The sequence below is a fragment of the Nicotiana sylvestris genome, chromosome 4 (genome assembly GCF_000393655.2).
Source record: "Nicotiana sylvestris chromosome 4, ASM39365v2, whole genome shotgun sequence".
NCBI classification, from domain to species: Eukaryota; Viridiplantae; Streptophyta; class Magnoliopsida; order Solanales; family Solanaceae; genus Nicotiana; species Nicotiana sylvestris.
In genome coordinates, this window is record NC_091060.1 from 13768141 (window position 1) to 13827965 (window position 59825).

General features: G+C 37.0%; 4 protein-coding genes and 1 long non-coding RNA gene across 8 annotated transcripts; 1 reads left to right on the forward strand and 4 right to left on the reverse strand.

The window, feature by feature from the left end:
• The first annotated feature begins 15065 nt into the window (after positions 1-15065).
• Positions 15066-18324, forward strand: LOC104218640 (uncharacterized). 2 transcript variants are annotated; one of them, XR_709037.2, is made up of 4 exons: positions 15066-15722; positions 15819-15928; positions 17323-17494; positions 17889-18324. It is a non-coding gene; the product is annotated as an uncharacterized lncRNA (long non-coding RNA). The 2 variants fall into 2 exon arrangements; XR_709036.2 differs by having other exon boundaries at positions 15069-15254.
• A 1965-nt stretch (positions 18325-20289) lies between these two features.
• LOC104218646 (uncharacterized) lies at positions 20290-20778 on the reverse strand. The gene has a single exon (XM_009769186.1). It carries the CDS (start codon positions 20776-20778, stop codon positions 20290-20292), a length of 489 nt encoding a protein of 162 aa, XP_009767488.1.
• Positions 20779-28431: 7653 nt separating this feature from the next.
• LOC104218638 (transcription initiation factor TFIID subunit 9) lies at positions 28432-31470 on the reverse strand. The gene is made up of 3 exons (XM_009769177.2): positions 31293-31470; positions 30369-30683; positions 28432-28966 (listed from the first exon to the last, which is right to left on the reverse strand). The coding sequence occupies exons 2-3, from the start codon at positions 30627-30629 to the stop codon at positions 28676-28678; spliced, it is 552 nt and encodes a 183-aa protein (XP_009767479.1). The 5' UTR covers positions 30630-30683; positions 31293-31470; the 3' UTR covers positions 28432-28675.
• A 1230-nt stretch (positions 31471-32700) lies between these two features.
• On the reverse strand, positions 32701-41006 carry LOC104218637 (diphthine--ammonia ligase). Its single transcript, XM_009769176.2, has 12 exons — positions 40748-41006; positions 40593-40664; positions 37587-37666; positions 37029-37254; positions 36897-36929; positions 35786-35868; positions 35639-35711; positions 34843-35188; positions 34357-34688; positions 33830-34167; positions 33220-33574; positions 32701-33071 (listed from the first exon to the last, which is right to left on the reverse strand). The coding sequence occupies exons 1-12, from the start codon at positions 40823-40825 to the stop codon at positions 32856-32858; spliced, it is 2232 nt and encodes a 743-aa protein (XP_009767478.1). The 5' UTR covers positions 40826-41006; the 3' UTR covers positions 32701-32855.
• A 1015-nt stretch (positions 41007-42021) lies between these two features.
• LOC104218636 (serine/threonine protein phosphatase 2A regulatory subunit B''beta-like) lies at positions 42022-58040 on the reverse strand. 3 transcript variants are annotated; one of them, XM_009769172.2, is made up of 13 exons: positions 57568-58040; positions 51075-51317; positions 50878-50983; positions 49001-49100; positions 48029-48134; positions 47737-47827; positions 46575-46716; positions 45549-45696; positions 45310-45419; positions 44288-44444; positions 43501-43626; positions 43245-43407; positions 42022-42546 (listed from the first exon to the last, which is right to left on the reverse strand). In XM_009769172.2, the coding sequence occupies exons 1-12, from the start codon at positions 57715-57717 to the stop codon at positions 43267-43269; spliced, it is 1620 nt and encodes a 539-aa protein (XP_009767474.1). In that variant the 5' UTR covers positions 57718-58040; the 3' UTR covers positions 42022-42546; positions 43245-43266. The 3 variants fall into 3 exon arrangements, with proteins under 3 accessions (XP_009767474.1, XP_009767475.1, XP_009767476.1); XM_009769173.2 differs by having other exon boundaries at positions 42415-42542; XM_009769174.2 differs by having other exon boundaries at positions 42509-42644.
• Positions 58041-59825: the final 1785 nt, after the last annotated feature.

A 59825-nucleotide genomic window follows, 5' to 3' on the forward strand; every position in this document is an offset into this window, starting at 1 on the left:
ATCAACTTATCAATAGCAGACTCCCTTACTTGGCTCAAAGCCATAGATCAAAATACGCAATAACTCACAATGCCCACACTCTATTACTATCATAACACCGTAGTGAGATTCACTAATCCCATAAGCTCATGTAACGCAAATCATCTAACATCTCAAATCATCTACAAATCTCGCATTCACCCTTGTAACAATCAAGCCAACTCTCATAAGTGATCCAAACTCAAATTGCAACACATATAATTCACTGGTAAAAGAGAACTCGCTACGAAACAACATAGGGATCACACAACCTCAAGACACCCCGCAGTAGATAACCCACCTGCTTAGCCTCAAACTAACATCTTTCTATACCCTTCCACAGTCACAACTACTACAAAATTACTTAATCTTCCTAATTCTGAACTCATCAACAAGACATGAGAATCTAATTCGTTCCACAATTAAATAACATGAAGGATCCTTTAATACACTCATAACTCGAGACTATATGTCACATCAAGACAGAAATCAAGCACCCGATAGTCCTTTCTACACCTCAATCAAACCCTTCTTGTCGCATTCAACCCATATGAACACATCTTATAGTCACATCATACTCATCACGTAGCCATCCAGCCACAAATTCCACTAATAGGGATACTACCAGACTTATAAATCCAAAAGCATGTGCTCACACAATCAATATCTCTGTGCTCAAGCTACAGTCAAAACTCGGCCTCAAGTCTTCCAGACTAGCCCATCATTACATACAGAAATCACAACTCGCACCTCATCTATGGAATCACAAGTCATTAATGCATAGCTGATACCGAGCGCTCATGTGCGCATACAAACACGTGGAAGGAATTCAAAGAGTTACGCTTCAAGATGAATCAATGTCGCACGATAAGGAAAGAAAGATGGGAGGTTTATCCTAAATGCCCTGTAGCCTCTCGAAGATAGGTATGGATGTCATCATACCGATCCGCAAGACTCTACTAGATACTTGCTCATGACTTGTAGAACCTATGAACCTAGAGCTCTGATACCAATATGTCACGACCCAAAATCCACTGATCATGATGGCACCTAACACAATCTGCTAGGTAAGCCAATTAATAACTATCCAATTTCAATCATATTAATAAGACAACTAAATAGAAGAAATTATCTGAATTTTTTCATCTCCCAAGGACTGGTAATACAAATCATGAACTTCTAATAATAGAGTTTACAAAGCTGAAATCAAATAGATACATATTCTATTTGAAAAGTACATAACAAAGTTTTATAGATCTAAGGCTACCACGAACAAGAGACAGCCATAACCGGGACGCAGGTACATCTTCAATCTAGCTCCCATCTAACACCACCACATCAGCAGCCAATATCTGCACGCAAGGTGCAAAGTATAGTATGAGTACAACCGGACCATGTACTCAGTAAGTAACAAACGTAATCGTAGGTTGAAAGTAATGACGAGCTAACACAAAGGTCAGGTCCAATGCCAATATTCCATAACAGTTCATAACAACATGGTACAAGTAATAAAAGAGGTATCTCAGAAATAAAATGCTCATCTCGTTCACAGTTCCAGAAAATAGGCATGTTTTTCAAGTATCTTAGTGAAAACACAAATCTTTTACCGAAAATTCAAAAAATATGAGTAAGTTTGAAAACTATGATTTTTTCAAAAATCCTTTCAACAATTAGTAAGATGTTTCATTTTCAGATAGCACGAGGAACGTAAATCTTTATGCCTACATGTCAAGATACAAGTAAAATCATAAATGTCCAACAAAAATTGGGTAGCAGAAGGAAATTCATCTCTATGCATGTATCTCAAGTACGCATGACAAATGCAATGAATTTCGACGGTGAGCTCATGTACTCACTCTATCAGAGTATTTAATCTCACTGTCTCGCATTCTTTCTCAATATGCCCAATGCTCAGCACACTCAAACACTCAGCATTGTACAATACCCATGACAGTTTGAAGCCCGATCCATATATATACAGTTGACTGCGCTCACTGGGGGTGTACAGACTTCGGAGGGCTCCTACAGCCCAAGCGCTATAATCTGCACGGATAACTCACGTGATACACGGACAACTCATGTGCTATAGTATCAATATCAGAATCCGCACGGACAACTCACATGCTATAGTATCAATATCAGAACCTGCACGGATGACTCACGTGCTATAGTATCAATATCCTCACAATTAGGCCCTCGGTCTCACTCAGTCATCAATCTCTCCAATCTCTCTCTCGGACTCACAATGACATGGCCCGAAAATGATTATATGATGCATTAATAAATAACAACAGAGACAGAGATATGATAGGCATATGAACGTGTATAACTGAGTATATAAAGCAATGAAAGAAAATAACTCAATAGTAGAAATTACTTCAGTGGGTTCAAACAGGATAAGCATGAAGCTTATACATAGTGTCTAACATGGATCACAGCTCAATAGCTCAAGTACGTAGAAATTTCATGATTACAGGTAAGATCAGGTAACATAGTACCTCAGAAATAGCGGAGTAACAATTTACATGGTGCACGCACACATGCTCGTCACCTAGCATGTGTGTCACCTCAACACCAATACATAGCACGTAATTCGGGGTTTCATACCCTCAGCACTAAGTTTAGAAGAGTTACTTACCTCGAACAAGCTAATTCCAATACCGAACAAGCCAAGCAATGCTCCAAAAATGCCATCACGCGCGTAACGACCTCCGAACGGCTCAAAACTAGCCAAAAGCAACTCAAATACATCAAATAAGTCCCAAGGAAACAATTCCAAATGATAAAGATCGAATCCTTAATCAAAACCCAAAATCGGCCAAAAATCACATCCGGGCCCGCGCCTTGTAACCTAACAAAACTCACAAAATCTGACAACCCATTCATTTACAAGTTCAACCATACTAGTTTAACTCAAATCCGACTCCAAATCGGTGTTCAAAACTCAAAAATTCATATTATGAAACTTTAGGCCAAAACCTACAATTTTCCTCTTTTAATTCATCAACCAATTGCTAAAAATGAGGATGGATTCATGAAATGTAACCAAAATTGAGTAGAGAACACTTACTCCAATCCGTGTGATAAAATTTGCTCTAAAAATTGCTCCATTCCGAAGTCCATAGCTCTATATCTCATAAAAATGACCAACCCTCAAACTTATAACATTCTGCCCAGCGATTCTGCATTTGCGGACAGGTCATCGCATCTGCGACCACCGCTTCTACGGTAAAGACTTTGCTTCTGCGAAAATAGTCTTGCCTAGCAAACCCCACACCTGCGGATATCAAATTCCGCTTCTGCGAAGATTTTCGCACCTGCGCTTCCAATCTCGCATCTGCGCGCATGCAGGTGCGCTACAAAAATCTGCTTCTACGGTCTTCCTCACCCAGCCTCTTCGTGCTTCTGCGACTCTACTAACGCTTCTACGACCATCACACCTGCAAAAACCAGCTGCAGGTGCGGTCATACCAGAACCAGCAGTAACCAGCAATAGCAACATAAATGAAAATGATCCGAAATCAACCCAAAACACGCCCAAGCCCCTTGGGACCCTGCCCAAGTATACCAACAAGTCCCCTAACATAACAAACCTACTCGAGGCCTCAAAACACCCATAACAACATCTAAACGATGAATCGCACCTCAATTTGAAATCTATGAACTTTGAAACTTTAAACTTCCACAACTGATGCCGAAACCTATCAAATCACGTTTGATTGACCTCAAATGTTGCACACAAGTCATATTTGATATTACAGACCTGCTCCAACTTTCGGAATCGGAATCCGACCCCCATATCAAAAAGTTCACTCCCGGTCAAACTTTTCAAAATTCCAACTTTCATCATTTCGAGCCAAATTATACTACGGCCCTCCAACTCACAATCCGGACGTGCTCCTAAGTCAAAAATAACTCAACGGAGCTAATGAAACCATCAAAAATCCAATCCGAGGTCAAATACTAAAAATTCAAACTTGGTCACACCTTTCAAATTAAAATCTTCTAGTTGAGAATTATTCTTCCAAATCAATTCCGAATAACCTGAAAACCAAAACCGACAATTCACATAAGTCATAATACATCATACAGAGCTACTCATACCCTCAAACAACCGAGCGAAGTACAAATGCTCAAAATGACTGGTCGGGTCGTTACAAACATGTGCACAATATGCCAAGTCGGAGAAGAGATTATCAGTCACATACTAGTACATTGTAAAAATGCCAGTGACCATTTGGAAAGACCTCAAACTAGAATATCTTACACAATCTTTAATCACTGATAGAATTCCAAATCATGGGTGGCTTAAACAACTAATTATATATAATGGCACATTTCATACACATTCCATCCCTTTAAAACAATTGATTCCTTTCACGTTATGGCACATATGGAATATTCAGAACAAAAATTATTTTGAAAATGTGCAACTTAAGCCTTATATCAAGACTATTCTGCAATTAACTACTAAACATCTTTTTAAACAAACTTTAACACACATAAACGACTTAAAGTGCCTATTTATGTCAAATGGAACACATCCCCATCGGGAATCATTAGATTAGATACGTACCGGGCAATCAATTCCAATAAACCACAAGCGGGCTTTTGCAGGAGTATTGAGAGATCACGAAGGTAAATGGATAATGGGTTGTGCTGGGCATCACCAATTGTCCAATGTTATAGATAACGAACTAATGACATTACTACATGGTTTACAAATAGCAGTCAAGCACAACCTAACTCCACTGGAAATTCACATGGACGCACAAGAGGTAATAACCACATTGCAAACCCCTGCCATAAACTACTCACCTTTGTTAAATGATTACAAATTCCTGATCCAGCAACTGAGTAATCCACTAGTAAGTCATATCTTGTCACGAACCAAAATCCATTAAGGGCCGTGATGGCGCCAGACAAACTATCAGGCAAGCAAACACCAAGAAGTTAATTAAATTCTCATTTTAGTATTTGTTGAAATTATTTTCTTTATACATTAAACAACAAATAATGAAATTCACAGAAATAACCTTGAAGTCTTTAATAAACTTAATTTTGCATAAATCCCATAATAATCCCAGAACCCGGTGTCACAAGTGCATGAGCATTTATTATGGAATGAAATAAAATACAATAACTGTCCGAAATACAAATTGGATAGAAATTAAAATACAATACAATACTCTGGAGGAGACTCTACTGGCAGCGGATCGTCTCGCAAGATGCAGCTCACCTAAGTCCCCGTATCAACCATGTCGCTACGCCACTAAGTCACTAGCCACACATGAACATGTGCAACAAAATGCACAACAAGTATAGTATGAGTACGAAAACAACGTGTACCCAGTAAATATCATGTCTAACCTCGAAGAAGTAGAGACGAGAGGTCGACTTTGACGCTTACTAGTGGACCAATAATATTATATTAATAATGCGAATAATCATGGATTTATTAAGAATGGCGGTAAACTCAAGTAAGCCAAGAAACAAGTAAACATTTCTTGTTATATTTAGAAGTCTCCAAATTCATAATCCATTATTTATCAATTTATCTCAGACCAGGGAGGCAATATCAATTTGTAAATCTCAAGCAAGCATTACAAGCATGCACAAATCATGCCGAGTTCGTACGGCCCGATCCAACAAATATTTAAATTGTACACTGCCAGATGGTCGAATGACGCGAACTATAGATGCATCTATTACCCCACTCGCAAATCATACGTGCGACACGGTTATAAATAATAGAATTACCTCGCTCGCGAATCATACGTGCGACGCAGGTACTCATAGATACACACATTCAAACAGTCAACTAATAATTTATTAAGAAATATTTATCCAAGGAAAAGTCAATTCTCTTTTAACGATTTAAGAAAATGAGGTTTAACCCTTTTTTTTGAAATTATTCTACTAATTCGATATGATTTAGGCAATTTCAGTTATCAATAAGATTACAAATATTTCAGGTATAACATGCTTTTGGGTCCTAGACTACCCAAGATTTAAACATAATAGAAGCTACGCACGGACCCTCGTCACCTCGTGCGTACGTAGCCCCCACAAATAGGAGCACATAACCAATTATTTTACATGGGGACAATTCCCTCTTACAAGGTTAGAAAAGAGACTTACCTCACTCTGAAGTTCCAAAATCGGCTTCCAAGCCCTTCTGACGACTCAAATCGATACCCCAATGCTCCAAAACTAACCAATAATTATGCAAATCCATTAATATATGTTCAATTACTCATTATAATCAATTTATAACAATTCTTAACCCGGATCGAAAAGTTGACAAAATTGCCCTCGGGCTCACGTGCCCCGTTCCGAAATTTTTCGAAGATAAAGTTTACTCATGACCTCACGAATCCAAATATATAATTTTCTCTCAATTTCATGCCCAAAATCGTGGTCAAAATCTAAAAATACAAATTGTAGGGCTTTCCACCAAAATCCCAAATTTCTACCAATCTGCATGCTAAAATCCACACATAATCAATGTATTTAACTCAAGATAGGTGGGGATAGTTTACCTTGTTGTTGATGATAAAAACTCCCACTTGAAGCTCTCCAAAAATCGACCAAACAAGAGTAAATGGAGGAAAATGGTCAAAACCCCCGATTTAAAAAACCTTACTGCCTCCAGCATTTTTGCACCTGCGGTCACTCGACCGCTTCTACGGTTCCGCAGGTGCAGCCCCACTACCGCTCCTGCGGTTTCTCACCAGGCTGCCCTTTCCGCTTTCTGCGCCTCAACTACCACAGGTGCGGTCCCACTTCTGTGGCTACATGACCGCATCTGCGATCATTCCCTCGCTTGTGCGATCACGCACTTGCGGTCAAACTTGCGCAGGTGCGATTACACCAGAACTGGTGCACTTCAGCCATTTGTTATGTTCCATTTTCGATCCGTTGACCACCTGGATTCCACCCGAGGCCCCTGGGACCTCGTCCAATCACACCAACCAGTCCCAAAACACATTACGGACTTGCTCGAGGCCTTAAATCACATCGAACAATGCTAAAATCATGAATCGCCCTCCAATCTAAGCTTAATAAACTTTATAATTTCAAACTTCAACATTCGATGCCAAAACCTATCAAATCAGATCCGATTCACCACAAAATTTGTACACAAGTCACATTCGACATTACGGACCTACTCCAACTTCCGGAATCGAAATCTGACCCCAATATCAAAAAGTCCACTTCCGATCAAACTTCTTTAAACATTCAAATTTCTATCCTTAGCCAAATAACTCCAAAATGACCTACGGATCTCTGAATTCACTTTCGATCGCCCTCCCATTACCAAAATCATCATATAAAGCTATTCCCAGATCGAAAATCCCAAACGGACATCGATAGCACTGAAATGCGCTTTAACCCAAACTTATGAAGTTCTTTTCAAAAATGCTAACTTCCAGAATAGGCGCTGAAACGCACCGGGTCATCCAAAACCCGATCCGGAGATACGCCCAAGTCCGAAATCCTCATATGAACTTGTTGGAACCTTCAAATCCCGACCCCAAGGTCGTTTACTCAAAAATTCAATCTTAGCCAATTCTTTCAACTTAAGGTTTCCGAAATGAGAATTCTCTCCCCAAATCAACTTCGAACTTCTCGGAATTCAATTCCGACCATGCATACAAGTCACAATACCTTAAGTGAAGCTGCTCATGGCCTTAAATCACTGAACGACGCACTGGAACTCAAAACGACCGGTCGGGTCGTTACATTCTCTCCCACTTAAACATGCGTTCGTCCTCGAACGGGCTGAGAACTGTACTGAAGTAGTCTGAAATCACTGCTTAACACCTCGTGTACCTACCTGTGCTACCACTACTTAGTTGGGCACATTAGCTCGATCAACTATAAAGATAACCCCTTTTATTTAGGCAAATAAGCCTTAGAGCCCAGTTTTAACATCCGAAATTCTCTGCCATACCTGTTTTCGACATACGACCACTGTATCAATCACTACACGCTGCCAAAACATGACTGCATTTCTTTGCTGAATTCACACCTTGCGCCACTTTACTCACATGACCATAATAACATTCTCTAATCAAATTGGTTGAAATTCTACGAACTTGATGCTCCCAATGCATCACATGACATATATAAGTCTTGTTCCAACTCTTACAATACCGGCACGACGGAAGAGACGAGTAGAAATTTATAACTAACTGCTGAGTCAACAAATCATTGAGTCTATACTCCTGACAAAAACCATCACCTCATCCTCAACCAAATAATGGTAGTTGCTCCCTAATACACTTCATATAGTCCGTTTGCACTGATCCTAGATCCAAAAATCTTGTCTCAACCAGTATGAACTGCTCAAGCATTAAGCCACCCAGACATGACTAAAAGTCTCATATGATGCCATAATGTGCCAATAGGCTACCAACTCGAACGTGGTGCATAAGGAAAACAAACTCTGAAAGGGACTACTCAACTCACGCAACTAATATGAGCTTTCCTTAGAAAATGGAAAACAAAACACACAAAAGATAAAATATGAAAACTGTATTCACTATCACACTATTGTGGCATACAACCCTATCCAAACAACATACTCGTGGCGGCGTGCCACCCGATCCATACATAAAATTCACATAAGGAGATACACACCGAGATAAATTGCTCATTACTACAAAATACCGAATATCCGTCACAAGCATGCTAAGTGCACAATACCATCCCTGGGGAGACATATAGCGCCATAAGCTACAAAACTCGAGCACAACTGAGGTGCAATATATGATCTGAATCTCAAGAGCCATCCTGCTCACATAACACCATCGCTACGTGGAACCTCAACATATAAGGAATTTAGCAAGCCGTCTCACAATTCACACGGCGCAATATAGCATCTCACGAAATAGCTGACGACGAAATAACACCCAATGTCCGAATACTCCTCCATAAAGAGCGCATTGCTGAAAGGAACACATTTGGCCTAATACATAACCCACATTCATATTTAAATCCATCCACAGATCTCAAGTCGATTCTGATCGCACTGTACTAGGCTAATAACCTTTCAAGAATCCATAATAATCCCTTCTTTTTATAACTCACAAGGACAACCATCATAACCAGAGCAAACCTCCACAGTCCACAACCTAATAAACAGAGTGCCCTCCAAGCATAATTTCTCAAATTAGCGATATTACCAAAATCTTCATGCTTGGTTTAAATATCAATGAAGTGACTACATGTCATACTTATACAGTCTTTCTATGGGATACGCTCCCACGACCTTCCGTACTGGGTAGCAAGTCCGCATATTCTCGCCACCAGCCATACAATGCTAAAAAGCAAATCAAGAATCCAGAATTCAATACACGAAGTCTCTTGCACAAGGCACTGATCTCAGGTGACGCTGAAGATAATACCAACTTACTTTAAACATCCAAACTCCTTTCCTGCTCATCCGAGCTCGCGACATCCTTGTCAACACCAAACCGCCACCTTGATCATCACTTTCAAATTCTATACCACTCACCGTACTAACATGCTAATATGCGATAGCACAAGAATTTCATCATAACTCCTGGACCAATAGTAAGGCAAACACTTCATCTTGTAGAAACGTTTCACTTAATTCATTTCATGAGAACCATAACAATGCGCGAGTGAATCCTCAAGTAGTGGTCTAAGCCACCATGGCCCTTCCAAGATCCACCTATACATAACAGGCCATACTACTAGAATACTTCCAAATAAAATCAATTACGGTGGCCGTCAAGCCTCGCACGCATCGGTCGAATCACATGCATAACTTAATCACGCTGAAGGAACTGATCACTACCACCAATATGCCAATTCAACTATGGCTAACTAATCTAACTTCTTCCAATTTATCCTTGATTGCCTTAGAAATAATAACAACTCTATTCAACATATAACACACTCCATTTGCACTCATCCCTAGTGACCTTGTAACACGAGATCATGCTGTTTTAAATCCCACGAACCATTTCACACCTCCCTTGTGCGCACATTTACATCCTCAACTAGTACACCCATTCTGATAACTCTCTTACGAAGCTGAAGTCATTTCCTCTCATTCCCCTAATGTTACACTGCAAGCCAAAGCTATCATAGAACATTCCAAGCCTCTTTTCATAATCTGCTGTAAAAGCTCGATTCTTAACCATACTTATGGACTCGAAATCCTTATACACCACACTTTAATCTTTGAATCCACCAGGACCGTTGTTGAGAGCCACCTACTCTGACTTGGTCCCGAATATAATCAACTATAAGAATCTTCTAGCGCATGAACACCATCTCGATGAAGCATCCGGCTGAATCACTTTCCTTGAAGCCCGCACCTACACAAAGCATAAATCCTGAACCTTCCCCCAAGCCTGAACATGGGTTAATAAGGCCAACTATAGTACACCTTTAACAATTCCCTTGCTCAATTACTACTTATGTTCTTTTCCCTTGCTCAATTACTACTTATGTTCTTTTCCCTTAGCTGTAATAACTTACCAATACACCGATAACCTGAAACCTCACAAATAGACAACCATGCAGTCCAACCGTAGGTGGTGGGACTCTCCCACTTAGCTTGAATACACTATTACACAACTCTGGAACCCACCAAGATTCTTTCTTCCCCGCTAGACTGATCTTGCACCACCACTTGCCAAATTCCTCGAAATCCTTCAGTTAGCATTTCATGAACACTCTGAATCTCTAGCGACATTTACATATTCGACCTCTTACCGGATAGTCAGTAAAATCCTTCGTAGGAGCTTCGCCAACCACGCGACTGCTAACCCGCTCATAGGAGATAACCCATTTGAGCCCGTGCTCGTCCATTAGCTGCACAAGTCCATTCACTCCTCGTGGACATCAAATAAATGTGCGACAATATCTTCCTATCCAAAGTCATGTTGTATCCTTCTTCATATCAAGCAACTCCTTTCTGTCGTATCCAATCTCCCTCCGCATACTAGCCAATATTCCATATTAAGCCCGTAGAGCCAAGCATCGCCCGCTAGAATTCCCAAATCATTCCAAACTTTCCTTAAGGGTGTAGTTATCCTGCCACTGAATCCATATGCTACTCTACCACTCTCCCATTTTGGCCAAACCCTCTTCTTTAAGCAAGTACTCGACTTCCGCTTCTTACACTTGGCCTTCTTAGAATTTTAACCACCGTATGATACTTCCCGCTTGTCATTCCTTATCCTTTGCTGCCCAGCTGTTGCCTTGATTCAATCTCTATCTCTGTAACATTGGAACCAACAGATCGTCACTAACTTCAAATCTCCCTAAAGGTCATTTTTCTCGAGCCATCAACAATAGGGACACCGGTTCAGCCCTAAACCATCGCGATCTCTGACAGTCGCTTCTCAAATATTATTTCACAATATCATGCCCTAGAATCGTAGAAGATCGTAATGTTGGCGAACTTAACACATTCAATCGAGGGTGACGATACCACATTGCAGATGAAAATTCCACCACACTTGAAAACACTAAGTCTCATTACTCTATCAATCCAAACCTGGACATTCACGGGCCAATTGTTTTTCCTCTGTCGGAAATAAAATATCAAATCTCTGAATCATACACTGAGTAGACCTCCATTCAAGTCATTCACTGCCCCAATACATAGGCAGGCATCCTACCATCACGTCTATATCGCGCGATAACCAAACATGAGCTATCATAGCAATCTGTACATAGCTTCAAAGCTCTCAGAACTGCAGCTACCGAGCTGAAATGACTGAACATCCTTCCACAAGGCGACGATAATAACCCAATCAACTATGCCGGGAGAAACACCCCGCACCACATCTGTAGTATCCTTACAATTCCTCAATTCCTAATTTGATAACAAGCGCTTCACGTCGCATAGGATTGAATAGGAAGGAAATAAGGGCAAAATTTACCCATGACCTCACGAACTCAAATATATAATTTTCTCTCAATTTCATGCTCAAAATCGTGGTCAAAATCCAAAAATATAAATTCTAGGTCTTTCCACCAAAACCCCAAATTTCTACCAATTTTCATGCTAAAATCCATACATAATCAATGTATTTAACTCAAGATAGGTGGGGATAACTTACCTTGACAGTGATGATGAAAACACCCACTTGAAGCTCTCCAAAAATCGACCAAACAAGAGTAAATGGCAGAAAATGGCCAAAATCCCCGATTTAAAGAACCGTACTGCCTCCAGCATTTCCGCACCTATGGTCACTCGACTGCTTCTGTGGTTCTGCAGGTGCAGCCCCACTACCGCTCCTGCAGTTTCTCACTAGGTTGCCCTTTCCACTTCTGTGCCTCAACTACCGCAGGTGCGGTCCCGCTTCTATAGCTACATAACCGCATCTGCGATCATTCCCTCGCTTGTGCGATCACGCACCCGCGATCAAACTAGTGCAAGTGCGATTACACCAGAACTGGCACTTCATCCATTCTTTATGTTCCATTTTTGATCTGTTGACCACCCGTATTCCACCCAAGGCCCCCGGGACCCCGTCCAATCACACCAACCAGTCCCAAAACACATTACGGACTTGCTTGAGGCCTTAAATTACATCAATCAACGCTAAAATCATAAATCGCCCTCTAATCCAAGCTTAATGAACTTTAGGATTTCAAACTTCAACATTCGATGTCGAAACCTATCAAATCACGTCCGATTTACCTCAAATTTTGCACACAAGTCACATTTGATATTACAGACCTACTCCAACTTCCGAAATCGGAGACCCCGATATCAAAAAGACCACTTCCAGTCAAACTTCTAAAAATCTTCAAATTTCTATTCTTAGCCAAATAACTCCAAAATGACCTACGGACCTCCGAATTCACTTCCGATGGCGCTCCCAATACTAGAATCACCATATGGAGCTATTCCCGGACCGAAAATTCCAAACAGATATTGATAACACTGAAATACGCTTTAACCCAAACTTATGAAGTTCTTTCCAAAAATGCTAACTTCCACAATAGGCGCCAAAACGCACCCGGGTCATCCAAAACCCGATCCGGACATACGCCCAAGTCCAAAATCCTCATACGAACTTGTTGGAACCTTCAAATCCCGATCTCGAGGGTGTTTACTCAAAAATCCAATCTTAGTCAATTCTTCCAACTTAAGGTTTTCGAAATAAGAATTCTCTCCCCAAATCAACTTCGAACTTTCCGGAATTCAATTCCGACCATGCATACAAAGTCATAATACCTTAAGTGAAGCTGCTCATGGCCTCAAATCGCTAAACAACATGCTAGAGCTTAAAACGACTGGTCGGGTCGTTACATATCTACAAGGAGCAAAATATGGTAGCAGACCAACTCGCACATTTTGAAATGGACTTGTCGGGCAGCAACATCACCTTTTTGGCAGATCCTCCGCACTTCATCAGCCAACACCTTATGGAAGATAAGCAAGGACATAAGAGACCTAGAATGCGTAGCACAACAAATACCACTATGTATGGATCACCGCAAACTTTTTGTACTATATTGGACGTGCCTTCCACAAGCACTACCTCTAACATAAGCTTCCATCATCAGCCCCCATAATATTAGTAATACTGCTATTCATAGTGTATCAAGGCACAATAGTGCCGTTAGTTATATTCCTAGCACTTTTTTGTAATTCTGCCCAAGCGCAGCCGCTCCTTGTACTACAAGTTTAATTAATATAAAGTAGCCTTTTAAACCAAAAAAAAAATGTTGAATGCATGTAATTCGCATATAGCATGTGCGTTTTGAATATTTTAATCCATCATCAGCCCCCATAATATTAGTAATACTGAATATTAGTTATATTCCTAGCACTTTTTTGTAATTCTGCCCAAGCGCAACCGCTTCTTGTACTACAAGTTTAATTAATATAAAGTAGCCTTTTAAACCAAAAAAAAAAAATGTTGAATGCATGTAATTCGCATATAGCATGTGCGTTTTGAATATTTTAAACTTCTCACAAGAAGTATACACTAGAGAATCTTTTCAGCCAAAATTGCATTTTGGGAGCCGAGGGGAATCAGGATTCACAACATTTGTATTATTTTTGTTGAGGGAAACTTTGTTGCTTTTTATTTCAGAGTAAGTTCAGGGATGGGATGTTGGCAAAGGCTGATCCAAAGTTTATATTTGATGGCTTCAACCTTTAGATTTTTAATATTGAATCATTTGTGGTAATTATATGTTGCAATTATATTTAAATATGACTTTTTAAAATTCTTGTTCAATTATATATTAAATAGAATTACACAAGTTTTTGTTATGAGAATTTTTATTATGAGGATGACCGTTAAAAGCAATTTCATATTTGATCATTTTATTTTTTATTCATTCGTATAAATATTTATTAGTTTTTGAAAATGTGCGTTGCACGTGTATCTCATATTGATTAATACAAACGTTTTAAAGGTATTAAAATAAGTGTGTGATAGAAGTTGAAAGAAAAAAATACAAGTTCAAGTTGATGAATGTGAACCTATTCAAATCATACTGAAAAATTGCTTTTGAATAAGTTTGAAAAGTAATGTTCGATTTTAATTATACATGCAATTCTTTTATCAAGTACTCAACGTGGCAGTAATTCTTCTTTTTATACATCAACAACACATAATTTAGATGTAAATTTGAGCAACATTGGCTATGTTTGCAAATGTTTCATGTCCTAAAGTTTTGCCTTCTTTTTAAGAGACTGTAACTTTCTTTTTATACCCATATACATAACAAAAAGTTTTTGTCGAATGAAAATAATATTTTGCGGAAGTCGTACAGAAATTCGATCAATATATATCTTCGTTAGAATGGCTAGTAGATCATTTGCTGATACCATGATGTACACCTACACAGAAGTAGAGTTAATATTTTGTATAGAGATAATAGTTTATCTAATTGATGTGTGTGAGTGTATATATTTATATATATACGCTACAACAAATTTGGCCTAAGAAAATATACGCTACAACAAATTCCCCCTGAAACCTCTTAATAAAATATTTCCCCCCATTTTGAAAAGGCAAATAAGGCTATTTTTCTAATTAAGTTCTATTTTGATTTTCCATTCCCCATTCCTCCTGCCCCACAATTCATCTATATTCTTTTTCCAAATTCATTCTCTTCCTAATTACAGAGGCATCTCAGAGACAGAAACGTTCAACTTCAGTTGCTGCTTCTAATCCTCGAAAACCCTAGCCAAATTTTAGGGCTATGGTAGTTTAATCTCTGTGAGTACTTTCTTCTCTTCACTCTTCGGTTTTCTATTTATCTCTCTAGTAATCTATGTTCTCCGTATTATACCTTTAGTTATTGCATTGTAGGCTTCTCATTTTGCTCTATTGTGTAGAATTTATGTTGTCGCCTCGCTCATTCTAGCATTCTCTTTCTGATTTTGCTCTATTCTATCATATTCTTATTGTCAATTCACTATTTCCGATTAGCGTTAATGCTCTAGTAGAATTGGTAAACCTAGTCTTTGGTGAACTCAATTTGGACCAGAAACTATAACCGACTCAACAACTCTATATAAAGGAGCTAATTAAGATCTATTGATAGTCCAAAAAAATCTCAACGACACTATCCATCTATCAGCTTGTTCATTTTTACAAGTAATTTTCATTCCATTTGAACGCTATCGAGCTCTGGCTTCTTCAAAATCTTCACTGACTATTCAAGTTGGAACATTTTAAGCCATTGTAAGACCCTTTAATTGACGTCAACTCAATATTTATTTAGTTCTTTTTAATTTGCCCATTCACAAGGGTTTGTTTTGGATAATCCATCATACATAGGTAGCTGCAGAGCTGGCTTTGGTATTGACAGTAGTGAATAGTGAAGAAGACTTCATGTGGGCGTTGATTCAACTGGTCATCTATACATTCTTTACTTCCTTATTTTCCTTGTAAGTGGGAATAAAGAATAGCACAATACTTCGTATTAATATGCTAGTTGTTTATAGTAGCTCTTGTTATTTATTTTGTTTCTTTGGCAATCCTTAAGATGTCAGATGGCAGCTTATCATAATGACGTGTGTATGACTTGTACAATACCTATGATACACATACTGCTTTTGGGTTTAAATTTTCAGTCATTCTGTACTATTTGACACTATCACTTCTTAGCATTTGGTTGTTTGGACCTAGTTGCTTCTAGAAAGGTTGCCATCCTATATAAGCCATCTAGTTAAGAATGAAAAATAAATCAAGTATAAGATGTAAAATAACTTGTTAATATGTAGTGTCCAGCTAGTGCAACGGGCTAATACTCTTCTATGAAAGCAATGGATAAAAATGTACCGCTTAATTGAAATAATAAAAGGAGCAAAATTTAACATCAAATGCATTACTGCTCCTTAGTTTTAGATTAGCTTTTGTCCATGAGCAAACATATTCTTTTCTCAATTGTAATTTTGTTTGCATCCTCTTGACTTCTTTTAATGAACTCCTTTTACTTTATGAAAAAAAGAACATGATGCTCAACTTAACTAGTGTTTGATATTTTGCTTGTCATATACATTCTATTTGTGAATGCTTCACCGGTGATTGATAGGTTGCTTTACTTATACAACTTGCATCTTCTCCGAGTCTTTTCTCTCATTTTCTCTGTATTAATCAGTTTTTTATTGTATCGGTTGTTGGACAAAAATGATCCGTTCTTCGAAGTCCTACCTTCTATGTTTCTTAGTTCTCTTAGTTTATGATAGTTGGTCTTTATTATGGTAAGAAGTTATGCTTATCATAACATATTTCATGTGTTTTTAAGAGAATCAGTTGACTCATATTATAGTCTATTAACAGAATCTAGAAGCAGAAAGATCCATTGATGGTAGATTGTAGTTTTGTAAGATTTATTCCAAGATATCGACGATCTTACCACACTCAAGGATGCTTCAGTTGCTGAGTGTAGAGAAAGCAATAATAAGCATTTGACCTTCAGTATGAATGTGCAGGATCAAGAGGTAGAAAGAGTTGTTCTTTTCCTTAGTAGATTGAAGGCTACTCAAGCTTATTAAAATTATTAGACCCCACAAATATAAAATAAAGTAAATAAGATATGAAATAGGATGAAAAAGAAAATAGTAGGTAGATGACAATGTATTTAGAATTCATTCTAATTAGTGATCTTGCAGGTTATTCTTATTTGTTCTTAATATCAATGCAGAGTGAAGGGTGATATTCTAGAAAACTTCTCATACTTTCTAATAATATAAATCTCTTCCAGTATTTTTTTTGGAAAGATTCTGCTTATTGTCTCTCATATATACATATCGAAATAATTTTAATATGGTGTTTGCAGGTTGCTGCTGGTTAGTTTTCTATGGGAGCATGATGAGTAAAGCAAACAGTAGCGATGAGTGAAGGTGGAAAAGAAAACTGGTAGTTAAACTAGTTAGTATGATCTAAAATCTACCGGAGCACCTGAATATTTTCATCTGGATCTGCACCTTATCTCATATACGGCAACAGTAGTAAGTTAGTTCATGTGAAAACTTTTTACTCATACTTCTGAATTCCATTCTAATAAATGAAATTGTAGAATTAATTTATAAGTATTTCTCTAGTAGCCATGTTTCTATTTATTTTAAAAGTTTGTTTGTCAAGTACTTCAATAATTTTTATCCGTTACGAGTGCTGATTTTTTCAAGATTGCTAGGTGAATAAGTCATCATTCTAAAGGGTGAGCATGATCCTTGAGAAAATTAGATTTCTCTCTTTCAATATCCCGCTTTCACATATTTAAACCCCTCCAACTTTATAGTACTCATCTAATATTATCTAACTGCAGCTGGCATAAATAATTTTTTTTTTTAAATTAGGAGCAGACTATAATAAATAATGCATCTTTGTTGGTCTCAATTGCAGGTATGGAAAGGCAAAACAACAATTAGGGAACTTAAGACCCAAAAACCTTCAGAAGTTTTTGATGATCTGAACAAGGAAATCTCACATGTTGCTTAGATTAATAGGGTGGTCAAGCTGCCGAAAATGGATCAGTTGCAAAATTAGGAGATTGATGTGAAGGGTGCTAAGGCCCAAGGGGATAACAAATTGGGTTTCTACCGTATACTACCTTTAGTACTATAATATGTTTTAAAGTGTTATTCATGATAGAGTACATCAGATATTGTATAATTCATTTCCAGTAGTCGACCTTTAAGAGATTGCTTTATTAGTTAATGTAGTACTTGATACATATTTCTTTTTCAAAGTTCATTGTAAGTGTATGCCTTGAATCTTTTTTGTTTTTGTTTTGTTATTTATATATTGATTAATGTAGTGTTTGAGATCTTCATACGTTTGCAATAATGTAAAAATTTATGATGATAATATATACTGTTGATGATAAATGTGAATACTAGATATATAAAATTATTAACAAAGGCAACACTTTATAAGGGTGGCCTCGAGGTAGAAAAGGCAACGATTTAAACATGTAGCTTTAGGACATGAAAAATGTTGCCACATGAGGTATTACACGCGTAGTATTTGTACCTTATAGGCCACACTTTAGAAGTGTGACCTTTAAAGCAATACTTACAAAGCGTAGCCTTAGGGAAAAGATTACGCTAGTTAGGCCAGCCCTAGAAAAACGTTGCTTAAAGTTGAAAAGTATGGCCTTTTATCAAATGTCACACTTCTTGATAGTTTAGGCCACACTTACCAAGGGTGACTAAAAACCTAAAATGTTGTGGTGATATATATATATATATATAAGCCTAAATACACATACATGTACCTTTTGTCTTATTCAAAATTATGAGTCCTTTCATTTGTGACTTTGACAAAAAAATATTAGATAAATTACATAAATATAACTGTATTATAAAATATGGCACAATCATGTGCGAAATATTGATAGTTTGATGTTTTAGTACTTCATGAAACTTTAACAATGTATTAAGATCAGAAAAAATAATATCTTATAGTTTTCAAATTTAATAATTAGAAAAGAGCTCGACAAATAAAACAAAAGGTGAATACTAATATTAGAAACATGCGAGTGACGAGGAATATGAAAAATTACAAGCTCCAACTTAAAAAAGAATAATAAAGACACGAAATACTAATAGAATCAAAGACAATTAACAGGAGGAAATAAGGAAGAGCAAAATGCTGTAAGGGTCTTACCTCTTGCAAAATCTCTTGCTACTTATATTTTTTGGTATCTTGTTCAAAGGAAAAAGCTACATGATGCCCTCGATTTGCAACTGATACAATGGTTAGATAATTTGATGTGCACAATTATAGTGTGAATTAAAGAATGTAAAAAGACTGCAAAAATATTTCTATTATCATAGAAGATCAAAGAAAGAAAATTGAAATGTGCTGCCTGCCTGCATTACATCTACCGTGGAAGCTGGAAAAAACAAAACTGAAAATTATTTCTAGCATAGTATTATTTTTAAGAAAAGGTATCGTTTGATAAGATCCCAATTAAATGTCAAACTTCATTTTTTAATTCAATTCACAGCAGGTGAAAGTGCTTTGGTCGTGCTAAAAAATACTTTTCAATTCACATGTTCAACAGTTATATCCTACCATTTAATAGTATCAAATTAAATTGGCCAGTTTCAATTTACATTTTATCCTTTCACGAATTCACATAATAGCTATAGTTTTACCATTTAATAGGATCCTAATTAAATGTTCAGCTTCATTTTTCAATTCACACATTTACACGTTAATTGCATCTATATTTTACCATTTAATAGGATCCCAATTAAATGACCAATTTCATTTTTCAATTCACAAGTTCAAATAGCAGTATTTCAAATAAAATTAAAATAATATTATTTTAAGGTAGAGGATTATTTGGTCATTCAATTTTTTTAAGGAGATTTTAGTAAAATAACTTTCACTAAAAGTCTTCACACTTATAATATATTTATAAGTATGATGATATGATGATTATAGAAAATTACTTTCAATAACATATGTATATTTTTATTATTTAAAAATAAAAATAAATCTGAACTTTCTATTATATTCGTATGAGTTAGTTAACAATTTTATATTTGTGGTTGGATCACGAATTATAATTCAAATTAAATAGTATTTTTTTGGTAATTAAAATTATTATTAATCACCAAAATACATTACAAAACATAGCATAGCAATCCCAACTAGCTGTTCTCTACAAGGAGTACCCAAGATCTAACACTATGTGTTCCTTCTAACCCAATACATGTATTATCTAACTAAACACAAATCAAAACACTATGACTACTTTTCTTCTTCTTCTTCTTCTTCTTCTTCTTCTTCTTCAAAAGTATAGATTCTGTATCAGTCCCTTCACTTTTTTATCTGCCCTAAAGTAGCATATGCTCACAACCTCCCTTGCCAGTGCTTTATGTTCTCTGCTTGCACCCTCAAATATTCGAGTATTCCTTTCTCTCCATAGCACATGTATGTATTCAGCATACATCATTTTAAGTAACATTGCTGAAGCTGTCTTCCATTTTGAGTGATGAATGATGAGTTGGAAATACTGTATCCAAGTATTGGGAACAATGGAGTGGACTTGAGCCCATATAGATAACTTGTTCCATAATATGTTGGCATAAGAGCATTCTGCAAACAAGTGTTCTCTTGTTTCCTTATCAGCCTGACACAACACACATGTCTCATCCATATGGAGACCCCATCTCTTCAGCCTATCTTTTGTTAGCAATCTTCCATGGTTCTGTAGCCACATAATAAATATGGCTTTAGGTCTAGCATTGTTCTGGAACATTAAGCATCTCCAATCCATCTTAGAGTGAGTTGGTATCAACTATAAATATATGTGCTTAATAATACTCTTTTGCTCATCTAGTGGCTTGTGAAGTTGATTGATTATATGTTTAGCTTCAAAGATCTTCCTGATCATCCAGCTTGCACTCTGAGGGATGCTCATATCATCAATCCTTTGTTTTTTAACATAATAAGCATGGATCCATTTGATCCACAGCTTATCTTGCTTATGAGTTAGATCCCAGTAGGTCTTGGAAATTGCAGCACTATTCCGCACCTGCAGATTGGTAAGGTTAAGTCCCCCTACAGATATAGGGAGACATACCTTTTCCCAAGCAAACAATGATTTTTTGGTAAGCACATTTCCACCAGACCATAGGTAGCTTCTGCAGTAAGCCTTAATTAATTTGACAACCTTAACTGGAAGTGTAAACAACCGAGCCCAATAAGATTGTATTCCGAACAGCACTGTTTGGACCAACTGAGCTCTGCCAGCATAAGATAATTGTTTTGCTGTCCAAGATGTTATTTTTGCTACCATTTTAGTAATGAGGGGCTGCCACTGAAGAATGGATAGTTTTTTTAGTGTCCAGTGGAACCCCTAAGTACTTAAAAGGTAATTATCCCTCAGTGTAACTAAGAGCTTGAACGACAGCTGCCTTTTGCATAGGATCCATGCCCCCACAATAGACTGCACTCTTTGACAAATTAGCATGTAATCCTGAGGTAGATTAGAATGTCCAGAAACAGTGATGGAGCCTCTGTACTAATCTAGGTCACCTCTGACAAATAGTAATAGGTCATCCGCAAAACACACGTGAGTGATACCAAGCTTGCTACATCGAGGGTGATATTTGAATTGTTTATCTTGCTTCAATCCTTTGAGTAGTCGAGTCAGATACTCCATAGCAATAGCAAATAAGAATGGTGACATTGGGTCTCCTTGACTCAAGCCCTTAGCTGCATTAAAAGGCTCTGCTGATTCTCCATTTAACAAGATAAAGTAATTAACTGTTGTCACACAAGCCATTATCTATTTTATAAACTTCTTAGGGAAAGCCAGTCCCTCAAGAACCTGCTCTAAGTATATCCATTCTACAGAATCATAAGCCTTCTGTATATCCACTTTTATCATGCATCTAGGAGAAATATGCTTCCTGTTGTATGACTTAACCAGCTCATGAGTTAATATTATGTTGTCTGCTATTCTTCTCCCTGGAATGAAGCCTGATTGTGATTCAGAGATGATATGATTCATAACTTTTTGCATTCTTCCAGTTATGACTTTGGCAACCAGCTTATACAATATTGTGCAACATGCTATAGGTCGATAATCCTTTACTGTGTCTGGGTTGGCAACTTTTGGCAGTAAAGTAAGAGTGGTGCAATTTATGGCCTTATATAGGCTCCCTATATCAAAGAATTCCTTCACTACTTCACATACATGTTTCTTGATAATGGGCCATGATCTCTTGAAAAACAAAGCATTGAACCCATCTATCCCTAAGACTTTACAGATCCCAATTGCATTCAGTCCTTCATAGATTTCAGCCTCTGTAACATTAGCACACAAATCTTTCTGCTGCATATGTGATAAACAAGGACCATTCCTCATGACCAATATATTGACAACTGGTAAGCTAGATGTTGTTGTTCCCATCAAAGATTTATAAAAGTGAACAAATTCAGCTTTGATTGCTTAACCTGTTAAGGAGTTGAGCTCAATAATCTGCTTCTGAGTTTGCTTTTCCTTCATTATGGCTGTGAAATATTTGTTGTTTGAATCACCCAGTCTAATTCAAGTAGCCCTAGACTTTTGTTGCAGTGCACGTTCCTCTATCAATGACCACTTCTCCAATTGATGTAGGCATTCGTTCTCCTGAGCATTTAGAGTATCAGTATAATGGCTCTGCATTATTTCTTGAGTCTCTTTCAAGAATTTCTCTGGCTTGTGTAATCTTCTCTGAAACTCCTTTAAACTCTATTGAGTTTAGTTGCTTAAAGACTGGCTTCAGTTGTTTCAGTTTAAACCACACATTCCTCATCTTTCCAACTGCCATAGTTCCGACCCATCCTTGTGCTACAATTTGATTAAATTGTCATGATCTGCCCAGATGTTGAAGAACTTAAAGGGAACTTTAATGTTGCTCCTTGGCACTCTCAGTGGTATAAGCATAGGATTATGGTATGAAATGAATGGTACTCCATAGGTTACATTCAAGTGCCCATATTGCATCATCCACTCATCATTTGCAATTGCCCTATCAAGTCTGCTCCATGGTCTGTCATCCCCACTTTGGTTGTTGGTCCATGTTTAATAATCTCCCTTCCAAGATATTTTAGTTAGCAGGAGATTATTGTAATACTTTGAGAAGTCCTTCAATTCAGCTATAGTTACAGGATTACCTTGTCTATCCTTAGGAGTTAGCACAGCATTGAAATCTCCACATATAAGCCAAGGCATCTTGATCTTGGGAGCCATCTGTTCAAGTTGAGACCACAAAGTTTTCCTTTTATCTATTGTATTGAACCCATCTACCACTGTGAGCATACAAACCATACCATTCAGTTTACCCGTCACCTGACAATGAATAAGTTGGGTTGCCTTTGCTATGTACTGAACTTCATAGCTTTTGGCATCCCACAGAATCCATATTCTCCCATTGATTGCTTCTATATATTTAGTTAGTCTATGCCATTTAGGAGCCACCTTGCTAGCTATAGACTGTGCTTTATTTTCTTTGACTCTAGTTTCTACTAAACCAACTAATCTAATTTGGTTATCTGTGAGATACTGCTTAAGTTCTTTCTGCTTGTACCTCTTATTGATTCCCCTAACATTCCAAAATAGCCAAGTCATTGAGATACTATGAGTTCACCTCTATATTAGGAGGTCTAGCGTTCTCTTCCCTTAGTCCATCTGCAGGCAAAGCTTGGAAACCATTCTTGGTCACTATCATCGCTGCATAAGTTGGATTCTGCTGCCTTTCTTGCCCATATGCTATTTCATGTTGTCTACTTGATTGATGTTCAGGAAATTTCTGACCTGAAGTGGATCCTTTTGCTCGTACTTGAGTCCATCCTGCTTGAGTGCTCTCAGCAATTGCAATCTCAAGTTTCTGTTTGCCCCTTTCATTAGTTTCGCTCTATTGCAAAGGTTGTTGTTGGTTCTGCATTTTCTCCACTGGTTGCTGCTTTGCTTTTGGCTTCCATGCTTGAACCATCTTAGTATTATTTTTGAAATATATAATTAAGGAGGTTAAGTAAAATTTACTCTTACTTAAATTATTTCTTGATAGGGAAACATATAATTTTAAAAACATAGAAGTAGCAATAAACAATGTTTAATTTCTTAAATACACATATACTTGTCACCATAAGATTTCTTGGATATTACCTAATGGGTTTCTAATTTGGTTTGCACTAACTACCACAAAAATTATGGCAGTAGTGAGAAGAATTGTCTGCAAATATGGTGTTGTCATATGGTTAATGATACTTGTTCTTTTTGAGCAATGATGTATATATTTGTAAACTCGAGGAAGGTTTTGGAGTTAAACTTTCTTTTTTTTATTATTTAGATATTCACTGTGTCGACTAATTTAAAGTTGTGACGGACAAAACTCACTAAAGGAGAAGCTCTCGATACCCACTAAAAATTTATCCATTCTCCAAACTCAAACTCGAGATCGAGACCTCCAATTACAGTAGTTAAATTCTGTTGAGGATATAAATTTAGATGATGACACATAAAGAAGGATCGGTTATTCAGGGGATCGGGGAGATTGACGAGGATGTCACACACCGTATAGGGGTGGGGTGGATGAAGTGGAGGTTAGCGTCGGGAGTCTTGTGTGACAAGAAAGTGCCACCGTTACTAAAAGGTAAGTTTTATAGAGCAGTGGTTAGGCCTGCCATGTTATATGGAACTGAATGTTGGCCGGTAAAGAACTCACACATCCAGAAGATGAAAGTAGCAGAGATGAGGATGTTGAGGTGGATGTGCGGGCATACAAGGATGGATAAGATTAGGAATGAAGATATTCGAGAGAAGGTGGGTGTGGCCCCCATGGAGGACAAGATGCGGGAAGTAAGACTCAGATGGTTCGGGCACATTCAGAGGAGGAGCACTGATGCACCGGTGAGGAGGTGTGAGCGACTGGCTGTAGTGGGCACGCGGAGAGGTAGAGGACGACCTAAGAAGTATTGGGGAGAGGTGATCAGACAGGACATGGCGCGACTTAGGATTACTGAGGACATGGCCCTTGATAGGGAATTATGGAGGTCGAGCATTAAGGTTGTAGGTTAGGGGAGAGTGTGAATATTTCTACAGCACAATAGAGTGAGACTATACAGTTAGGAGTTAGACTAGGAATGTCATTGGTCGTCTATTGATGCAGGGCTTAACCTTCTAGTTGTGCTATACCAGCCATCTATTTCGTATTTCGTATTCTGTATTTCATATCTCTTATATATTGTTGTTATTTTTATTATGCATTTTTATGGTACTAATATATCATCTCCTATTGCTTTTTTGAGCCGAGGGTCTCCTGGAAACAACCTCTCTACCCTTCGGGGTAGGGGTAAGGTCTGCGTACATATTACCCTCCCCAGATTCCACTTGTGGGATTATACTGGGTCGTTGTTGTTGTTGTTGTTGTTGACACATAAAGAAGGATTATAGATGGTTGGTTTCACTAAAGGAAGGCATATAGGGTAGGCAATGGGTTATTTTTAACAAAAGGATTCCCAGAAATGTGGCTTTTAACGAAAATAATGTTTATTTTTCGAGGAAAAAAATGTTTATTTTTCAACTTTTGCAGATTTACACGTTAGTAAACATGTGCTAGCATTTCTCTAGATCAGTAACTATTATTCCTCATATTCTTTGTTTTTCTGTAGGAAAAAAAAAAGGAAAACAAGATGCCAATTATACTGTTTTGGCTTGGATCATAATATAAGGAACTATTATGCTAAAATTCTTTTCCAAGTAGGATAGTATTTTAAATTTTCTTAATATTTAATTCCCTCTAGTCGCAAAAACCACTATAACTATTAAGGAATCAAAACAAAATTTTCTTTAACTAATGTTTTCGAATATGTTTAAAATACTTTTAACTACTATAAAAGTTATGAATTGTATAATTTTTGTTGAATTTTTAATCACACAATTATTCATGGATTCACGCCTAAAAATTAGGTGCATTCACCCTCAGTAGTCAGTACCATAAAAATGCCATTTTCACCTAAAGGGAAAGTAAAATCCATATCTGATTTTTTTATTTACTGGAAACATCATAGGAGTATTTCCTTGGGTTATTTCTTACTCTTTGAGTGATTTGACAATAGCATTATTTTCCTACGCTTTAAACTTTCTATTAAGCTCAAATAATACTCAATTTTTTGTTTATCCATTTAATATTTAGTATCCAATAGTCTAACTAATCAAAATTTATATCACGTAGATTTAATTCAAGGAAAAGACGGTCTATGTGTCTATACATTAAAAATAATTGTGATAAATAATTTGGCATCTGGAACACTAAAAGCCTTTAGACGATAGTAGTTTAAAAAAAAAAAGTGATGCCTCCCGTCACGTTAAAATTTTGGGTTTGAAATTGAACAAATTTATAAGTCATTGCGCAAGATATCTATAATCTTCAAATAAAAGGGGCATTACATAACAACTTGTTTGGATGATTGTTACCCATTGTATTGTATCGTATTGTTACTTTAAATACAATGTTTGTTTTGATTGTTACTTAAATTTTATTGTATCGTATCGCTAAATGTAGTCGCGTCGTTACCTTGTCTTTTTCTCTCAATCTCACCTTTTGTTATTATTAAATTATTTTATTTTATTATTTACCCTACTTTTTATATAATAATTTTACTTTGTATCATAATTTTTCTTTATAAGTGATATCATGAAACGACGACAAACGACACAATCTATCCAAATATTGTATTTATCAAACGATACGGTACAATACAATACAGTACGATATATTATGAAACGATGCGTAACAACCCTCCAAACAAGGTGTAAGACAAAAGGGGAAACAAAAAGGAATTAATTTGGCCTATTTGGTTGAACATTTTACGCTTGCCTCCATCCCTTTGTTCTATGCTATCATTTAGTCTTCAACTCTTTTTCAATCGTCTCTCCATTATATCTTCTCGTCTCTTTAGCCAACGATGTTGAGATTTTTAATCGTTTGCGGTTAATTTCTCTGAGAACGAACTGGATGCTCTGTTCAAGTACTTTGCAATGGCGTGAGAATGTCCGGCGCCGGCGGCCTCATCGGCGACGAAATTTGATATCAGTGAAGCTGCTTTAGATAGAGATATTGGCTTAGTTTTCGTTGGCTTACCTGAAACTGTTTTCATGGCGTTAGCTTAATTGATTGATTGGTCAATGTGGTAAGAAGACTTGTACTGTACCTTAGGGTTTGGATGAGAATGATTTTGGATTTATAAATGAGAACGGTAAGTGTAAAGGCTTGGGCTTGGCCCAGTTTGTTGAAGTGGACGCAAAGTGCACAAATAGCCGTTTTCATAGGCGGCTATTTGTGAAAATTAATAGTAACGTGTGAATCTCCAAAATCCAATAAATTCTTAGAATATTTACATAGAGATCATCTCGAAAATTCATAAACTCGTAAAATATTCACAATATTATAACTAGTAAAAAAGTACACTGAGCTGTTGGGAAATATTAACCCTTCCACAATTTTCATAGGCGGAATTGTAGCCGATAAAGGGTGATCGATTAACACCCTTTGTGAAAAATTATAGTGTATATAGGCTGAATATTATAATTTTCATATATATATATTGAACATCCTTTGAAAAATTATACTATAAATAGGTTACATTTTATTCTTTTTTCCTATATATGGAACATTCTGGCCTATTGTCGGACCCTGCATGAATATGAGATGCTTTATGCACCGGGCTTGCCTTTTATAGTATAACACTCTTGCGAAATTCCTAACTTCACCTCTGCTCGTATGCCCCTCACTAGGTCCTACTCGGTAGAGTGTAGAGACACGTATGAAATCAAGAGATGTCAAATTTAATCCACAAAAATTAACTTTAATATTTCCGAAAACTTTCCCATATCCTAAGAACATCTGATATTACAGTATATCCACGGACAACCGTTTGGCACAATAATTTAAAATTGGAATTTTTACATTTCTATACACTATATGAAACTATATTACCTTCCTTACTCAAGTTTTACTATAATTACATTTTATATATCCAATTACCATTTATGTACATTTTAAGGGAATTAATACGGATTCCCTTAAAATTCTCTGCTGCATGTGAAGCAGATTTAGCCCATGTTATCGGTTATTACATAAAGTGACACTTTTCATTATTAAAGTAACAATACGGCTTTAACAATACGATACATTAAAATTTAAGTAACAACTAAAACAAACATCATATTTAAAGTAACAATACGATACAATACAACATGTAACAACCATCCAAACATCGTATTTTAAGAAAAAATGTTTTTGAGTATGTTAGGCTCTAACGATGCAATTTCCATTAGATTAGGCAAGGTCAGCAATATATGAAGTATAGTTCTCTGTTACAGTCTTAGTAGCAAATAAATACGTAATAAAGCATATCCTACAGAGTGACCATTATCAGATGAATATAATGGAAAGGTATTGATAATGCCAAAATAATTCTTGGTCTCGCAGCTTGTCTCAACTCTCTTCTAATTGTGTCTATAAATGCTGGAAGGATTTCTATTAAACTAAAACACTCTCAAAAAAAAAATCTTAAAATTTCATAATCCATGTTTAAACAACCATTATACAATGTCCTAGATTAAATACACAGCAAGCCGGTCCCAAAGGCTCTTGTCACCAAAGGTAATCAAACATAAACCATCATCTTGGACGTTTAGTGCCAAGGGGAAAGGATACTCGCTGAGGAGTACCTTGAGGCACATCTGCCTTTTCATGAGAAACACTTGGAATTTGGGTTGGGGCTGGGTTGGGATCAGCACTTTCTTCATCCTCTTCCGTTTCTTCTGGTTGGCTAATTTGCTTCTTTGCAATAGCTAGCTGATAGTTTGGGTTGATCAATGTATCTTGTTCAGGAGGGAGTGATACTCCAGGCCCAGCAATTGATTTCGGCAATGGGATCTTGTTTCTGTTCCTAGCCAGCTCCAGTAGGACCTGATAAGCGAGACAAAATCATAATTTCTGAAATTCTGAAGAGTAAAAATTTGAGCGCAGAGGACAAGTGAGGTTTGCTCCAGTAGAAACTAGAAAGAGCACATCCATCCGAACCAAAAGATTGGGAGTTAGAGTTGCCAATGAAGCAAGGTCGGAAAGGGGCCACCATTGACTCCTAGGAAATGGGGTTTTTTTGGGGGGTGGCTGGGTTTGGTCTACCAAAAAAGAAAAAAAAGAAGGGAAAAAATACATATATGCACGGCAAAGTAAACATCCAATACCAAGTGCATGCTGGTTAATGATTAAATTAAAAATTTAATTCATCAAAAAAAGAGGTATCTATAAGTATTATGAGGCAGAAAGTGTCACAGATGGAAAACGAAGCTAGTTCTGTCAGATAGCAAGAGAAGTCGGGCATAGTACTTCTAGTCGCTTGTGGAATAGAGTCAATAAGAATGAAAATAAAATATTAATTCATAATTCATAGCTGAAAATGTTTTTACATAAGAAGTATTTAACCAAATGTCTCTCTACTCTGCAATGGAAGGAGTCATATCCAGTAAGTCCTACTCAACTAAATAGCTAAGAACAAGGTAGGTGCGAAAGAAATAATACCTAAAATATGTAACTTGATTTTTGGAGGTCCTTTGGTTTATAATAGCTAATGGTCTAACTTCCTTTAACTGGAGTATTCTACAAGTATTCAGTTTGATTTGTTCAAATCGTCGTCGTTTATTTGGTAGTCTATGCAGCCTTCTTTTGGTGATTATTCTAGGAAATTCTCTACGCGGGATTAAATGTTATTTTACTACTTTTCTTGTTATCTTTTAACCAATATCCTGATAATACTATGAATGCTAAAAAGGTTAGCCAGCTAAGCATCACAAAAATGATCCAGAAAAGCAAAACTTTTCAGACCTCGAATTGCCAGAACCCATTCACCCCTAAAATTATTGCAGAAATTTCAGCATCTTCTGCTCTTCATATAACTGAAAATTTTCCACACAACTAACCCAATATTCAGCCACCAATTGCTCCTCATCAACTCCTGAAAGCCACGGTAATTAACCACATACAATCGCACCAAATTATGACCTAGAAATATAGGTTGTAATTGTTGATATTTTTTCATCTCTCCAGTGAAATCTCTTTTTTGTTTTGGGTCTCCAGTGATATCTCCATGTTTCACAAAGGAACCATATTTACTGCAAGCTTATCATTTTAGCCACTATATAATACTTCGTTTCGGTGTCTCGTTTTTACTTTTCCTTCCTAGATAAGAAAAGGCTAAATATTATCAATTTCACCACACACTTAAGAGGTCTCTAAGAAAGGTACGAATCTTACGCCTCGGAATAATGAATTATCAGCACAACAAGAAGGATCTGATAAGATTTAGTACCTCCCGCGGCGGGGGTTGTGAGAAGCTGAAATTAACTTTCGACTGAATGGCAAGCTTGATATCATCAGAGTCAATGGCAGCTTTCCCTGCATGCTCTGAGTAGACCTGAGCATCTGAGAGTACATCAACAACATACCGATACCACAATTCTAAGAATTGATGAACAACTCGAGGCTCAAAATCATCAACACCCATTGATTTTAGCAACGTTTTCACAATCTTTGCATCCCTTGGCAAGTCCTCTTCCCCGCCTTCAGCCATTTCTTTGAAGGCTCAACCTTACATAGAGCCAAAATTCACCTTCAGAGTCGTTTCCTACACGTCAGTAATGCCTCTTTAGTGCTAACAAAGAATAGCAGAAACAACATATCCCTATTGTAGATTCAGGAATCAAGCTCACAACTGGCCCAAAAATGTGCTACTAATCATCAAATACCAAAAAGCTTGATCAAGCAATAAAAAGAAGAGCAAAACCACTTATTTTAGTTATTAGTATACCTGGAAAAGAACCAGCACCTGCTATAAAATCCAGTCTACTATTTTTTTTTATAAGTAAGAGAATTCTATACAACAAACCGATCAGTTTGGGATTGAAGCATTATTGTTGATAGAGTATTTCATATACACCTGCTAAAGTAAGCACTAAATTAGGTTTACTAAAAAATTACAACTCTTCGTTTTATGCTCGACCGGATACGTCTGACCACGAAGGATTAGACAAAATGCTCACAATTCAAGGGGTACAAAATGCTCAAACTTGAAAGCAAAACTTTTACAACCATTTCTCTTTTCTTATTTGCGTATATACTTTAGACTGAACAGAAGAGATTGCAGCAAAAGAGACTAGGTTTCTCTTTAATGAAAGAGAAATGGAAAGAGAGAGTGTGAGCGTGTATGTGTGTCGCCGGTGGAAAGGGAACTCACCGGAGAAGTCGCCGACGGTGCTGGGATAGCCGGAAGAGGGCAACGACTTGAGCGAACTGGAAGAGATTTCGATTTGGGGATTCGGAAAATACTACTCCTACTAGTTTTGAGTTTTGACGGGTTGGAGAAATTTGAGACCCTTTTTTTTATTTGACCCGATTTATCAAACTCGTTAATTGGATTTAAAATTTACAGAAAAAGAAGATAATTTTGAAATTTTTCAATCATAAACATGCAATAACATTTATATATATATATCATATCAATAAGAATAAAATAATAAATTTAAAGTTAAATTATTTTTGCGACATATTATTATGGTGGAAATGACGTCAGGTAGCCACTTTTGAGTATGCTATTTAAAATATATTTATAATTTACAATGTATTTAAAGATTAGCCAATTCGTTCAAACTTCAGAACGACGTATCATAATGTTCGAAAATTATATCCAGATATTCGAAACCAATGTCCTGAATTTTAAATTAACAGTTCAGAAATTCGGGACACTTAGTCCTGGATTTCAAATTAACAGCTTAAAAATTTAGGACATTAAGTCCTGAAATTCAAATTGGCAGCTCAAAAATCTAGAATACTTAGTAACGAAGTTTCGATAAATTGACTAATCTTTAAATACATTGTAAATTATAAATATATTTTAAATAGGAGGCTTAAAAGTGGCTACCGGTGCACTTCACCCATTAATATGTGCTAACGAATGAATTCTTATTTTTACTATTCAACTAGGACTCATGCCTCTAGGCTCCAGCTAATGGAGGAAAAAAAAGCTGTCATTAAGAATTTATTTAGAAAATGGAGTCAAGTTTTTTCAATTTGACTACCTTAATCTGTAATGGGAGAGGTTTCCCAGAGCAATTGGATTTTAGCGCTTAGAAAGGAAGTCTATCAACAGTCATTTTAACAATTCAGCGTCTAAAGCCAGAACTTTTTCTCACTATTTTAAGCCAGAACACTTGAAAAACTCTTGATCCATGCGAAACTTGGAATTTAGGTGTAAATACATTGCTGATATCCATCAAATATGACATGCTTTATGTTTTAAAGAACAATTATGGTAAATGATTTTGGTACGAGGGATAAGGGATAATTAATCCCGGGATTAAATTTGAAATGAGATTAACCCACGTTTGGTTGGGATGAAATCATGGTATAACTAATTCCGGGATTGTAGTATTTTTTTTTATCCCCATGGGAAGGTAAGATAACTAATCCCGGAATAACTAATCATGAGATAACTTGCTTGCTTCCCAACCAAACGACCCCTAAGTTCCTTCACGATGCTCATCTCTTTTTCTCTTGGACAGTACAGTGTGAGACAACTATGAGTACTACAATCATACACAAAGCACAAGTGAAGCAGCACAGAAATGAAGCAACTTCACAGAGTATTGCAGAAATGAGATGCACTTCATATATTCATTTCCTGTAAAGCTAAGTGTAATTTGCAACAATTGGGGTGGCAATAATATTATAAGAATTTGTTCAAGTTCAAAATTCTCTTTTTCTCAACATTTAATATATAATTCCCTAATTTAAATGAGATCTAACATTTCCTAGCGATGAATTCACATGTGAATATATCATCCAAGGTCGATAAAGACTTCCCAGCACCCAAGACTGGAACGATATTTAAAATAGGCTCAGCATTTACTTTAACTCTTTGACTCATCTGAGCAAATTCATTATAAACATCAGTGAAGATTTGAGACAATGTTCCATGAGGGATATTAAGGCTACTTGCGAAGTAGAGCCTGAAATTCTGCAAAAGGAGAGACCTGTGTCAGAGGACTAGAATACTTTATCAGGGACGAGGGAAGGGGTCTAGAAAAGGGCAAACTGTAAAAGAAAGATCTTCATCTTCTGAAAATTTGTGAAATCAAAATGTTGGGTCGGGGAAAGAAACTTACCATTACGTCGTCCCAAGAGAAATTATTCTCCAAAAGGACTTTATCAAGACGATAAATACAAAATCTTGCGATCATTATGACTTGTTCCTTTTCAACAGGACCTTTGGACTTGACACTGGCATGACCTGCAACATTGGCCAGGGAGCAGATTTTTCCTGCAAGCTCTTCAGTAACTGAAAGAATTGCTGTGCATACTTTCCCATAAGCAACACATTTCTGAAGGCAAAAGTCATGCCACGTTTCATACTCAAAGCCCCAATAACCTTGTCCTGTGGATTGATACTGCATGGCATGGTCACTTGGAGCCGACATATACTCCCCAGTGTAAAGCATGGGCTTCACTTCAACCAGTGCTCTACATAGAGGAACTGTACTCAATAAAATGTTTGACGAGAAACATAGACAAATAACAGGTCATTTTGTTCTCGGGTCATACTAACTGGAAGAAAGACAACCACCATAATAAGAAGCACAAATACAGGAAATAAAACAGTTATAGCAGATACCCGACTACTTCACAGCTAACTATCCGCATCACAGTTCTTGGAAGCGCAAACATTAGAGTGTCATTTTATACTATGGTCAATGGAGCATCCCAAACACAGATTACCTTTTTGGCAGATCAGGAACAAGAATATATAGGAAAATTGGATCTAGGACTTTGGACTTCTTTGCGCCCTCAGCATGGAGCGACTTCATTTGATTAAGAAGTGCTTCTGCCTTGTTCTGAACAACAACTCTTTCTGATGTTTCTATGGATGCTGAACAATATATGACAAAGACTATGGCTGATGTAGATATTGAACAATTAAAGCTTCTAGCCACAGCTTCACTGTTTTCCAGTGCCTGTTCAAGTTCAGCAACTGGACCTCCTTCACAGAGCACCATTGTTGCTGGGTCAAGCCCCAGCTGTCCTGCCATGTGTAGGATGTCATTGTGCAATGTAGCCTACAACATAATGATGTGGTAAATGAATCAGAAGCTTGATAATTCTCCTGAGTCTTGATAGCAATTGAAACTAGAGATATCTAGTTAACTATATGCTTTATATCCAAGTAAGAAGCAAGACAGATTTAAAAATGATAACCATGTTGCCCAGGAATGACATGAATGGTATAGTACTTGAAAGATCAGTACCTGGCTGTATGGACCAATACAACTAGGGGCCCAGCAAGAAATGCTTTGTACATGCAAGACCTTTTTAGTAGGATCATTTGCCACTAAAACTTCAATATATGCCCTCCCTAAACCAACTAGCAATAGAGGGAGCTCAATGGTAGACCGTGATGGTACACCAAAACGACACTTCTCCTGAGTAATATATCTGACATAGGTTTCATTTGCCACTGCAAACTCATCCATATCGGCAATATAAAGATGGATATATAGTACATTTTCCCAAGAGGAACCATTTTCCACGAGTAGAGCTTCAATTCTCATTAAAACAACCTCCAGATCCTCCCGCAAATCTGGCAATCACAAGGCTAAAAGCATTGGAAACTAAAAAGATACAGAGGAGACATGAGAGGAACTAGATCAGAGAGAGAATTCAACATATAGCACAATACCAGATATGATCCACCTACAACATAAACCTTCTATACAGTAACTCGATGTTTTTACCTGCTGAATTTTTACACGAATCTTGGAGCCAGCAAGAAATAGAAAAGATATCATCCTTCTTTGTTTTTGAAAATTTGAGCTCCTCCTTACTGACATCTGGTCGCTTAGAGCTTACAGCAACAAATCCGCCAACAGCTTCACCATCTTGTTGGGCATCTCCATGCACTTCAAATACTTTATCCACGTTCTCCTGGAAGACATTGCTGCCTTCATCAATGGCATTTGAAGATATTGACTCTACCTTCCTTTCGAGATGGAATGCCAGGGGATGGACGATGCCAACAGGGGCTATGGCATCTGAAGAATGCAAGACGATTTGAAATTCATCCAGCAGAATCCGCGCATTCTGCGAGAGTAAAAAATAAGACATGTGATAAACAAGAAACGTAACTAACACTAGATCCATATTCTCCGACTCTCTGCCACATCATTTTTACTTCACTTGATTTTTGAAGTTCAAATTGAGCTTTGCTCAGCCATTTCTTGGACTGCGCAATGCAATTTTGCCCACCAAAACTAAAATGAATAATAAATCCCCACAAAAAATACATAACTAGATGCATAAATTATGTACAATCACACTATCAATATTCAGTTTGACTTATGAAATGAAACCTAAACAAAAATCATGGAACAGATGAAGTAGAATGTTCCCCAAAGCACTGATAATACTATATCACAGAATTAGTAATAAAGCTAGCTTCTCTTTGAGAACATATAGTGCAACCATATGCTTCCTGCCAAGGACCATCCAGAGAGAGAGAGAGAGAGAGAGAAAGAGAGATGAAATACTTGCTTTAAACAGAGGGCAATCAAGGGTTAATGATTCATATTCTCCACCTTCACCACAGACATTTATTCCATATAACCTGCCAAAAACAGACATAAAAATGCGGAAAATTGAAGTAAACTAATGCCCAAATTTTTGCTAACTGTATCATACTCTTTTAGCTTGTGGAGATGGGACTCCAGATATACTAGCTCTTTTCCCAAGTGTTTTGAGGGGTCCAATCCAATAGCAGCAACCTAAAAGATTCAAAAGTACAGCAAGTAAACAAAGAGAAAAAACATCACTAATCATCCAGCTTACAAGAAGTTGAGAGACACGTCTATCCTAAGGTGCATTTATAAGGAAGAGAACACTTAAACAATAGCAAGCAGCCACTTGTGCCACACACAATGCCCTACAGCTGAAAAGAACTTTTGGCTCTGTCATCTCTGTCACTGAAAAGATCATTAGTTTTTTTTTAATATCTAATATGGAGTTATGAGCATGTAAACCAATTGATTTCGCAGAGATCTGACACTTCTGAAAGATGAATGCTTTCTTAAATTATATACCTATGCTCCGCGAATGTCAAATATCATATTTCTGAATTGGAATATGATAGAAACATAAAATTCAACTCACTTCTGGGAAATAATCGAAATTCAAAGAATTAGTATCTCCAGTTTCTAGCTAAGATTCTGGAGCAAAGAAAATGGATTTATTGCACATCTGTTTGTAAGAATGGGGAAAAGGTGAATTTCAGGTTTTAGAGGTGATATTTTGTGCATAACACAAGATAAATATATATGCGTTCTCATATACATGCACTGACTGGGTCGTGTACCTCGTCAAGAAAACTCTAAAGAACAAGATAAACTTTAATAAGCGAATCAAAATACAACTTCAGCTAGCAAGTAGTGTAACAGCAGCTTACTCAGCATCTTTAGTTTCTTTCTTCCATAGATATTAATTTTATGAAAAAGTAAGAGTTTTTTTCTACTCTTTGTCCTACAATAAACCTTCAAGCTAAATCTGTTTGGTTAACAAGAACAAGTCTCCACGTTTTCTCATTCTATATATAAATGAGATTTTGATGGCATTGTTAATCCCAAATTTAGGTGGTTCCCTCAAATCTCAAGCCATCCACTGATTACTCTGTTCCTCAAGAAAAAGGTAGAGTGAGTGAGTGACAGAGAGAACTCCATCCCAAGAGATGCAATCATAAACCCCCAGAAGTATAATAATTACATGAGAAATCTCAAATAAAGAGCTTAGAGATCCCTACCTTCACTAGTATTGCAATAATTCCACTTCTTATCTGCCGGGCGTGGGGGGGACAAAAAGAAAAGAAGAGAACTTCAGCTCAAACTTGGAACTGCAATGAATTTCTATATTTCTAGTTCTATCACAAATTTACCATTTCCTGTAGAAGAAATGATTGGTCTTGCTTCCATAGGTATGCCAAAGAAACAAGCCCTAACCTTGAACATACACTTTCCACTCGTAATCTCTGGTAGTCAGATGCAATTGCACCAGAAGATACTGCAGCAACAGATGGTATCTGTCTTTTTACCTCATTCAACAGTATAAACATATCTTCAACTTCATCACCAGGAGTCATACTGTAGCTTAGGTCATGATGCCTGTGAAATCAAACCAGAAAAGTTACAAATAAATATTAAGCTGTAGGTATGTTAGCTTCTTTCAACATCTATATCTTATTCAAGTTAACAATTACATTGCTAACAGCTTACAGAGATTATTCAGGCAGCAGTATTAGAAAAACAATTATTTGCCCATTCTATCTGCCTCTTTAAATAGAATAAAGCAAACCAAAACTAAGATAATTTCACATCTCCATTCTTTTGACAAGATATAAACTTCAACTGCCCAGTTCTTATAAGTATACCCAAGTAATAGATTTTTCCAAATTAGGCAGTTGGTTGCAAAAAAGATTTCCTGCAAAAGGGCTTGCCTTGTGGATCCTTGAATTCGCCTCCGGAATAATGGGAGTCCCATGCATTTTGCATAGCTAACAACTATCTGGTGCCCAACCTGCAGATAAAGTTAGCAAACATTCTAAATGAAATGGTATCAAGGAGAGGAGAAGAATATCTAATTCCATTCTTAGTTAACAAAACTTATAATCACAATTCTATTAATTAATAAAAGAAAGAGAAGAAATAGATATTAAGAAGTGGATCAACCATACTCATTATTAATTAACTTCTCCTGCAATCTAAACAATCAATTAACTATGCCTCAATATGAAATTAGCTCGGACTTGGTCATATGAATCCTCTGTATCCACTTAGTTGTATTCAGGTCTCTGTTGTACCAATACTAAATAATGTGTCTTTTATGCAAATTAAGTTATCTCTAAGTCTCATATTTATCCTTATAAGCACATAAACACTAACAAGAATAAAAGGAATACTAATAAACACAAAACATATGAGACTTAGAGATTCCTTAATTTGCAAGAAGGAAGGGGGGCTGGTCATTAGGAACCTAAGAATTCAGAACCACAGCTTAATGATGAAATGGCTCTGGAGATTTGCTTCAAGTGAACACTCACTGTGGAAAGATGTCATTAGAGTGAAGTATGGAATGGAAAGCAATTGGACTACCAACTCTACAACCAGTCCTTATGGTATCAGTCTATGGAGATCAATCAGGAACTTGTGGCCAAAGTTCAGAAACAAATCTAGATTCAAGGTGGCCAATGAAATGAAAACTTCTTTCTGGGATGACACCTGGCTAGGCCAATGTCCTTTGAAACAGACTTTCCCAGAAATTTATAGTCTGAACCAGCAACAAGGAGCAACTGTGGGAGATGTATGGTCAAACCAAGGATGGAACCGTAGCTATAGAAGATTATTCAATGACTGGGAGATCGTCAGGCTAACAGAATTCTACAACACCTTGGATCAATTCAAAGGGACATCCCCTGAAGATTGTATGTTCTGGCAAAGGGATAAGCAAGGTAAATTCTCAGTCAAGTCTGCCTATAAGTAATACAACACCTCTAATAATCAGATTGGAAGTTAGCCTTGGAAACTAATTTGGAAAGTTAAAATTCCATACAAAGTTGCTTGCTTCATGTGGTTGCTAGCCAGAAAAGCAGTCTCAACTCTTAACTCAGGATAATCTTATCAAGAGGGGCTTCCACCTATGCTCCAGATGCTACCTATGTGGAGAAGAGGCAGAGACAATCAACCATCTTTTTTTGCACGGCAGGATAACAGAACAAATTTGGACGATTTTCATTAACTTGAAAGGAATCATGTGGGTAATGCCAAGAAGTATTATTGAACTTCTAGAATGCTAGAATAGACTCGGCAGCTCCCCTAATCAGAAAGAGAGATGGAAGATTGTCTCAGCTTGCATTTGGTGGATTGTTTGAAAAGAGAGAAACCAAAGATGTTTTGAAGATAGACATAGTACAATCCAGAGGATGAAAATGCATCGTTTAGCTTTTTTTTATTTTTGGTGTAAGCAAGAGTATATGGAAGATCTAGAATCTTTTGTTGATTGTTTTAGGATCCTTGTAAGGACTTGAGAATCTTCCTGTACCACCCTTTGTAATTATGGTTAATTATACCTGTTTTGATACAGTTAATATATATGCAACAAATGTTACCATATCAAAAAAAATAATTAAACACAAAACATAATGTAAGTGTAACATCAACTAACTCTTAATCCCAACTATTGGATCCCCCATATGGATAAATGGCTTATGCTGCATTCTGTTTCTAGCTAAGTCTGCACTGACTCTCAGAGATATTAGGTCCTTTGAAATAACTTACCGCCATATGTTTTTGGGTCTATGTCATTCCTTTTAGCGCCTTTAATCATCACATTGTCACACCTACTAACCGCTGCATCTTTAATCATCACAGTATCCCCTAGGTCATACCCCTTGTACTGTCTATGAGATGTGATTATTTACTTCTTGAATCTTATACAACCGCATATACGCCTTAATATCTGAACTTTTACGGCATTTCCTCTCGTGTAGGTGTTGCCCTTACAATCCCAACATTCAAAGCATTGCTGCTCTCACAGCTATTTTATCAGTGTCAAGATATTTTCTTGGGATAAAAATTAAGTAGAGAAAGTTGCTTCTTTTTTAATTAGAATCTCCAAGCAACAAACGAGATCTCCCTCAATCACAAGCAAAAAAAAAAAGAAAAAAGAAAAGGAAAACAAGTTCAACCACTTCAAGAAATTAGCAGCCTATAACTACCCAAAAGATCCAAATATATGGTTTATAAAGCTATAATCAGATTGAGTTTTGCAAGTTAAGGCTGTTTCCCTTAAGCGTCGGTGCCTTTTTCACATACATTTAAAATGAATTTCTCTACTTCAACACCTCTTCAATAAGAAAAGTCAAGCTATGAGAAATCCTCTCTATATTATGCATAGAGAGAATTCACATAATGGACTTCAAGTACTCCCGCTATCCCAATTTATGTAATACTCTTTTCTTTTTTAGTTTGTCCAAAAAGAATGATACTTTTCCATATTTAGAAATAATTTAACTTTAAACTTCTCATTTTACCCTTAATGAAATTGATTTATGGCGTCACAAATATGTGGCTTATTTTACCACAAGTTTCAAAAGTATTTATCTCTATCTTAAACTTTGTGCCTGGTCAAACACCGCCACATAAATTGGAACGAGGGAGTATTACTTTTCTTTTTAACTTGTCCCAAAAAGAATGACACATTTTTGTATTAAAAATAATGTAACTAAAAACTTTTTATTTTATCCTTAATGAGAGCCACAAGTTTCAAAAGTCACTCTCTTCTTTAAACTCTGTGCTCAGTAAACAAACTCATATAAATTGTGCTCGGTCAAACAACATCACATAACTTGGAAGGAGGGAGTAATAGAACGTGTTGATTGACTGAGAATTACAAAGCTAACCGCATTATCGCTATGTAACAAAGAGAAGAAGAAACAGAAGCTCACAGTTTGATACATGTAGCTATCAAGCTCATCGGTTGCATCATCCGCGGGAATCAAATTAGCCAACGCAACAATCTGAAAGATTACCACAATAATAATAAATGTGAAAAGCATGTAAATTTAACAAACACAAAGGTAAAGAGACAAAAATTGAGTACCTCGTGACCATAATGAATGCATTTCATCATGGCAAAGCAACTGTCTTTGCCGCCACTGACTAAAGCCACGACTTTCATATTGTTTACCGGAGACGAGAAGTGGCGCTGTTTCCGACCTGTCGCCGAGAAATGATAGCGCCGGCGAAGTAGGGTTTTTGAAATAACGGTGATTGTACGCTGTTTGTTTGTCTTTGTTTGACTTCAGTACTGAGGTCATATACGTGGATATTTTTGGGTTCTGTGATTCGTACGTTTTGTTGGGCTCTTGCCATTTTTGCAAGGATTGAAGACAGTGTAATTAATTTTTACCCAATGAAAATAAAGTTACCATTAATTTTCCTTTTTCCACATAAAAGTTAACAAAACTTGAATTAAAATAGTTCAAGTTAATTAAATCTCAATTATCGTTAAGTAAAGTCTGATACTATATGTTTAGAGGGGAAGAGGCTTACCTATACCTAATACAAGTAAAATATTAGTTATGCCATGTCGTTTTACTATCATTTGACTGTTATGGAGACTATTGCTTCTCTTCAATATATAATAGTGACTAAAGTTTAGCTTATCCGTTGAGTTAATTGATTAATAACCACTAGGGATTTTTTCCATTAGATACAAAATTACTGAGCTAGACCCAACTGCGAATCCAATTGGCCTTTTGACATGTGATTAGGATTTAGGGAAGTTAACGTGAAGCTTAATTAGCAAGCTTAAAAAACTTAATAGAGGCAAAACCAATGGCATAATCTATCCTGTCTCTTCTACGAATGGAATATTCTCTTGGTTTAAATATTGTAAATTTGCTGAAATTTTTCCCCAAAGGCTTTCACAAATTATAAAACGTTATACAGACAAATCCATTGTTACATAACAATGAAAAAACGCATTCATAAATTTGCTTGGATTGATGTAGTCATAATAAGCTAAAGAGAAGGCCTTTTGTTAGCTTGATTTGCAATTAAACAAACAAATGAAAATGATATTGAGTTGAACGCATTGAATTGCCCAAATGGAAGCGCCCATTTTAACGCAACAAGCCAACTTGAATTGAGTTGGATGCATTGAATGAGCCAACTTGTTTATTGCTACAGCGCGTTCTAACCAATCCGGATTTAACTCAATCTTCCCGTTTGGCATCCCTCCCCAACTACATGGAATTACTATATACTTCAAAATTTAGTTCAATCTGGTTAAGACGCCAGTAAGATTAGCCAACAAAAGTTTATCATATTCGACATCAACATCGGACTAGAAACTAGAAAGGCAGACGGGAATAGAGAAGCCACATCATTACACAGTCAATACAGAACTATCATGATTCACATGCCACTAAAGGAGTCTAATCCACAAAAGAATAATAAAAGGAGCAAAAAGCGGAATCACATGGACTGTGGGACTCGCCATACTAAACCTCTTGAAAAACTTATGTATTTGCAACCACCAAAAATCGGCACCAGAACAAATAAATAAGAATATTGACTTCTTATAGCTAAAGAAAAAACAAGTGCGAGAAGGACTGAACTACCAGCATCTAGTTTTGGATTAATCATCTATCACCAATCGCGCACTTGCAAAGCCCTTGATATTTCGAGTCAGAAGATTCCACACTAGCATGTCCTTATAATTCATGAGAGCATGCTCTGTGCAGATCAAACAAAACATTCCTCCCTGGCTCATCTCTTAAAAACATCTTTGATGAAACACACGGATAAGCTCGTCCCACTTGACTGTTCCCATGCAAATTAGCTCTTTGTGACTCAATAGCCAGCTTGAAATAAGATTTCTATAGGCACACCTGGCTGGAGAAAGAACGCGGCTTTTAAGAACATGAGGTCAGGCCGCTTGAAAAATGGGGAAGCAATATATCCACATAATGTCTACCTTGTCCATTTGCCAACTACAACTCAACACATCAAATAAGAAAAGGTGGTAATACACTACAAGCAGGAGGGGGCCAAAGACGTAAATTATCTACAGCCACATATATGACATGAAAAAGATATGTACTCTGTCTTGACTTAAAATCAAGAAATTGTGGATATTTTACATGACTTTGCCACCTAAAATCTTTTAAAAGTGGATTTGCAATAACTTGGTGTGATAATCAATTTTTTTCATGAATTACTACATCTGATATTGATGCTCGGTAAGGGGTATGTATTTTCTCCTATATTCAAGTAATTTACAAAAGCATATACGTTAAGGTCCCAGGTACAGACATCCTTGGATAACAGCTTTGCTTTAACATTATATGCAACCCAACTAATGTGCATATATAGCAATGGTTGTATATCTGTTAAGAAAGTTTCTCTCCAGGTAATTGTCTGATTCTAGTCAACAATTAGACTTTCTTCCAGATATTATGCGTCAAGAGTGGACATAATGTTTTACAGCGTCAAACACCAGCGACATGGCATGCGAAGAAATCATGGTTGGCAGAATTATTGATTTATGTAGATGCAGGCTTAAGTGATCTATGTAACTGCATTATCCATACCATTCTATCTCAAGACTAGAACTCAGAAGGGAGCCTCGAGTGATTCATCCCAGACATCTGCACTTCCATTGGAAGCATCTTCTGCATCCTCCTCCATTGACAGCCTAATATATTCCCTGTGTGCGAACCGATCCCATTCAGTCAGATTTGGGTTCTCACGCTCCTGGCAACAAGAAGAAACTCATGTCAAGCACTGGTAACAACGACCAAGCAACACAGAACTGCATTATCAACCATACATTATCCTTTCAATTACCTGACGAATTAGGAAGGGATCGCGGGTTTCAAATGCCATGAACTTATTGAGGTTAAAGAGTATGTTAAAAACACTACCAGAGAGTTTGCTTCCCTTCAAATCACGCAATGTAAAATAGCTTTCATTCTGCAAGAAAGAAACTTTAATTACACACATTATCATACTCAGGTTAGAAAAACAGATGATACAAACTACAAGTCTCTATCACGTAAATGCACCTAGTCAAACAATGTAATAAGTTCAAGTAAGAACAACATATATCTCACTATTTTTTAAAAAAAAATACAACATACATCTGGATGCAACAATAACAACTGAGGCACTAGTTGGAGTTGGCTCTATGAATCCTCAAAATTCTTTCTGCTCTATATGGACCTCGTTCGATTCCAACAGTCAATAATTTGTCTTTTAAAACCAATTCGGGGTGCCCTAATACTAGAGATTTTGATTCTCTACATTTGTAAACATACAAATTCTCTAAGCAAACTAGAAAGCATATACTAAACACCCAGAACTAAAGTGAGCGTATTAACAAGACAAAGCCTTAATCCTAACAAATAATAATCACAACATATATCTCAACAAAATTAAAAGAACCTCTAACTAACCACCACATCCAAAAGAGAAAAGTAAAGAGAAATCTTGCTCAACATATTTAACTTGGGCATGAAAAATGGTCGATCATTGCAAGTGATCTCCAAGAACGAATGATTATGGTACAATAACTAAAACCTTAAAAGGACACAAGATAACAAAGAATAGGAAATGCGACAAGTTCTAAAATTACCTCTGGACTAATCATGTCAACTATCTGACACAAAATATCCTCAAAAAGCACTGGCTCTTGGGCCATGCATTCCATTCTATGTAACTGCTCCTCATAAAAGAATTGCATTTCATTCCTAGTTATAACCCCATTTCCATCCATATCTATGCATTTGAACCTGATCCAGAAAGAAAATGAGAAAGAAAACAATGCAGTGTCAACTGTGTAGGTGTCCATGTCACAAAACAATATGCTTCACAAAAACTAATTCACTGAAGTTAACTGACCGATCTGTAACAACTTTACTCAGCCTAACACACATCTTGGTTGAAACGAAAAAAGCAACAAAAAAAAAATACCAATGCTACTGCAACACTCTCCACTAAACAGCCTTTGCCTGATGGTCAGAATACTTGTACAAGGAAATGCCTAAAATTTATCAAGCGCGGAACCAGCAATTTGACTACAGTGCATTCAACCAATTCATATTGTTTCGCCAACAATGAACAAACAAGAGAGTGTGCACCAATGCCTTTAGTGTAAACCACAAATAGAATGTCCTACTTGATAATCAAATGTTATGCTTCAAAGTTCTCAGTACTACACTGCTACTCTCCGGTTCATTAATGTATATAATATCAAAGAAATAAAACACTCCCTCCGAGCCAAATTATGTGATTTGACTGGACACGGAGTTTAGGAGAGAAAGGAGAAGTTTTGAATGTGGTCTTGAACAAGCCATGGACAATTGTGTGGATATAAATCATCTTATAAAGGGTAAAATAGAAAGTTTAAAGTTAAATTGTTTGCAAATATATAAAGGTGTCATTCTTTTTGGGACAAACTAAAAAAGGAAGTATGCCACATAAATTGGGATAGAGGGAGTACTTATATTTTTAGAAGGGGAAAATATAAAAAAGTAGATAATTTCGTGATAATTAATGAACCGGAAAGAAAATTCCAGTGTAGAGAAATTACTGCTTTTTATACTATTTCGTGATATTACTACTGCAAGAAAGATAAATGTCACTTCTGAAACTTACCAGTATTCAAGACTAGGCTCTGATGATTTATCCTCCTCTGACAATATAAAGTAAACAAAATCTTCATAACCCATCTTCCCTTCAACTTTACTGGTGAACTTCCTTGGAACCTGATAGCAAATTAAATCATAAACTCCTTAAGAAGTGATAAGCAAGCATTCTTAATAATACGCCAATTAAAAACTCATAACAGGCAAGATAAAACTGCAAAAGCCAAAGAGCACATGGAACACTCAGACCTGAGAAAATATTCTATCAACAATCCTGTATGTAAGGGCATGGTTGCCATATCGAATGAGGTTCTCTTTATCAATGAGAAAATCATGATCAGTGTCAAGCTCCCAGAACTTGCAATATATCACGTAAAAGTGTTCGTATGAGAAGTACCTGTAGCAAAAATAGAGTGCTCAAGAACTTGCATTGAGAAGAATGTCAAACTTGATTAAGTGTGTCAAATTCCAGAAGATAAATGAATGCATACAATATCAGCCTCAGTTGCTGAAAAAATCCAATAATTTAAAAGAAATCTACAATAACATAGTTGATGTAGTTTTCTAGTGCTCATTTTTCAAAATAGCACTTTGCTATTTTTCTTTTATAACCAAGATATCCCGAGTGCCAATGGAGCATGGTTCAAAGCTCGTTGGATAATGAGGCCCCTCATCTACCCATTAAATACCAGACTTTTATCTGCGACACGGCTTGAACCTGTGACATGCCGCCTAACCCATACATCACGTATTGCGGCTCTTACCGCTAGACCAAAACCTTGGGAGCTGATAGAAATTTGCTATATTAGTGACAGATAATGCTTTTTTGGTATATCTTTTTTTGAAACATCCTATGAGGTATGATTTCCTACAACCACTACAACAACAACCACCCAGTATAATCCCACTTAGTGGGGTCTGGGGAGGGTAGTGTGTACGCAGACCTTACCCCTACCCTAGGGTAGAGAGGCTGTTTCCAAATAGACCCCCGGCATCCTTCCCTCCAAGAATTTCCCACCTTGCTCTTAGGGAGATTCAAACTCACAACCTCTTGGTTGGAAGTGGAGGTTGCTTACCATCAGAGCAACCTCTCTTGTCTATTTCCTACAACCACTGTGTCTCATAAACATGCTTGTAATTAAACTAAGTGGCAAAGGCACTAGAATAATTACAAGGTGAAACTATATTGAACGGATAATATGAAATGATGTAAACTGAATCTATTAAACTTCCCACAAACAAATATTAAGCCAATACTGCAGCAAGGATATATACCTTAGGACCTTGTTGATATCATCTTCTTCATCTGCATGCTGCATTGCAGCAATAAGGTCAGAACGCCTCAGCTCCCTGAGGGTAAGACGACCATTACCCGATCGATTCACGTAGTAAAATATTCTGTAGACTACAGTTTCAGCTGGCAAATGCAAGAAAAAAAAATTAACTGTTAAGATACTGCAGTAATATGAACCTCTTTCACTACAATCAAGTGAACAGAGGACCATTCCTGCAATGAAAATAGACTATCTATTCCAGTAGTAAGATGCTCCAGAGAGAAAAGTAAAGGCAAATATCCAAGAGGGAGGGAGGGGGGGGGAGTGAAGGCAGAAAAGGTTATCTAAATTTAATTGAAAGAGGATTATTTTAGTGGGAGCAAGTATAGGAAATCTCAAGGACTTTAATGGAAACATTAACGGAGGATATTATAGAATACTTATATTGAAAAGGAATTCTCATAAAGAACTTCTAAATACGTCTTCAACAACAAACAATTTTTCCAGCTCAAGCAACTGTGTTGTAAGTGCTACCCATCTCAAAACTCGTTTATGATGTAAGCAACAAATGACATAAAAAGATAGAGGGATCATAAATAAGAGTACACAGAGATAGAAACATTTGGAAAACAAGAGAAATATAAATGAATCTGCCAAAAGCAGTTTTATCAGTGCTAAAGAAAGGTAGTAGAACCCCACCCCTCGTTCTCCAATATGTCAAGGATAAGAGACCAGGGTACCTCGCAGTTGAGGCAAAAACACAAGGTAATTTCTTTCCATTTACCTAAGCCTTTCGGTACCTATATTGGTGAGTGGTAGCAGTACCCGGTGGAATGGCCAAGGTACATGCAAGATGGACCAGACACCACCATTATGAATTTCAAAGAGAAAAAGGAACCTTATATCTTTCATCACCTTCCTTTTCATCCAGGGAAGCATGATAAACAAACAGTCAAATCAAGTTCAACTGATCCAATTCTCGATCCCAAAGTCACCCTCAAGAACTAATTAAGCACCAACCATAACTATCGTTATTGAGAGCTTCTGAGAGTAGTAATACACATTTAGGAGACATTATAAATTTGAAGGCCAAAAAGTCCACGTGCAAATTATGAGTGAAGTAAATCATATAAAAACAATGCAGCATGTGACCAAGAAGGTACCATAACGCTCTTGGAATTCAGGTGTGCTCTGTAAAAACTCCAACCCTGGATGTGTTGCCAAAAGTTCCCGAAGAATGGGTTTGAAGTCATCCTGCAATCAAGTTGATTAATTTCATAGGAGGAAGATAATCTAGTAATCCACAAAACCATAGCACGCTTTAAAAGAAAGATCGTGTTCAGACAGTCATAAAATCAGAACAAAGTCATTTGATCTTTTGAGGTACGAGACTGGAGCTACACTGTGAATAAATCAGATAGCAACTTAAACATCAACAGGAACTAGAGAAAGCACCTGCGCGAGGTATCTAAGGTCTGGCTGCTTCAAGATTGTGTACATTTGAGTTGCTATATCTTTTGTTAACATGTTGCCGTTGATCCAATAATCAACAAAAGCATCCCTGCAGCCATGTGAAGCAAATAGCATTTGAATACACACACCTCAAGCACTTCAGAAATATTTCACATCAATTAACAAAAACCCCAGGCACATTGCGCAATACTCTCCTACATTTTGGTTTCATTTCACGACTTCTTTTCTTTTTTCCTCTTAAATATTCACTAATTACGAACATAACACGTCATGAAGGTGACACGCATATAGGGAAAAATTACAGAGACCGAAAAAAGAGAAGATATCCCAAAGGGTGCGAAGCTGGACCAGGTACAAGCAATAAATATATATCTATGCGCGGAAATTGCTGGACTGTGATCATTCAACTGTTCGAGCGTAAAGCAGTGATATTAGTTCCGATTAGTCACAGAAGCGGAAAAAAATAAGCTGTCTAACTGGGAATATTGAAAGAAGAAAGAATGGTAAAGATCCTCCTATCTCCTCATCTCTTCTGACAACCCTCCACTGAGTATAGATTCCAACTTCACATATGCTAGTCTAAAAGCTAGCCTGAATTCCCCCTGAGAACAGCGTATGCCTTTCAGTTCAAATACAATTCAAACATCTAAATAAAGGAAAATATCTCGGAAAAGAAGTGCACATCTTTATACAATTTAAAGACAAATCGCTCATTCATGACAGATGCAATTCAGACTTCCAAAAGTAATCATCAAGAACTATATAGAGTAAACAAGAGAGAAATATGAAGTGGACATATTTAACAATACAAAAGTGATTAATCTATCCAATAAAACAGTGTCTTTCAGGTTCCAAAGGTTATCAACTTTTCATCACAAGGTGTACACAGACCTCAGGAAATATCCAGAAAGTAGATGAAGCATCTTGATGCTCAGAAAGATGGAAGACATGTACCTGGTTACGACGCCAGTGCTGTCAACATCAATCTTCTTAAAAAGGGCTGCGGAGAAGAACGATGGAAGCTTGCATATTTCCTTTGTAATAGGTTTAAATTCTGACAACCCAAATGAAAACTAAATTAGTGTAGTTATAAAAATCAGATGCACGACTAGATAACAGCTGGTCCTTAAACAGGTATATATGATCTAACTCAGTCTTAAGCCTAACTTGGACTTCATCCAGCAACATAGCCCAAACACATGCAAATTATGGAATTTCAGCATTAACCAATCTGCGCTTAATGGCTTAAGCTGTACGTAGTTCCAAAAATTCCAAAAAATGCAGCATTTATTTTAAATTTTTAATGTAGTGCTCCCACATAGTAGTCTTCACACCAAACAATAATATTCATCCAGGGAGCTATAACTTGAATGAGACACCACTCGACGGCGAAGGTTCCAATGAAATCAAAATGTTGATATAAGAAGAATATATGATAAGGACTTGAAAATTTAAAGTAACATTTACAGGAAAATAGTAAACAGGAAATTTTGGGCAAGAAAAGGTGTAAAAAGGATGTGAAAAAGAGTTACCATTTTGCTGGTGAAAAGAGAAAAAAGAGAACGAAAACTCTTTCTGTAATGGCTTTGTTAACGACATAAGAGGGCACCTTAGTTGGAGTTTTGATCTACATGAATAAGGTTCCCTAATTCTCAGGGCTCTCAATAATGGCATAATTGTTCATAAAATCTACAGAATATTCTTAACTTTTTTTGCAGGTAATACAGAACATTATTGTTCTCTCGACTAACATGACACTTAGAATCTAAAGTATACAATACTCTTTGTGAATCTCCTGACTTTCACCAGCTAAAGCCACCCCAGCTCAATATAAAACAGAAAATATCTGCAACAAAAAACTGCCAGGACCGGAAGGCAGACAGATTGGCTCAACTTCTTGGAAAATTGGAGGGGCTAATGTTGAACCAAAATCATCAACAACAACAACAAAAACCCAGTTGAACCAGAATCACTGATAAGAAAGTAGAGTAGGTGCAGTTTTACAGTGCATCATGCCACAACATAATGTCAAACCTGACAGTGGCAACAGAAAATGAGCTAGGAAGAGCAATGCACCTCCATAGGTGGCACGCTTTGGCTGGATCATAATGCAGTCAACATACCGCAGATTGACTGCAGCAGATGTTACATGTATGCGAAGGAGGATGAGACTCTAAACTTTCTGCAAAGCACTGAAGTCAGGCAGATTTGAAACATATTTCTAAATCTTGTTTGGAGTTCAGTGAGTGCCTAATTCATTGAACAATAATCTCAGAAGCTGGAAAGGAAGGATACTACAAAGACAAGTTAGAGACTTTTGGAATAAGAAAGTGCATCCTTGTGGATAGTATGGAAAGAAAGGATGCACAGCTGCTCTGAAGAAAGAAATGAAACACTATAGCGTTTGAAGCTCAAATATTTACCATCATTAGCTTTTTTGTGTAATCTGAAAATTTAAATGATATAGATACTATGATGGACTTGTAAGCTTGCTGCACCGTTAAAAGGACACTGGTCATTTCTAGCATTTTAGTACTGAACTAGCACTTAGTTGGTGCTTTTCATGAATAAAATCCCACCACAGATCAACTGTCCCCTCCCCTCGCCCCCCCCCTCCTCCAAATAAAATGTTTAGAGTGGATTTAATCTAGAACACGTCCACTCTCAAAAAAATAATCTAGAACAAGAAGTTTTTCAGTCTCAAACTGAAAGGACATTAACAAATCCATAATCATCTCAAAGTATTCAGAGAAACAACAACAACAACAACAACAAACCCAGTAGTTTCCAACAAAGTCTTCAGAGAAAGCAATTCGTAAAGAGAAACTTACCGTTCATTTGTAGTCCATCTGTGTGACCATAAAAAAATTGGTTTATCCTAAACAAGCACCGTTCCTTCAATTCATTTGGAGGTGGACGACCATTTTGAAAGTAAAACTGCCATCATAAGCATTTTGGAGAAAACATCATGACTACAATCTCAACAGTCTGCAAATAAAAGCACCACTCAGAATTAGGTATTTCATACCTGTGGTATCAGTTCTTTCGCTGGCTCATTCACCAATTTCAGAGGAGACCCCAATGAAGAGGGTCCAGCCCTGTGCTTTGAGATTCGAGGTGAACCAGATGAACTTCTTGGAGAAAGTGGAGGTGTACTTCCAGCAGGAAACATGGACGGTAAAGAATTAGTTGCAGCGGCATTTGAGCCAGAAGATGTACCAGCCACATTTAATGGACCACCACCTTTGGCATTCTTAAGCAAAGATTTCACCTGCATGTAGAAGGAAAAAAATCATTACCAATCTACAGAGATTAAAAATAATGAAACAAGAAAAGGAATAAGATGCACAGAACATGGTTTAGGATTGTAATGGTAGTATGGTACAGGGTATACATAAAAGCTTTTTTTTTTTAGGATGAAGTAAGAAGTTCATTAATGGCATCAAAAGGATGCAATAAGTACAAAAGAAGATGTCTTAACTCCACTCTATGAGACTACGCTAATATCAGGGAGCTAAAAGATCAGCGTTATTTGGTGTAACCAGGGACACTTAGAAGACGCAGAAGCTACTTTTGATCTCCTAGACTATTTGTAAGATGGCATACATCTAGAATCTTTGTTTTCCTTGTCTCTCTGTAACTTTTGGTGAATCCACAGCTTGTATAGTGCACCTTTTTTCATATCTAAAGTTTTTACCACTACCCCCCAAAAAAAAAGATCTGTGTTATTTACAGAGGCCAGGTTGCTCCAACTACGCAAAGACATCTAGCCTTTAAGGAGTAGTTTGGAGTCGAGATTCCATCAAAACATCTGGCATTTCTTTCTGTCCATACACACCAAAAAATGCTTGCAGGGATCCTTTTGAAGATTTTCTTGATGGTTTTACCAACTTCCAATAAACTCCAGCATTCAAATGGATCTTTAATATTTTGTGGCATGACCCACCTGAGTCCAACAATTGGCAGAACATGTACCATAGATCTGCAGCTACTGTAAAGCAAAGGAAGAGGTGACTGATGGTTTCTGAACTTTGGTGACACATGTAGCATCTGTTTTTTTGTTTTGAACAGGTAAGCAAGTATTTCATTGAACAACAGAACGACCAAGCATAGAGATGTTGTAGCATCTGTTTATTGGCTGCATATTCCTTTTGCAAAGGTCCTGAGTCAAACAAGCTTCAGAAAAAGGGCAGCCCAATGCACAAAGCATGCCGCATTGACGCAGGAAGTGTCGCACCCCAGGGTGTGAGTCAAACAAGCCTCATTGAGTGTTTTCCAGATGAAACGATCTACTTTTATAGGCAGCTCTGTTTTCAATACTAATATCCGTGGCAGTTCTTCAACTAATGCAAGTTGTTGCAACTTCAATTTCAAATTCAGTCTTTTATCTTTTTCAGCTTGTGTAAGACAGACGTCTGCTATAATACTAACAGCTCATCCTGTGCTTATCTTATTTTTGCATCAACCTTGCCAAATACAGCTTTCTATTGCTATCAGTAATGTCCTTTCTGAGACTCCCCAGTTTTCGCATAAGTATGAAGTTTGGAACCCCCTCACCAAGTAACTTTGCAAAACCATATCTTTTTGAATTTGAAATTAGAAGGATCGACTTCCTTGGAGCTGATAACTGTTTTGCTGCATTGAAACTGTCATTCCATTCTGGTGGGATTAAACATCTATTAATTCTTGAAACTTGAATGGAACGCCACCCTCCCCCCCCAAAAAACCAAGTGTAGAATGCTTCCTATAGTTGAAAAATTACAATGCCAAGATCCTGAATAAGTTCAGGAAAACTTTCACTTTCGACCCTGCACATATTAAAATCTCCTCTAATGACTCAATGATCATTCCATAAACCCATGATTGCTGCAAGCTCATGCCAAAGTTCATTCCTTTCCGGATTGGTGTGAGGACCATAATCCCCTGCAAAGCACCACCTAAAGTCATCTTGTGGGTCCTTATCCTAAAAAAAATAAAAATTGTAGGCTTTCCAGCATGCATGGCTGAATACCAAAACAATTCCACTGTCTTTTATCCGAAGGAATAATAATACCCCCATCTAGTGCCGCATGCTTTGAGCTCAAACCAGTCAGCATAGCGGTTCCCCCAACTAGTCATACCAATTTTCCTGACCATTTTCAATTTCTCTCCTATGGACAAAGGATGTCTGCTCTCCACTAGCGAACCAAATATTTCAGTGTGCTCTTCTTGGTGTTGTTTAGACCCCTGTATATTCCAGCTTAGAATTTTTATTTTCATCCTGAAAAGGATTTGTCGGACCTGCCCCTATCTCTCCTTTCCTCATCATCGTAATTCACCTTACCTATCAGCTCCTTTCCCCTTTTCTTCTCGTTTCTATTTATGATTGCTGACTGAATTTTGCTGTTGTAGCCGTAGTTGCCTCTCGTGCTCTATTCTCAATATGATGTCGAGGATTTCATGTTCAATCCCGCAATACTAACCCCAAAAGCTTTGCATGCTTCGAACAAAACTAACTTGGTCAGCTTTGATGTCTCAATTACGGCAGGTTTGTGCATTATTTGCATGCTTTAAGAGCTCTAAGCGTGCCATGATAGAGAGTGAGCATCACTTAAGGAAGAGAAATCTGCATAAGAGCTGGGCCAAACACATGTCCCATAACCTTTGTTATCACGCTGTCACATGTCATCATTGGCTCGTTGACTGTCTATTTTACACAGCTGCTTGGACCAGCCCCATCTGCGACCTTGCCGGCGAGAATGCATGTATCTTTCTGGCAATTTGATCGAGATTGGTGGTAATCTCCAGACAGATTGGAATATTAAATTCCAGATCTGCCATTTCAATAGCAACCGAGGACGGAATCCTTTCTGGATGTCCTATTACCCTAACCCTCACCCACTGGAGATGGTTCTTGAACAAGGACATAACCAAACAATCCCAGACGATCTTAGTTGGTTTTCTCCTCTATATGCCAACGGATGCATTTGGAGGCATATGTACAGCATGACCAAAACACCTCAGACAATTAAACAATCTTTGCCGGCTTCATCCTCTATGCACACTATTTGCAACATTTATTGGCTATGATAACTTCTAATCTTGTGCAATCTTATGACCACGTATTTATATAAAATCAGCATCTCTACAACACACACTAAAGTATTTGGCGGCTTATCTTGCCAACTTTTAGCACCCTCAACCATCATATAATATTACACCATTTGGCATGATGCATTTGGAAGTCCAAGCAAAGCAAAATACGACGAAACCCTCTCATCCGACTTTCTCAATCTTTATTTAGCCTCTATGTGCAAGTAACTTGCATACTTTATCATCATCTCTAATCTTGTATAGCGGCAAAACCATTTCAACATTTGCAGTCGTACAACACTCATCTTGGGGATATATTAGACCTTAACACCCAACACACACACCATTATAAGTTTACTGGTCTCACAATCATTCTATAGAACTTGCCTTTCACTTTGGTATGTCTATTCCTACGCACAATGTTCCTTGGCACACCTTCATTTCAATTTTTTTTATAAGGAAATTTTTTGATAAAGACACCTTCATTTCAGTTATCCAGTTTCATTTGTGTTGCATCTTAATCAATAATGTAATTTTCCTAGAAGACAGACCTGGATATTTGAGTTACCCGCATTTCAAAATCACAATCCTATTTAAATACTACAACTTCATTCTTCAGGTGGGAATATTCTATCCTACTTCTACCCATGCTGGCAGAGTATAACCATTCCGAAGTTTGAATAAAGGAGAGTTGCTGTTTGTTGAGAATTAGTGTGAGTAGTAAAATTATGGCAGTTTTATTCTGCACATAAGTATTTTTGGCAGTTTGTTCAACCCAATTGGTGAGCAATTGTGGCTAATGAGGCACATATAACACAAGGGCTATGAACTAGATGCATGACAGACATGGCCTTTTTATCCTTTTTTTCTTTTTTATATGTTAAAATATATCATTCATACACCGAGTTAGTGCTAGAACTTAGAATCATGTATAAAGTGAGCATGCGCTCAAACACAAACATCTACCAAATTAGGTAGAGCCTTAAAAGTCTTTTTGCAAAAGCTTATAGGCTCACATATATGGTAGTCAGGTAAGGTTGTGCTTAGGCAATTATTCCTGGATATCTCAAGATGGAAATAATAGAAAATTCTTCTTCTTTTTAAATACAGTATTCTTCTTCTTGATTTTCTGAAATTTCTTGTTGTGAACAAGTTACAGTAATAGCACATTTCTCGTCCCTTTAAGACTTCTAACCTTTTTTTTGATAGGTAACTGAAAGAGTATTATTGATGTAAAGAGGGGGCCAACTTTAAGAGAAAGTTGGGTAGGAGTACATCTAAAAGATAACTTTAGATAACTCTAGAAGTCCCTTTAAGACTTCTAACTTTACTGCCTGTTTTGTCCTTTAGAAGCTCAAAACTTTCTCTAACTTTTTTCCCATCCGATAAGCTTTACCTATTCCCATTGTTTCAGCACTAAATTAGCCAATAAATTCTATGGCTAATCGTAGCCTAATGAAATACCAGATTTACATCATCAAAAATGCAAGTTCCAAAGTGATAACAAGTTACCCATGGACTATGATTAGTTTCTTAGTCCCTGAGCGTTTGTGGTTAAAGCAAACGCTCCCAAGGCTAAAACAAATGGATCATGGCCTTGGAAAATGTAGAGGAGAAGTAGTGACAGAAAAATGTAGTGGAAAAGTAAAGCTCCACTAGAAGTTTCTCATAGGGGGATTTTTTTTTTCAAGGATAAAGCTCCACTAAAGTGGTATGTTTGGTTGGATGACTATCCATAACCTGCAAGAAATGTGGTAATTACTTGCAGTAGTGTCCAAGAAGTCTGCCAAGCCCATAAAGGTAAACCATTTGTTCCTGCCTTACCCTCCACTCTCCACCTTGGCAGTTATGGAGCTTCATCCTTAATATCTTTGAAGAAACATGAGCAATTCAAGGACTTTGAAGAAAGCTGTTACTAGCTGGAGAGGGCAAATAATAAGGAAGCAGCTCTGACCTTATTGGAAGACTACTCTTTTTTGCATAATTTGGAGAATTTGGATAGAGGATTATGGTTTTCCTTTGTGGACAGAAGAAACATTCTGGTCACTACAGCATCATCAACCAGAGTAAAAATTTATAATGGCTGAAGATTCCACTTGTGATCACTTTTCAATTATCTTGATACTAAGACAAACTGTCCAATCCCTTTCTTGGAGTAAGACTAATGCCAAATTCGGAGCCCAAGATTTGAGGCCACTACTCTGTGTCTGTTTGCGAATATAATTCATAGATTGCTAGCACGATTTTCTAGGCAGAGCTAGACAATTGTAGATAACATTCTAAAAGAAGTGACATTCTTTTTCAGTACCCAAAGGTTACTAGTAATTAAAAGATGTTACCCACAAAATTCGGTATAAAATTTAACTATAAAAGCTGAAGCCATCCCAAGAAAGCAACAGACTTCAGTCACCTTAATGCAACTTTCACAGTACAGGAGACCATTTTGCGTAAAAATAGGTTCAAGAAAGATAAAAGATGTGCCAAAAGACTGCCTAATGTAATAAACTAATGATTGTTTGGTTTGTAGTAATCATAAGCTATGTCGCTTGATCCTCCAAAATGCCCATTTTTGAAGGATCCTTCACAAGTGTGGCTGCTGTTTTCAAGGATTCGAGCAACACATTTTAGAAGGCAAAGATCATCATGTCGTGAATAATAATACAAATATTTTTTGTAAAGGTGGTGTCCAAACATAGGTGAATTCAGGATTTGAACTTTATGGGTTTGAATTCGGGATTCTACCACAACCCATTTGTTTTACTGAGGTCGTAATCTATTATCGTAATTAATTAGTGAAATTTTTAACACATATATGGGGCCTAAGCTAAAACTACCGAGTTCATTTGAACCAATAACATATACACTACATCCGCCCTTGTGTCCGGCTAGCTTGCACACCCCTCGACTATTATACCGGATAAGCACCGAGTAACTCTAACCACCAAGGCTCACACAAATGTATTTGGGAAGAAATCACCTTTAGTTATTACCATCTCTGCTAGGATAATAATACAGATATCATTTTGTAGGATTGCAATAGCAAATTCAATAGTTAGTTATAACGGCATTTACTACATTTAATGCGCTCTTATCCAAGCATTGAAAATACGGCTATTCTTACCATATTTCACCCACATAGAATAGCATATAAATTCTAGTATAAGTGCCTTATTCAAGAAAATCCAGTGCAAGTTTTGAAGATAATACACTAATACTTATGCAAGTTTATATTTGAAACCAAGTACTTTATTAGTTGTGCAGAGTTTTACACCAAGCTTTAAAAAAAAATTAAAATGCCTAAACTGAAACGAGCCCTAACTTATGAAACAGTAAACACTCCAACACTGTACGCGTGTCATCACATTGGCAATGAATCTACCTGCCCGAGCTAATCCAAATTGAAATTTCTAAATAAAATTGTTGCGAAATTTGAGCAAGGAGGAAATTACCAAAGCGGCAGTGTCAGGGAGCGAAAACCATTGATCGAATAGCTTCTCGGCAACATAAGGGTTAGCTTTAATAGCCAAAGGTGACACCTCAGGTAGCTGCAATAGGTCAGCATCCAAACTCGCTACGTCACCATTGAAATCCACATCCATCGCGAAAACCAAATCAAATCAAATTAAATCAAAATCCTTTAAGATCTTCAGAAGCACAATTGCTCTTCGCATCACACGCAATTTGAAACTAGGGTTAAAAATGCAACGGATCTTTTTGTAGATTTACGAATCGGAGGGAACAGAAAGTTCGCGAAACCCTATATTGAATCGGAGAGAGATCGGAGGGGGGAGAATTTACAGAGGAAACGAAACCCTCGAAGCTAAGGAAAACGAGAAGATGAAGAGTGTAACGTAATGGGGATATTATAATAATATGGACCTTTTTTCTCCCTGGAAATCTCACACTCCACAAAAAGGAAAGCAACCACCAAAGACGAGAAACCCGAACTAAAGGCGACTCCAAAATCCAATTGTCTATCGATCACGTGAATAGCACGTGATAAACTTCTCTATCTTCTTTTTTATAAAGACAGTAGTGTCCGAGCTTGCTTACGCGTCATTAATTATTACAACAATGTGGCTTGAGTAAGTTTTGATGATTGACAAAGAAACTCATGCAACGAATCAGGTCCATACTCAGTGTACACATGCACGGGTAGATTCAAGCACAAGGCATGCACGTGAAGAGAATTTGCACAAGTGGTTATATTTGATATCTCCTGAACGAAAAAGTTGCATAATTGATAAGTAGCAGGACTACTTACTTGAAGAGAACTCTATCCTAGGTAAGTGAGGAGTTAGAAGTTGAAGATAACTAGAACTCTTCCACCATGGAAGAATAAAGCATTAGAACTCTAGTTATTTCTTATTCTACTAACTCTATAAATATCGGTTTGTTCTATTTTACAGGTGACGCACAAACGCTTAAGTTAAGCAGGAATTGAGATCAAAATAGCAAGGCATTTTGCAAGCAATTCCTGTATGTTTCAAGTGTGCGAACCTTAAACTACTTGAACCAGATAGAAGAACCAGTTCCAAGTGTATGTCTTTTATTATAGTTCAACTATAGCATGGCTTTTGAGTTGTACCTTTCAAATTTCTCTATAAGAAATTGTACTATGTATTTTGAGTTATATTGTTCAAGTTAGAGTTAACTTGAAGTTGTCGCAACAACTTGAGGTTGGTTGCCACAGAGGGTTAAAGGTACTCCTTGGATTCACATGAGTTTTGTAAACGTTGTTTTTGGCACAATGATTTAGTGAAGTGTTGGGAAAAAATTTACTGGGAAGTAGGTCGTGGTTTTTTTACCTTTTGAGCCGAGTGTTTCCACATAAAAATACTTGTGTTCTATACTTTCTACATTTATTATTCTGCAACTATAGTGTGAGGAACACGTAGAAGAGACGGGTCCTTCTATAATCTGTACACGCAAAAAATTGAACACTACACAAATAATCCACCTCCCCCATATTGTGTGGTATTAAAGTATAAAACATCAATTGGTATAGGAGCGGGTTATTCTTGAATAGGCTAACACCTTAGAAGAAGATCAAGACGAGTGCACCATCTGAAAATTGGAAAACGCAATCCACTGCTACGTCACCACTCTTTAATGGTCAATACTACTCTCGGTGGAAGTCAAGAATGAGAGATCACATACAGGGAAAGGACTATGAGTTATGAGACATTGTCACTAATGGTCCACTTGCTACTTTGAAAAAAAATGTTGAATGAGTACATGTGCTAAAGACAAGATCTGATTTAAGAAATGGGAAAAGAATGTCAAAGCCAAGAAATGGCTTGTTTGTGGACTTGGTCCAGATGAGTACAGCAGAATCCAAGGTTGTTCCACTACCAAGAAAATTTGGGATATACTGCAAGTGGCCCATGAAGGAACAACTCAGGTGAAGAGATCAAGTAAAACTTTATTGTACTCTCACTATGAAAACTTTGCTATTTGGATGGAGAAACCTTTTAGGAAATGTACACAAGGTTCACTATATTGGCAAAATAAACTAAAATCTCTTGGCAGGATTATCCCTCAAGAAGAAATGATTGAAAAGATACTTAGTAGAGTCTTGACAATTACTTGGAAAAGTAAGATCACTGTTATTCGGGAATCAAAGGATATTGCCACACTCCATTTGGATGAATTGATTGGAAATCTCACTACTTATGAACTTATGAGACAAACCATAAAAATGAAT

Bases quoted from the DNA above. Each gene is read 5' to 3' on its own strand.
- LOC104218646 (XM_009769186.1), bottom strand. From the start codon at position 20,778: ATGGATTGGAGATGCTTAATGTTCCAGAACAATGCTAGACCTAAAGCC.
- LOC104218638 (XM_009769177.2), bottom strand. From the start codon at position 30,629: ATGGCTGAAGGCGGGGAAGAGGACTTGCCAAGGGATGCAAAGATTGTG. The intron at 28,967-30,368 runs GTACTAAATCTT...CTCGCTTATCAG, and splicing joins CACAACCCCCGCCGCGGGAG to GTCCTACTGGAGCTGGCTAG.
- LOC104218637 (XM_009769176.2), bottom strand. From the start codon at position 40,825: ATGAAAGTCGTGGCTTTAGTCAGTGGCGGCAAAGACAGTTGCTTTGCC. The intron at 40,665-40,747 runs GTACTCAATTTT...GTAATCTTTCAG, and splicing joins GCATTCATTATGGTCACGAG to ATTGTTGCGTTGGCTAATTT. The intron at 37,255-37,586 runs GCAAGCCCTTTT...TTGATTTCACAG, and splicing joins CGAATTCAAGGATCCACAAG to GCATCATGACCTAAGCTACA.
- LOC104218636 (XM_009769172.2), bottom strand. From the start codon at position 57,717: ATGGATGTGGATTTCAATGGTGACGTAGCGAGTTTGGATGCTGACCTA. The intron at 46,717-47,736 runs GTACCTTCTTGG...TGCATTTGCCAG, and splicing joins TGAATTCCAAGAGCGTTATG to CTGAAACTGTAGTCTACAGA. The intron at 45,420-45,548 runs GTCTGAGTGTTC...ATTTGCTATCAG, and splicing joins TTGATAGAATATTTTCTCAG to GTTCCAAGGAAGTTCACCAG.